This window comes from Scardinius erythrophthalmus (assembly GCF_964197995.2).
Source record: "Scardinius erythrophthalmus genome assembly, chromosome: 11".
Classification (NCBI taxonomy): Eukaryota; Metazoa; Chordata; class Actinopteri; order Cypriniformes; family Leuciscidae; genus Scardinius; species Scardinius erythrophthalmus.
This window is the reverse complement of record NC_138231.1, coordinates 5979889-6051977: the sequence shown is the minus strand read 5'-3', so window position 1 is coordinate 6051977 and position 72089 is coordinate 5979889. Positions and strand designations below refer to the sequence as shown.

The window sequence follows — 72089 nt, the reverse complement described above, 5'->3', positions numbered from 1 at the left end:
TTCTTAAATATGGGAAATCTGCTGCTGCTAATCGTAATGCTCCTCAAACTTGCTGACGTTAATGTTATCAAACTATGTTATTATAACTTATAACTTCGGTGCAAGCTAAATTGAGATTTTACTGTTAAACATTACCTATTTTACAAATAACTGACGCCAGCTAGCTGTTACTTTCTTTACTATCTTTCTTTAGATATAAAAAAAAATAATAATAATCTTTCTTTAGATATTGAGCAGTAGTTTATGGTTTATTTTGATGTGACAGTGGTAATACTTTCTCAGTAACAGTTAACGTTAGCAGTCAGTGCAGTGCACATGGTAGGCTAACAATTCCTGTTAAATATATATATAAAAAATATAAAATGTCATTATGAATGATATAAAGCGCAATATTACTGTTGAATTGTGTGCATTATTGTACCTCATTCTAAGCTTTTATATTAGATTAGATTTATCAAATAGTTGATAAATAAGGAATAAAGGGGAGAACTCCTTGGCTGCCATGCTTTCAGTTTTAAATGTTTATAATTTTTTTCGGTATAAGATTCCTTGTTTGAATATTTGGTATAATAAATGTAATTTATTCAAAGTGACATTGAATTTGGGAAAAACATGTCGCGATTATTTGGATAATTTTTTTAATTTGCTATTCTGTTTACTGAAGAAAAGTTTGCACTTTCAAATGTGTAGTGTGTGTTGGCTATTCTACATATGTTTACAAAGTCAGCAAAGCTGTGAAGATTTTACTTTCTCTTTTTAGTGTTCTTAAGTTTTATACTGTGATGCTGCTATTGTGTTATTGGTATTGAGTTATATGTTTGGTAATAAAAAGTTAAACTGGCAAAAACAAAAGTTTTTTTTCTCGGGGTCGGGGTGGGGGGCATCATAAAGGAATTATGCTTAGGGCACCAAAATGGCTAGCAGCGGCACTGGGCGGTATGGTTCCGTTCTGGGCGAGAACTCCCTGTGCATCCCCTGTGCATCCATGCAGCCTAGCATGGATAAGAGCAGGGAGAGCAGCAATAACCCCCCCAAAACAAAACCATATGCCAACATCACCCAAACCCAACTGACAACGCAATCTGGATGCTTTTGTAGTTACCTGAGTGAGCCAAAGCAACAAGCATGTTGCCAATACCTGAAAAGCTTGAGCAACAGCATGTTACCAAAAATACCGGAAAGCCTTAAGCAACAAATATGTTGCCCTTACCTAGATGGCCTAAACGAGTATGTTGCCAATACCCACATAAGCCATAGCAACAAGCATGTTGTCAATACCCAAAATGTGTACCAGTAAACATACATATTGCAATGAATGACATACCACCTGAAATGAAGAAGTGAAAATTGAGATATCAAAATGAATCAGCTGCTTGCTTGTTGTATATCCGCAGCCCAGTTCCAGTTTCTTTGAGTGATGACTGTGAGTTAGAGATGAGAGATGGAGATTTAATTTGCAATTATCTTTTTCATTGGAAATAAGTACTGAAGTACACAATACTGAAGTAATCCTGGTGGAAACTTCCGGTTCACACAGAATTAGCAACACATGTCATTAATACAGCTGGATGGTTTAATGTAACAAGCGTGATGCTGATGCATGGATATATTAGTCACAAATATGTAGATTTGAATAAATTCCAATCACTAGACAAGTTATTTGTTGACGTGCACTGCGTACACTGTCACCTGTCAATGACGTCACTTTGTTATGCTTGGTTGTAGTTCACTTCTGTAGAAAAGAAGAAAAATTGACTTTTTTGTTATTTATTTTTTACACACTACCCCCACCATGACTGAGGCTGATAGAATGGTTACATCCTGATGTTAGCGTCATATGTTGAGCACTATAGATCCAATCTTATGGGGGAAGCATCACCCCAAGCTGGAGCAAGCAAGGACACATTGCAACAAGCGTGTTGCTGTAGCCAATTTAACAATTTTTTGGGATCTATTGGGGGAAGCTTACACCCCTAGCGGCAGCAAAATCTGATACAACAACAAGCATGTTGTATAATTGCGGAACTATTGCTAAAACTAGTATAGTTTGGCAGGGGAAGCATACACCCTAAAGTAATAGCTCTGACTATTGGCAACAAACTGATACAACAAGCATGTTGTATAAATCACAGAACTATTGCTAAAACTAGTGTAGTTTGGCAGGGGAAGCATACACCCTACAGCAATAGCTCCGACTAGCGGCAACAAAATTGATACAACTAGCATGTTTGTATAACCATAGGACTAGTATTAAAAATAGTGTAGTCCGGTCGGAGAAGCATACACCCTCTAGCTCTGAGTCAGATGCAGTGCAGAGCTAAGCAATGAAATACAGTGTGCTTCCTCATTTATTAACATGATTTCTGCTCTCGTCCTACGGATTCCATCGGCTGTGGAGGTAAAAATGACGACTCCCATGATTCCACACTCCTTCACATGACCATCAAGCTACGATGTTGTTAGTGTTGAATACCAGACCTCTGCGGTGAATGTACTGTGTATTTTGCACAAGTATGTTACCGATATAGATAGCTTTAGCCACAAGCATGTGGTAACTTTAACACAGCATGTTGCAGTAATCAGATAGAATAAAGAACAGGCATTTTTCCAATGCAACCAGATAAGCATAAAATAACGCTTGATTAAATACTAAAAAAACGCAAAATACTAGAAGCCGAAGTAACAAGCATATATTCGATAATATTGCACTAGCAACCACCATACAGTACTGATAGCAATGTTGCTGAAATGACAGCATATTGCTGATGCCTGATAAGCTTAGCACAGCATGTGACAATGACACCAGGTATAAGCCTAAAACACAGCCATGTTCCAAATAACGACTGGGCTAAATAACCTTATAAGTAAAACAACCATGTTACCAATAGCAACTAACAGCTTTTAAAGCAAGCACTTTTCAATAGCCACTAGATATCCTTTAGAACAAGCAGTGTTTCAATAGTTTGCATATACATATATATTTTATTTATTTATTTATTTTATACACAGCTTAAATATACCCCCATGTTGAATTTCAGCCTATAAAAATGCAAGCCCTTAAAGGGTAACTAAACCCCTGGTCAGAGCCTGACTCCACCCACTGGCAATATTTGAAAAATGCTAGAAAAGTGGGCAGACTCCAGCGGAGATAGAGGGGACGAACCGAGGACGGGGCTGAGCGGGGGGGGCGTGCACCTGAGACCCACAGTGACGGATTAATTGACAGCTGCTGTCAGACTCTAAAATGGAGAGTGACTCACAGGGTCGCAAGATGACGTAAAGTACATGCATCTGATGAGTTTTATCGAGTTGATGTCAATAGCGTGCGCTCTCTGTAGGCATATTCATATTTTGCCTCTATTTGGAAAAAATACAGCAAAATGCGCCAGCGCGTTTGTCGACCCCAGAGGATTAACTGAGCCGGCGCGTTTGTCGACCCCAGAGGATTAACTTTAGCCTAACCATATATTGTGATTATATATATGATCACTCACATCAAGGCGACGCTGCGGTGGTGATGCAGGAGGAGCAGCGTTTGGCACTGCGTCGCTTTTCAGCGCGAGCTGTGTGGAGAAGCCCATTTCCACCTCTATTGCGTTGGAGAAGCAATCCAGTGTAAAATTCAGGTTGCACACTTGAGCTCCACTGGCGCCTAATTTCCAAGTCTGCTGGAAAGCTATGCAGTCCAGCAGTGCTGTTGCAACCAGCAACACTACACTTACGTACCCTCCTGACCACTGTACTAAATACAGATAAATCTACGCTAACTTGAAACTATCTTAACTGATGCAATACTATGCGTGGTAGTACCAAGGGAGGGCGTGGTGAGCTGGAGCCTGCTTACATCACGCAGCACGCAAACATCCAATAGGAAAATTCAACTGCAGTAGCCACCGTTCAACCTGAAGAGGGCAGCACATAGACGGTTTTACACCATATATTGTAGAATTAAAACACTTTACACCCAAATGTCAAAAAAGTTACTCGAATCAATGAACAGCACTAATAAAGCCACATTCTTAGAGATCATTAACTAAAAAAGTTCACTGAATGACTCACTGAATAGTGACTGTTTACTATGGCTGCGTCCGAAACCGCATACTCAATGAGTAGGTACTTAATAAGAACTTACTTGACGAGCGCTAAAAGAGTAGGTACTTTATAGCCAGACCTCGTTGAGTATGAATCAGGGGGGTAGTAGAGCGCTCGATTTCCGTACCACCCCCGGGAGCCGCCATTGGCTAACAAGCCTTCACCTGCTGTTAGCATCCCATTGACTCCCATTCATTTTGCCGTCACTTTGACAGGGAATAACTTTACATCTGAGGCGTTTGAAGACTCCATTTGTCCATGGTTTATTTCTAAAGAAACACGACAATGTATAAAAGGCTCCATTACCTTGTATCTTACGTTATGGCCCCGTAGAAGCAGTTTTTGTAAAAGTAGGCTAACGATTGCGTCATAACCACGCGACTCTCTGGAAATTACCGTAGAGACAGGAAGAGAAGCTCACAGTCAATCGGGGGGACGTGGAGGCATAAAGTCCGATAAAGTCAAGGGAGAAGCCCATAGCAAGTCATGACGTTGTTCCTGCTCCTAGCTCATGGACAGCTCCTACTCACGCTTTCCGTCTCTGCAAGATTCGGAAGGGAATGGTTCAGATTTCGTTTGGCACAGCTACTAGAAAACTTACAACTGTCAGGCAGGCTGCTCACGTCACATCCACGTCGTCAAGCTCAGTTTGAGTCTGCGCAGTACGCTCGGCAATCAGGAAATGAGGGCTTCTTATTTGCTTCACTTCTCTCCGTTGAAACCTATGGGGTCGCTGTGTCCAGTTTATATACTGTCTATGGTATGAATGCGAACCAGACATCTGCCATGTTGACGTTATCATGTGACCTACGACGCGTTATCACACGCGACGCGTAACAACTTAAAAGATTTGAAAGACACGTTTAATTCATCTATCTGTAAATATCTTGATATTGATTAAACTTGCTCATTTTGTGGTCTTTTTGAAGAAACTGCTGCCCATTTATTTTGTGAATACATTTAGGGTTGATTTAAGTTCTTATATTTAACCCTACTAATGTGACCCACTGTTTTATCCTTAACGATATTATTTATTTTTATTACGAAATCCCAAAATTTCCATCTCTTGAATATGTTGTTAATTTATTTATTTTATATCCAAACATTTTCATCCACAAGCAAAAGCGGCTAACTGCTTTATGTTTTCCTCTTTTTCTTGTTGAAATTAACTCTCGTTTCATCCCTCTGGCCTAGGCCTATAAATAACAAAAAATGCATTTTTAAAAGTATTGTAATGAATTATTTAAGAAAATATATATTAAGATATTCAACCTTGTAGGTTCTTTTTTCCTGTGTAAAAAATCTCATATTATGTATGCAAACCATAGATGCAAACCCATGATATATATATATATATATATATATATATATATATATATATACACCTTATAACATCAGTAACTCGACAGCCCTACCTAGAATGGTTTTCCTCAGCGTTTGTAGTGTCTGCACAAAGGAGATGGGTAGCTGTGTGAAAATTCGCCTTTGGAGAAAACTGTAGATTTTATACTCGAAAAATTTAAGTATCATTACTATTAAAAATTAATATTACCCCAGAATGAATAGCATTGCTATCCCACCCCAAAACATACAATAACAACAAAGATAAATGCTGACCAATACTTAATTATATTACTTTTTACTGAAAATGATATAATTCAATGAAACAAAATGTAATGTATGTCATATGACATAGCTATGCATGAATACACTCTAGATGTGTATATAGTGAACATATCTACATTTTCATTCAAACAATTAAATAAAGCATTAATTAAATAATTATATTTTATTTACTGACAACAACGATAAATATTAATAAATTAATAAAAGAATGAATGAAAGTCACCATCACACAATAAACAAATGCATATACAAGTCAACACATGAAACAAAGCTTTATTCAAACTACAATCATGTATGTAGGCTACAGGCACTGAACCCCACATCCTTCTGCCCTCTCACACAGCGGTTCCCATTCTGCGGCTTTATTCTGATGAATCAGCTGACCGCCAGAGGTGAGCCGTTCCTTTGTGCCAGAGGTTGTTGAGTGATGTGTTGTGCTTCACAATCTGAGGCAATAAGGGCAGGTGGAGTGATGTGTTGTGCTTCACAATCTGAGGCAATAAGGGCAGGTGGAGTGATGGAGGGTCTCGTAAGGGCTGGTGGAGTGATGGAGGGTCTTGTAAGGACAGGTGGAGGGTCTCGTAAGGGCAGGTGGAGTGATGGAGGGTCTCGTAAGGGCAGGTGGAGTGATGGAGGGTCTCATCCATGGCACCATCTCCAGGATTCAGCTCTGGGCTCCTCATCCTCAGTGCTCACACCAGCCTGCTGACATTTCAGATCCTACAAAAATGCACAAACATAACACAAAAGCAGTCATTTTAACCGCACAATGTCATTTGATTTCAGTATTATTTAGAAGACAAAAACGCTTTTTTTCCACAAATGCCGCCATCATCTTCCCTTGCAGGTCCTGCTCCACCACAAAAGATCTGCAGCAAATGCACAGAAATCAAGAATCAGAAAAGGGCTGTAATAGCTCTGTTTGAAATTACAATAATTAAATAAACTACAACTTAAGATTTAAATAGTTGTTGTTATTAATTTCTGTAGTATACTCACTCAAAGCCTTTGATGGCAGCATTCAGCTTCATGAGCCACTCTCCACCGAATAAACACACATCTGTTCATCTGTCCCTGTAACATCCAGACAAGATTCACGTTACCTCTGAAATTTATGAGCTCAACACTACATTTACATGTTGAGGTTGTTTTAACTTTTTATCCAACATAAATGTTCCTCAATTTATCAACAGTAATGGACAAATAAAATAGATCAATTATGTTTATTACTTTATAGATTTGTTCTACATAACTAACTACAGACATAACAGACTCAGCAGACCCAAATGTTCCCAACAGACCCTCACAGTACATTTGGGTCTGCTGAGTCTGTCCAGCTTCCTCCCCTGCCATCAGATCCAACTCACCACCAGGTGATCAGTTGACAGCTCCGCCCCTCTCTTCACCCGAGTATCCAAGACATACGGCCAGAAGTCGGATGAAACGACCACAAAGACGTGCGTGGATGTGATACCGACCATCTCTAGTCGGTACCTCTCAACCTCACGCACAATCTCTGGCTCCTTCCCCACCAGCTAGGTGACGTTTCACATCCCTAGAGCTAGTTACCGTGTCCAGGGATTGTCAAGGCCCCCGCCTTTGACTGCTGCCCGATCCACTAAGCACCGCCCCCTTACGGTCCCTCCTGCAGGTGGTGAGCCCACGGGAGGGCGGCCCCACGTCGCTCCTTCGGGCTGAGCCCGGCCGGACCCCATGGGGGAGGCCCGGCTACCAGGCACTCGCATACGAGCCCCAACCCCGGGCCTGGCTCCAGTCGACGTCACGGTCCTCGTTTTTAAATCCATCATAAAGGGTTATTGAACCGCTCTTAGTCTGACCCGTCATCTAGGACCCGTTTGCCTTGGGAGACCCTACCAGGGGCATATAGCCCCGGACAACATAGCTCCTAGGGTCGTTCGGGTACTCAAACCCCTCCACCACAGTAAGGTGGCAGTTCAAGGATTATAACAGATTTTTTAAATAGTTGAATTATTTTTAGAATTTTTACAGAATCAAGAAAGTAAAGAAAAGTGAAGAAAGAGAGAGAAGAAAAGAGAATGGCAAGATTACAATCAGTTAACCACAACCTACGAGAAACATCAGAGAATCCGGGTCACCTTAAAGGGGCACAATAACTTAGAAACGCATCTAAAGGCTGCAAACAGGTACTTGCATTGACTTTGGTTGCTGAACAAGTCCAGATGCAGGAGATTCTTGGCTGAAGCGTTCGTTTGGGTTCTTGGTGTGGTCCACTTTGAATCCAAAGAAATCAACTTGCTCCCATGCTGAATCCAAAGAAGTTAACTTGAAGATGAAGTTGCTATAATGAGACAGGAGAATGTTGTCTCAAAGAGATTGAGCTCAGATCTGAACTAATCAGACACTCTTAAAGGTGATATCAGTTCACACCACAGGGAGCATCTGGATGGATGACAAATCCTGATGGCCAGTAGTTGACGTTTTTAATGTGAGTATATTTCTGAATAGCTACTGGCTCCAGTGCCAGCCACCTCTTCATCAAGGCTGCCTGAACCCTACTGTAACGAGATTCAGATGTTACGGGAAGAAGGAGGCGGGAACCGGCGAACATTCAACATATTTTAATGATAAAAATAAACCAAATACAAAATGAAAGTAAAAGCCAGCAGCCCCTCACGGACGACTGCTGGCAAGACACAACATCAAATAAAACACAGGCCTGTTCCTCTCTCGCTCTTCACTGTCGTCGCTCCTCCTTTATGCTTCCGCTCCTCCGTGAGAGATGCGAGACCGGTGCGTCGCGCACGTGTCGCTCATTATCAATCACGCCACCGGCCTCGCGCCGTCCTCCCACGGCCCTCGACCTCGTCGTGCTCGCCACATACCCCCATCGCCCCTCGCAGGCCGGGGGGCACCCACGAGACTGCGCCTACTCCCCCTCCCCCCCTCCCCGGGGGGACCGATCACGGCGGCTGCGGTACCTGGGCTGGGGGTATGGATAGACGAGGTGAGGGAAAAGGAAACGGAAGCACGAGGAGCGACAGAGACGAGAGAGGGGAGAGAGGAAAAAAAAAGTATAAACAAAAAAAAAATTCTTGTTCCGGTTCCCGGACACACTGCCGCTCGGTCCTCAACCAGCTGAGAGTCACTCGCAGTGCCATGCGATGGTACTGGACATCCGTTGGGGGACGGCTCGACGCTCCTCCGCCTCCTGGCGGACGGCGACGGCTCCTCCGGTTGAGGGCAGCCGGCAGCGAGTCTCCCGTTCCCTGCTCCGCCCCCATCATGGCCGACGGCAACAGGCTCCGGCCCACGGCGAACGGGACTCCTCCGCTCCCTCTCGGACGGCAGCCACCCCTCCTCGACCCAGGAGCACGGCAGCGAGCTCTCCGTCCCACCAGATCTTCCATCGCTCCAGCACCATCGCCTCGGGCAGCAATCGGCGGCCATCGCTCCCTCGTGCTGCCCGACCTCCTCAGCACCGCGATCCCCCCCAGCAGCGAGGGCTCTCCGACAGCGTGTCCCTCCTTCCTCCCGGGTTTCGGCACCAGTGTAACGAGATTCAGATGTTACGGGAAGAAGGAGGCGGGAACCGGCGAACATTCAACATATTTTAATGATAAAAATAAACCAAATACAAAATGAAAGTAAAAGCCAGCAGCCCCTCACGGACGACTGCTGGCAAGACACAACATCAAATAAAACACAGGCCTGTTCCTCTCTCGCTCTTCACTGTCGTCGCTCCTCCTTTATGCTTCCGCTCCTCCGTGAGAGATGCGAGACCGGTGCGTCGCGCACGTGTCGCTCATTATCAATCACGCCACCGGCCTCGCGCCGTCCTCCCACGGCCCTCGACCTCGTCGTGCTCGCCACACCTACCTTTGCGATGTGTTCTACAAGGTTCTGTGCAGAGCTGTGACCTCAGACACGGCACACTTGGGTTTTGCAAACTTGGGTTTTGCACACTTGGGTCTTGACTTGGGTTTTGTTGAGATGAAGACCATGTTACCCACTCTGCCTGGTTTCACACCCTATCAAGTAAACAAACAAATAAAGAACAAACAAAACTTAAGGACAGAAGTTGGTTAGCCACCATAACACACCATCACAAACTAACCACACTAATACACCAGACAGGCTTCACAAGTTTCTCCAATCCCCTCTTAATGCGATTGGCAGAGCTATCATAGCTAACTGTAATAGATGTGGTAATGATGCGATTTTTTTGTCTTCATTGTGCTTTTTAAACAAGGTGGGTAGAGTTTATATCCAATTTCAAACATAAATGAACAAATCAACAATTTGTGATTAGCCTAAGTTCATAAATACTTACCAGTCTTCGTGGTTTATGCCATCGCTGCTCAGTTTCTGTGCAGCTGAGGACAGGCGGTACTGCTTTCAGTTGCAATGTAGTGCACTTCGTAGTCTGATACAGTAGTGCAACACTGTGGTTGCAGAGAGCGGGTCCAGCCACACAGGAGCACTCAGCCACAGCAATTTGAATTGGTGAGCTGTCTTCAAAAGTTATCTATGAATAAAACATGATTTTAGTATTACAATTAGACTAAGTCATTAGATAACAACTATAAAAAAACACTAAAGGTGAGAGGTCAGAGCAGGCTAACCATTCAAGCAAATAGTAGCGGCATGATTCATTAGGCTACCAGAACAAATAAGCCAGCCTCACTAATATCTTAAAAGATTTTCTTGGTATTATAATACATTTAGAACAACAGTGTTAGTAAAGCATTGAACATGTTATAGCCTAGATTGAGGGTACGAAATCAGCTTTTACCTCACATTAACTAATGTACCCATCATGAACAGGCCTACTTAAACTTATGCTCCAAAGAAGGGGAGCAGTAACAACCAGTTTCTGGGGTGTCCATGAAAGTATAGTTCAGGTTTAAATCAAATAAAAAGACTTAAGTTTTATTATTGTTATTCTACATCCACATCACCAACTATAGCCACAAAAATCCCCCAGAATCTGACTTGAACTGGTTAAACATGCCCCCCCCCCCCTACTCTGAGGTCGTGAGGCTTCTCATGCTTCCTCATGGACCTATAACATACAGCCCTGACGCTTACCCTCCCTGCAGGGACTTTGTTTGACACTGTGGGATAGGGATGGGCGAAACCACACTTTTAGGATTCGATACGATACGGATACTTTTTCTTGCATTTTCATCGATACCGATACCGATACCGTTAATTTCTTATTGGCAATCTTTGTCAGTAAAAATATTATTACATTTAAGACAAATACAGACCATTTATACAAAATGTATTATGGTCAATACATAATAAAATTAAAATTAAAATAAATAACATAAATATGAATGAAATAAATTAAATATGTATGGAAGCCCATTCCCGCCACATAAGAAAAAAAAAAAACGAGCATAAAAACTCGAAATTATGACATTCTTAAGTCATTATTATGACATAAAATGTCGAATTTATGATTTACTAAATCGAAATTATGTCTTTAAAAGTCATAATTATGTGATAAAAAGTCAAACTTTTGACATACCAAGTCGAAATTTTGACATACTAAGTCGAAATTATGACTTTAAAAGTCATAATTATGAGATAAAAAGTCAACATTTTCACTTTTCTTATTTCTCAAAAAAAAAGAAAAAAGACCAATCTTGGTAGAAAAAGCTAAAAGGAAAAAAAACTAAAAAAAAAAAAAAAAAATTAATACATCATAACAATGTTATGTTTCGAGCCTCTTTATAGAAGTAAACATGTAACACTTTACTGAAGCAAAAACAAGACGTCATAAAGATCATAATAACCTAGGATTTACTTATCCTATATGTATATGTACCCTGTATGCATCAGGCCTTTAGTGCACTCGAGATATGTCGTCACACTTTACTGGGCTGGTTGGTTGGCTGTGTGTGTGTGTCGTTGTCGGCTGTGTCGCACAATTTCGCTCATTCGCTCGTCTCCTGTCACGCCACATGGGCCAGCTCAATACGCCGCCAGGTACAGCCAGGGGTGTCCCGGCACATAGTAATTTAAGGAAGTAATCTAAAACAGCTGAAAGTGATAAATACACCCCTAATTATAATTTTTTAGTTTATATCGATATTTTTTTAAGGAAATCGATGCCAAATGAGTAGCGCGAATATATCGATCTATCGATACCACAGGATTGATACGCCCATCCCTACTGTGGGAATTCAACATCATTCATGTAAGTAATGTTAGACATAACACAGTCAATCAAACAACCTGATGCATGGAAAAGGGTGGTAAATAATCTTGATTGCGGCCATTGGTGAGTACTTGTCTCTAGTTTTCTGAACCAATACATTACAACACAAACCAAAAAGAAATACTCAAACCACTATTCGGTAGGCCCACATCTGACAATCTCATACTAATACTAACTTGACAGCTGTCTAAACGTAGTGTCCGATAGCAATAGGTTATGTTTTCTCTGCGCCCGATTGAATCATTTCTTCTGGTTCTGAAAAGTTAGCGCTTTTTCAGGGTGCTGTGTTTTTGTTTTGGTCATATGCACCTCAACTTAAAAACGTTAAACGTTAAAAACAATTGATAATTCTACAAATCTAAAATCTCTACAGAACAACTGACCTAAATGTTAGCTACATAGCTACTGCTAGATAGTTAGCGATACCACAATGTGAATGTGTTTTGCTGTCAATTTCAAACTTACCTTCATAGTTGTCAATAAAACTTGAACCCCTTTTTTTGAACCCCCGGAGTAAACCCCTTTTCATGTTTACTTCTGGGGGCAGAGCATCCCTTTCGGACGAGTCTGTGGATGTCTGATATGGTTAGCTTGGGCAGGTCTTGGAGACATCTGATGTAAAACATTGCCATCTTGCCGGTATAGACCCACACACTCGAGGGAGCGGAAGTAGAATGGAAGTAGAGTCTTGCACCGAGCAAATAACCCCAAGGGGGTAATCCAGCATCCAGAAAGTGTACCTTCTATGGGGGCATCCACTGGCTAACAAGCCATCACCTGCTGTTAGCATTCCATTGACTCCCATTCATTTTGGCGTCACTTTGACAGTAAATAACTTCACATCTGAGGCATTTAAAGACTCTATTTGACCATTGATTATTTCTAAAGAAACACGACAATGTATAAAAGGCTCCATTACCTTGTATCTTATGTTATGGCCCTGTAGAAGCCGTTTCTGTAAAAATAGGCTAACGATTGTGTCATAACCACGCAACTCTCTGTCGCACAGTAGAGAAATGACCGTATAGACAGGAGGAGAAGCTCGCAGGCAATCGGGGGGATGTGGAGGCATGAAGTCCGATAAAGTCAAGGGAGACAACTACTAACGTTAGAATTATATTCTCTTGAATTTTGATTTGGCAACACACGACCAAAGAGACGATGTTCCGATGAACAAATAGCAAAGAAGAGGGAAAAGGAGAAGGAACGCGTGAAGGGAAGGGGAGGGGACGGGATGAGGAGGAGGGAGGGTTGAGCTAGCCTCCGTTTTGTTTGTGTGTGTGTCTGAGTCCTTTCTATTAGGAAGGAATATTCAGGAATTAAATTGCAATTATGTATCCAAGAGCACAATAAGTAAATCCAAAACAAATAGTATAGGCCTGGCTTCACAGAAAGGGTTTAGATTAGGCCAGGATTAGGCCTTATTGGCCTCATTAACTTCCATAGTATGGAAAAAAAATACTAGGGAAGTCAATGAGGCCCATCAACTGTATGGTTCCCAACTTTCTTCAAAAGATCTTTTGTATTCATCAGAAGAAAGAGATTCATAAAGGTTTTGAACAACTTGAGGGTGAGTAAATGATGACAGAAGTTTAATTTTTGGGTGAATTATCCCTTTAAAGCCTTGTCCATGAAACCAGAGGATTTAATTTTAATTGCAATATTACTTTTTTATCAACATGACATAATATAAGATTGATACATAAAAATAGATTGTAGTAGTTGTATGATAATTGTAAACTCTCATGTAGAATGCTTAAAATTCTTGGTCACTCCCATAAACGACACCTGTCATTGGACTTATATAAGCAAACTGGCAGTGAAATCATCTTTAGGATTTTGGATCTGCAGCCATATCACATAGGCATTGAAGTTTAAAGCAGTGAAGACTTTCTCCATGGAATATCTTGAGCATCACTGCTTTCCCTCCTGGAATACAAGCTGCTCTCTGGACTTTCATTTGAATTATGTCAATGTATTGTTTTTCTTGTACATATCTACAATCTCTGTACTGACGGTGTGTGGAAACCTACTTGTCATCATCTCTATAACAGTTTTCAAGCAGCTTCACACACCGACCAACCTCATTATCCTCTCACTGGCCGGATCTGACTTCTTGGTGGGAATTTGTGTGATGCCGGTTGAAAGCGTCAGGAGCATTAACTCATGTTTTTACATGGGAAAGTCGCACTGTCGTATCTTTCATATAATTATGTCCACTCTTTTGTCTGTGTCCCTCATGAACATCATTCTTGTGGCTGTTGATCGTTATTTTGCTGTGTGTGATCCACTCCTGTATATGTCCAAAATGACAATTAGAAAAACACTGATCTGCATAAGTTTAGGATGGGCTGCATCCATCTTTTATAATCTTGTATCAGTGAATTATGGAAACTTAAACCTGACAGGGACAACTGTGATCTGTTTTAGAGAATGTGCAGTGGCTATCAGCAATGCCTGGGGTTCAGCCGACTTGATAGTGAGCTTCATTACTCCATGTATAGTGATATTAATCCTGTATGTAAGAATTCTGACAGTGGCCTTGAGACAAGCAAAATCCATCTCCAAATTTACAAAGAAAAGAGTCTCTCAGAAAAATCTAAAATCCTCCAGGAAATCAGAGGTAAAGGCAACAAAAACATTGAGCACAATTGTCTTTGTGTATTTCATTTGCTGGGTTCCCTGGTATATAGGTATGCTTAATATGAAACAATTTCAAAAGTCATCTGTGAGCGTCTCTGCTGTACTGTGTTTATTTTACACTAATTCATGCATTAATCCATTTATATATGCAATATCTTACCCCTGGTTCAAAAGGTCAGTGAAGCTTATTGTTAGCTTAAAAATACTGCAGACATCAACTAACCAGTTTAACTTGTTTCATGAAAACTATTAATATGAAAATGCATGTTTTTGTTACAAAAATATGTTTGCATTGGTGATCTTCTTGGCCTTTTGATAAAAAATGATCTTCAATCTTTATACATGCTTCATTCTCTTTGTTAAGGTATGACAATTCGCAAAAATAAAATACATTATAATTAGGAGATATTAGAGTGTGAAGAGTAGCCTACTGTAACTGTCTTTGTGAATTTTAATGATGAAAACATGTAATACATCATACATTGGAAGCATACGCACGCGGAAGATTGAACAGAAATCACGTGACTCAGGCGTCAAGAAATCAGCTGAGGGCTCAGAGTTTCACCAGAGAATGTCTAATATGGCGAGAAGTTTCACTCTCAGTAAACTTCCGGCTTCTGAACTGGTTGCAGTTCCTCTCTGATTCCATATGAGGGCGGAATGAATGGAGGTCTATGGCGGTATACCAATAAAAATCCACTTTTCTCAGGATATAATTTTTTGTCTAGTAATTTGAATGTTGTATTCGAAAGGAGATGCAAATAAATTACACATTGCTGGGTGTTAGATTTTTTTGAGTCACTTATTTGCTTTAAAAAGTCTTTTAAAGTGTCAATGACGTCATATACATGTACGACCAGAGATACTGCTTCACGGCAATCCTTCAGTCACTTTGGTGCGTTCACGCTCTGCACTTTCTTTTCACTCGAGGCATCGACAACACAGCTGACACAGGTAAACGTTTTTGTTTTGTTTGCTTCTGGTCCCGCTGCGGATGACACGATGCCATCAAGCAGTATCTCTGGTCGTAATCAGTCCTTCACTGACCAATCAGCAGAATGCTAGCGTGTTATGGGCAACAACAACTCAACCTGTAAGAAATCGAAAAGACATAAGTACTCGTTCATTCAACTTTTGACCTATAACCCATGTTGAACTTGCAAAATCTACAATCAGATTTGAGATTTATCAACGGCAATCGGGTGAAAGAGACACATTTAGCTGTCTAGCCCCATTGTCTCCCATTCATTTTGCACTCATGGCGATCGCCCCCAGTGGAACTCTGGTGGTACTACAACCAAAATTCGGTACAATAGAGCTTAATAGGGAGTGGGCAGGCTCTCCGTAGACGGGCTCTGGTTTCACTCAGGAAATCCAGGTAAACTGAACATCGAAAGTACATATCAAAAGTAAAAGGCATGTCGTTATACACAGTGCAAGTGTGTTGACTTAATTAAGAGTAATTTTACGGGGGAAAGTCAGTGAAGAGATGAACAAGCATTGCTGGCTCTGAAGATCATTCAATGTGAAAGTCTTTGACAGCTTGTGATCTGAACATTTATTTAACAATACGACAATGTCATTTTCCTGACCATTCTTGGTGTATGTTTGGTGTGTGTCAGTAAATATAGAAACTGTCTAATTTTATAATAAATGAATGTTTGTGAGTTTGGGCGCTGTGATTTCCGCTGTCGGTAAACATTAGTTAGCCTGCTAACGTATGAACAACACTATTCTAGCTTTTTTCGAATCATTATCGAACTGGTATGTCAGTAAAGCAAGGCACGTAGTCACACTATATGGGGTAAATTGTCACAATGAGAACAAATGAAGTAACACATGGGCTTCACAGAAAAAAATCATTAAAATCATTATGATAAAATAGCAAACAATTTGTGACTGCTTGTCATGACATTTATAGAAAATTCTACATTTCAGTTAAAATCTTCATTACTCTTGTCTCTCTCTCCTAGCGTTTGTCCCGTGGCAAGACGGAGTCCGCTTTTCGGCAGGTTGCTCTCCATTTCTTTCTGTCAAGGGCGTCTTCAGGGGCGGCGTTGACGAGCTTCATATCTTCCTTTATCCGGTCCATCCACCGCTTCTTTGGTCTTCCTCTGGGTCGCTTCCCTTCAGGGTTGAGTCGCATGGCCCGCTTGGCAACTGACTCTTCCTCGCTTCGGACTACATGGCCATACCATCGGAGACGCGCCTCTCGCATCTTCTCCGTGATCGGTGTCACTCCCATAGTCTTCCTGACATCCTCATTCATTACTTGGTCCCATCGGGTCAGTCCCAGTGTCCATCTAAGCATTCGCATTTCCATCACGTGTAGGACCTGTTCATGCTTGGTGGACGCAGGCCAGCATTCGGATCCATAGAGGGCAACAGGGCGGACGACTGTCTTGTAAATCTTTGCCTTGAGGTATTTGGGCATTCGTTTGTCGCATTAGACGCCAGTGACCTGGCGCCATTTGAGCCATGCCGCATTGACCCGGGATCTGGCATCCAAGATGCTGTCGCCGTCAGCCGAGAGGATGGAGCCAAGATATTTAAATTGGGTGGCCTTCTTCAGGCCCACTCCGTCGATGTTGATGGTACCGGGCGTCTGGGGGTCACTTTCCATGTATACCGTTTTTTCAATGTTGAGTCGTAGGCCATTCTGGTCCAAGCAGTCCTTCCACCGTTGTGTGCGGTCTTGAAGTTCTTGCTGCTCGTTACCCGCAAGGAATACATCGTCCGCGTAGAGTAGGGACCAAGGGTGAGGGGTCTGCAGGTCTGCCGTCGCCGCGTCCATGCAAGTGATGAAGAGCAATGGCGAAAGGGCAGATCCTTGGTGAACTCCCACATTGATGGCGAATGGTGGCGATATCTCGGCGGGACAGCGGATCACACTCGTGACGTCTTTGTACAGGATTTGGACCCAGTTGATATATGCCTCAGGGACATGGCGGGCACGGAGGGAGGCCCAGATGAGCGCATGGGGGACACGGTCGAATGCCTTCTCTAGGTCGAGGAAGACCATACGGACGGGCTTGTTCTTCTCCCGGTGCTTCTCCATTAGCAGGCGGGCAGCATGGATGGCGTCTGTGGTTCCACTTCCTTTGACGAAACCGCATTGGTTAGGGCTGATGTTGATGATGCTGCGTAGGCGGTTGTCCAACACGTGTTCAAAGATCTTCATGGCGTGGCACAGCAGTCGAATCGGGCGGTAGTTCTTACATTCGGATACGTCGCCCTTGCCCTTCCAGATTGGCACAGTGGTGCTGGTCGTCCAGGCTTTCGGTGCTTTGTTGTTGTCTATGATCTTATTGAACAGGGTGGTCAGGATGTCAGTGCCACGCTGTCCCATCATCCTCCAGACGTCAGCTGGGATGTCATCAGGCCCAGTAGCTTTACCATTCTTCATTTTCTTCACGGCTCTTGTCACCTCGGAAGTGGAAATTGGAGGTACTGGTCCATTGGTGGGATCGGAGCTAGGAATAGGTGGATGCGGGAATTCCTCGTTGGACATGGTGGTGAAGTACTCGTTCCAACGTGCGAGTATGGCAGAAGGGTCGCGCAACACTTGCCCATTGGTGTTCTTGATGTGCACCACTTGACCAATGGCTTGGGTCGATTTGTGTCGTGGGTTCGCGAGACGGTAGATCATCTTCTCTCCTTCAGGAGTGCCAAGCTTCTCATACAGGTTATCGCAGTGTCTGGCCCTCGCCTTGGCCACCGCTCGTTTTGCAGCCGATTTGAGGGATCGGTAATTTTGGAGGTCGGCGTCCAGGCGTGTACGATGCCATAGCTTGTATGCCATTTTCTTATCTTTGATTGCCATCTGGACGTCCTCACCCCACCACCAGACTTGCTTGTCCATGTATCGCCGCCCGGGTTTCGTCAAGCCGAGAATCTCAGTGGCAGTGGCGTGTATCTGGTGGGTGACATCGTCCCAGAGTTCCTCGATTGGTTGATCCAGGTTGATGTTGAGTGATTCAAGCGCCACCTTGAGCATTTGCTTGTGTTCTGGTATTTTCCACCATTTTACGTGCTCGGGTCCTGTGGTTCTTGCTCGAGGTTTCCGGAATAGGTCCAGTCGGAAGTCAAGGTTGAGTGGCCGATGTTGAGGGCCAATACTCTCTGAGGGGATCACCTTGGCATCGAGTGTCAACTTCCGGTCGCGGCTTTGGAGCATCCAGTAGTCGATCTGGGTTGTATGACCGCCGCTGATGTAGGTGGCCAGGTGGTTGGGTCTTTTCCTGAAGAAGGTATTGGCTACGACAAGATCGTGGGCTTCGGCGCAATCTAGGATGCGGGCTCCCTCGTTGTTGCGTGGGCCAAGTCCTTGGCCACCGTGTACTTGTTCGTAGCCTTGGCGGTCATTGCCAACATGGCCATTGAGGTCTCCTCCTACTAGGATGCACTCTTCTGGGGCAACCGTCCGAAGGTGCGCGTCGAGGCTTTCCCAAAACTCGTCCTTCACCTGGTCAGGGCAGCCTACTTGGGGGGCGTAACACGAGACAATTCTGAGGGTGGTTTTGCTGGATATCATCTTGACTGAGATGATACGATCAGAGATGTTGTTGACTTCGACGACGTTGTCTCGAAGCTGCTGGCAGATGACCACTCCGACCCCATTTTGGTTTGATTTGGCACCGTGGTAGATGAGTTTGTAACCTTCTCCAATATCCCTTGCCTTGCTCCCTTTCCATTTGGTCTCCTGGATACACGCGATGTCAATGCGTCGAGTCTTGAGGGTGTCAGCTAGTTCACGGCTGCGACCGGTCAGGCTGCCAATATTGATGGTGGCTAATCGGATTCGATGGACTAGCTTCTTTGACCTGTCTCGTCCATGGACAGGTAGCCCTCATCCATTTCCCACGCCATCCGGGCGAAAATGACGCGCGTCGCCTAAGGGGGACGCCCTAGCTTGATCGGATAATTGTTTGGTTGCAACTGCCATTTGATGCGACCAAGGGAACCCAGCCGGTGTGTCGCATCACCTGTCGCTGAGACCAGAGCCACCGTTAGCCGAGTGTCCAAGTGTCCAAGGGTCCTCGTTACCAGCCGACGCCAATTGGAGGAGGTGGTTGGGTTTTGACGGCCCTTCATTACTCTTGTCACGGTGTGACAAATAACAATCAGAAAAGAGATTAAAGCCCTTGTGAATGCAGTGTTATTTGGAGACCTCCTGTGGACACCCGTCTCATTGCACTGCGAATCTGTTGCTATGGCAGCGAGGCCAATTGCCCGATTGACAGCAGGTGTGGAGTAATAACAGAGAGCGTTGTGAGAGGAACACGGATTCAGATGGGGCTTTAACCTGTTAAGCTGCAACGCCACTTTTGAAAAATCCCAGAAATGACATACCCAAACTAAAACAGATACAGTTCATGAACCCTTTGTACTAAAAGCACAAGTATGATCTCGTTTGAAAGCTGACACCTGGCAGTTTATTGTAAATGTAGAATTAATTATTGTCGTAATGACAAAAATTGTTATAAATAGCTTCAAAGTTTTGTAAAGTTATTAGAAATTATTTTTTATGAAACATCCTCATGAAAATAAAATTGAAATTGGAACTGGAGCAATCTAGAAATGCACTACAGCTAAAGCCACATGTCTAAACATTTTATGTTTAAAATCTGAAGATAATAAGCCCAAAACTCTGTATTTAGTTAAATGTTTTTCAAGACCATGTCATGTGACTAACAGTTAGGGCTAGCTAGCATGTTAGCTTAGCACACCATCAATACACGACAATATATGAGATTAAAACCATATTTATGTTCAAAACGTACTTTATAACTCAAGCTGAATGTTTTAAATAATCTTCTGTGATCTAATTTAGCTTCAGATAAAAAAATCAGACAGAAAATATATTATTTGATAGTATTATGCACAATGATGAAGCCTATATAGATTAGCATTACATTATAAATATAATCTATTATTATAAAAATACCTGGCATGGCTTGAAGAACACAGGCAAATCAGATATCATTGCAATCATGTTTATTGTCTTCAAAACATCTTTTATCTGCATGATTACAGCCGATCTCTGTTAGCTGTGTGTGTGTTCGAGGCTTCCTGGAATGTCACATGATCATGGCTCTTCTTCATGTGCCATATATGGACTATATTACTGTGCATATAGCGCCCTCAGCCTATTGGTATGAATTGAAAACACTGTGAATTAGAATACCAAACGCTCATAAAGATTACATTGACGCATTTGGATATAAATTCAATAAATATTATTCCTGTCTATAGAAATATGATGTGAATCTAAAAGAATCTATCAATATTTCTCCAAATCTGCACATTTTTGAGCTAAAGCCCTGAGGGACGTTGTTTTGTGTATCGCTGTCATGACGACAGCACGGGAGTTTTTTATGAATGGGAGCGGCTGACACGCATAATTCATATTAAAGGTATCGACTCATTTTTTCATTTCATAACTCCTGACACAAATTAAGACATAACTGTCACTATGAGTTTCTCAGAATACAATAGTGGTCAAATACTGAAACTTGAGTCTTATATCTTTTTAATGATGTATAGTTTGTCAAGGTATAACATTAAATCTGATAGTAATTTTGAATTAAATAAATAAAAAACGCTTCAGTGCGCCGACGCACTGGTGAAGCTTAACAGGTTAAAAAGAGAGAGGAAACAGACTGTGGTGTGGTTCTCCTCCCGTGAGGGGGGTTCTCCTCCTGTGAGATACTGTGTTTGTCGGCGGGTTGTTTTGGATTTGAGGCTGGGCTGTGAAGCGGGCGAAGATTGAAGTTGAGAAGTGGAAAGAAGAGAGTGAGGTATTTATCAACGAAAACCCAAGGAATATAGTCAGCAGTGGGGAAGACGCAAGGTGATGAGTATCGGATCCGTTGTTTATATGCACTAACACTGAAGTGGTGTTGAGAGTCTGAGAAGTTGTGGCACGAGTGAATTAGTACACCGAGTGAATTGTTGATCTGTCTCCAACTTTTGCCCGCTCCTTGCTGAATGTGACGATCGCTGTACCCATTTTCTGCTATCTCTGGAGAGAAGTTGAGCCCTTGTGAGAGACGAGCGTTTATCTGGTGGGAGAAAGACCGGTGAGTGAGTGCTGGCCCGAATGCACGGTGTGCGAGTGGAATGCAGTGCCTGAAGTGACGATTCACACGGTTTGTGTCATGGAGTGAAGTTTATCGTGTGGAGAAGTAATAGTAGTCTGCTGTGCACTCTCTCCTTACAGTCTTTCACCCGCTGTCCCCAAGGAGGGTTTGATATATCAAGCGCCCAACGTACCCTTTGAGACAGCCTGGCTTTATTAATGCTGAAAGTTTCATCTACTGTTAAATGGTTAAATCCTGCTGCATTTATTACAGTGTACAGCTGAAGTGAAGTGTCTCGCTCAAAGCATCCTCCCGCCTGGTGGTCTCCACATGCTCCTAACGAAAGCCGCTGCCCACGTTTAGAACGAGAAAAGGTATTGCAGCCGAATGTTTCATCTACTGCTGAATGGTTAAATCCTGCTGTATTATTACAGTGTACCGCTGAAGTAAAGTGTCTCGCTCAAGCATCCTCCCCGCCTGGTGGTCTCCACACGCTCCTAACGAAAGCCGCTGCCCTGTTCAGAACGAGAAAAGGTATTGCAGCTGAATGTTTCATCTACTGTTGAATGGTTAAAGCCTGTTGCATTGTTACAGTGTACAGCTGAAGTGGAGTGACTCGCTTAAAGCATCCTTCCTGCCTGGTGGTCTCCACACGCTCCTATTGAAAGCCGTTGGCCTGTTCGGAACGAGAGAAGGTATTGCGGCTGAAGGTTTCATGTGCCGTTGAATAGTTAAACCCGGTTATCCGGTTACAGCGCACAGCCGAAGTGGAATGTCTTGCTCAAAGTGTCCTCCCCTTCTGGTGGTCTCCACACGCCCCATTGAAGGCCTCTGCCCTGTTCAGAACGAGAGAAGGTATTTTAACTGAATGTTTTCATGTGCTGTTGAATAGTTAAACCCGGTTACCGCGCACAGCCGAAGTGGAGCGCCTTGCTCAAAGCGTCCTCCCCGCCTGGTAGTCTCCACACGCCCTAATTGGAAGCCTCTGCCCTGTTCAGGAAGAGAGAAGGTACTTTAACGGAATGTTTCATATACTGTCGAACAGTTAAATCCTTGCTGTATCGTCACAGTGACCTACCTTCGGAGCAGCATCAGTGACTCGCTTCACCCTCGCACCTGAATACCTACTTGGTTCCAGCCCGAATGGGGTCCGTATAACCACGACCTCCTTGCGAGCCCTGTAAAGAGTACTTACCCAGTGACCTACCTGGATGGTGTGCGTCCTCCTCTGATCCCTCTCCGACGAGCTGCAGGGTGTCTACGAGCGTTCCGTCCTCCTCGGCCCAGGAGGGGCCATTGTCACTAGCGACCAGAAGGAAGATTTTAATTAGGACTTTTCAAATTTTGCTTTTAACTCAATAAAGAAATTGTTATTCCTTACTCCTCTTGTCCGTCTTGGTCCTTGACACGCTCCTCGAGGTGGTACCCGGTCTCCAGGGGTGGGTGCAGTCTGGCTCGGCCCACCCCGACCTGTGACACTCTTGTATGAATGTATGAACTATAGCACACAGATACATTTGAATGTTATTGGAGGACAGAATTCACAAAGAATTTTTTTACATTTTTTAAATAAGCATTTAAAAGCAATATATGTGAAAATAATATATATTATGTAATGTGTTATATCATATATCAATATATAGCTACTATAAATTCACACATACAGAAAAAGAGATAGTATCCCTCAGAGTAAAAGTGATTTAACATCGGTGATCTTTCTAGGTTTGGTGACTCATTCTGTGATCTCCATCATGTCTGGGTCAAGCGGAGTTGATGCAAATTTGCTGGTACAGAATATAAATTCAAATATCCAGAGAATAACACTGCTGAGTGAGTCAGTTTTACTCAATGCCGCTTTATTTATGTGATGTGTGGACTGTTTACATAAATGTTATGAGTTTGAATCACTGGTTTGGCCAAATACATTTTAAATAACCATCCATTTTGGCCTAAGACTAACTAGAAAATGTCTCGGTTACTAATGTAACCTTGGTTCCTTGAGATGAGGGAACGAGTATTGCGTAAGGCTAGCTTACGCTATGGGAAAACTCCTTATCTCGAGAATATTGAAGCAAAATCTTTAAAACGTATTGCAGCTGCAGACACAGATGAGCGTCAACGCGGTCATTGGCTGTGCTGCGACAACTGCACGAACCTATGGCGAGGCGGCTCAGACGTGTGAACCAATCAGGGCACTTCCCGCCCTGACACGTCAGATCCCGCCAAAATGGGTGCAGCTTTTGCCTATAAATAACCCATTTCTAGCCTACGAAACCCAGGTTTATTCGACTGAAAGCTGAAGCACAGATCACAGCATAGTTGCACAGCGGGTTACGCAATACTCGTTCCCTCATCTCAGGGAACCGAGGTTACGTTAGTAACCGAGACGTTCCCTTTCGAGAGGTCTCTCGTATTTCGTAAGGCTAGCTTACGCTATGGGAACCCCCTTCAAAACGCCGTGCGTGCTTAACTTCGCTCCATACTATAGCCCAAGGCAGACACCTGAGACTCATAAAAGAGTAATGTAATAATCTTATCCTAATATAAGCCAGTCCTTTGACGAGCTTCATATAGGGAATATAAATATATATATATATATGAACCTTAGTTCAATTGGCCATAACCAGACATGTGTCGAGCCCTATGGCTTAGGGGGGATGTGTTTTACACATTATACAGAAAGAACCCCCCGCTTGCAAAGTGGGCACTTCCAAGTTATAAAATCTCATAAATGTGGACGGCGAGGCCCAGCCGGCCGCCTCACATATATCTTCAATTGGTATTCCACTTGACCAAGCACACGATGAGGCCATACCTCTTGTGGAATGAGCTCTGACGCCTAAGGGGCAATGAAGGCCCTTAGACTCATAAGCCAGCGCGATAGCGTCCACCATCCAGCGCAATAATCTCTGCTTTGTGATGGCAAGCCCTTTAGTGTGGCCGCCAAAGCATACAAAGAGCTGTTCCGACTGTCTGAATAAGGCAGAACGCTCCAGATAAACTCTGAGAGCCCTGACAGGGCAGAGTAAATTCGCGTCTCTTTCGTTGTCTGGCAAGGAAAGAGCTGCCAGCGAAATAACCTGTGCTCTGAACGGAGTAGAAAGCACTTTAGGAACATAACCGTGCCTTGGCTTAAGGACGACTCTGGAGTCGTTTGGCCCAAACTCAAGGCAGGAAGCGCTTGTAAATCGCCCAAACGCTTACCTGAAGCCAGTGCTAGTAAAAAAGTAGTTTTGAGCGAATGGGCTTCAGGTTAGTAGACCGAAGTGGCTCGAATGGGGGACCCTTCATGGCTTCCAGGACCGTGGAGAGTTCCCAGATAGGCACAGAGGCGGGTCGAGGAAGGTTTAACCTCCTTGCACCTTTAAGGAAGCACACGATGAGGTTGTTTCTTCCTAGTGGTTTATCGGCCACAAGAGCGTGAGATGCTGTTATGGCCGCCACATACACTTTGAGCGTGGAGGGAGTGCGACCCGCGTCCAAGAGCTCTCGCAAGAAGGCGAGTACACTTGGTCTGGATGCTCTGGCATCCTTTGTGAACGGCGCTTCTTTTTGCGTGGCTCGAGCAAAGGGAGAGAGAGGAAGTGGGTCGTCGTCGGTGAAGACATCTAGTCGGGCCTGCAGGGTGGTGAGATCCATCACGTAACACTCAGGGCAGCCGCCCTTACCAAGTGCAGCTTCCGCGTGGTCACGGCCCAGACAGGAACAGGGGCGTGTCTAGGGGGAGGCTAGTGGAGGTAGTGCCTCCCCTAGGATAAGCCCTGCCTCCCCTGAGAAATTATCTGTCCATCTGATGATAAATTAAAAATTTAAAAGTGGATTGTTTTGTGCATATTTTTCCATCGCTAGCAGATAAGTCTGACCCAAAAAAAATCCAGTTTGGCGCTGTTTGACAGTGTGCGCACGCGCTTCGGACGTACGCGCTCAGAAAAAGTGCATCATGTGAGAACAGAACGCCAATGAAATGTTTACCTGGCAGAGCTTTAAAACACGAGCAAATAATGAACTTTTGTGATTGCGAATAAGTGCAGTGTCCTGTGAGTGTAACTCTACCGCTGCATTGCATTAACATGTGATGTGAATGTACGTCGAGTTTTATAGTATTGGGACTGAGGCGCCATAACTGCAGCTGATAGAATGAAGTAGGCAATGAAGTAGGCTTTTGGATATAATAATTAGACCAGTTTTTTATTAAACATAAAAAATGCATAAGTGGCTCATTAAAAAACAGGCACCTTGTCCTTCACACTCCATGCAAGCTGCCTCTGTCGAACTCAGCGCACCTGCTAGCAACAGTGAACATGCTGCCTCTGACAAGCCCAGTACCTCTGCTTCCAACACCGAGCAGAGCCTTGTTGCATCCACAACGATAAATCCTCCAAACGCATGTCCTCCACAAAATCCACATGCACCATCCTCCAGCTCTGCATCTGTGTCGGAGCCAGCAACATTCTGCCCTCCCCAAAACAGACAATCCTCCTCCAGCTCTAGTGTGTCTGTTCCCCCTGACTTAGATTTGTATAGCCCATCCCAGCCCAAGCTAAGTAGCTATCCTAAGCGCCCATTTGGACAGGCTCTCAGGTGTTTCAATGCGGGCTGGTATCAGTCTCGACCATCTTACGTGATGCCAGCTTTTGCTTTCCCTGCCGTAAATTTAGTGTCTCCAATTCGGAAAGAGATGCATTCACAAAAGTAGGCTACACCAATTGGAAAAAAGTGCTGATAAAAAACAGTGGTTTTCAGAAACATGCCTCCGGCACTGCGCACGTCAGAGCCATGTCTGCGTGGCAGGAATACTAGTGCCGGACAGAGACCGATAATACCATTGTTCACCAGCTTGGTCAAACTCACATCGAAAAAAACAGATATTATATAAAAAGTATTGGGGAAGTTATTCAGTTTCTGGCGGTTAATGAACTTGCTCTACGTGGGCACCATCACGGGGGTGGGGATGAAGGAAGGTCTTTTAATTCGGCTATTTGATTACACCCTCCAAAAAGACCCTAAACTCGCAGAGATTGCAAAAAGCACTCCCGAAAACGCGAAATACACGTCCAATTTGATTCAGAACAAGATAATTCAAACTCTTGCCAAAATGGTACTAAAAGACATCCAGACCAAATATGAGGAGGCCGACTCTCCTGGCCTTTGTATTAAAAGTGATGGTACCAGGGATCGGTGTAACATTGAGAATTTGTCAGTCATCATTTGTCATGGTTGTTAGATCTGCTGTCTCTCTCTCGTCTTGTGTGTGTGTGTGTACTGATTGTTCCGTGTGGGCGTTACCACTGATTATCTGATTCTCTCATCAGCGCCAGCTGCATTCCATCAGACAGCCTATTTAATGCCTTGTCTTTCGTCTTGTGTTTGTCAGATTGTTGTTGAAGCTTCCCCGTGTTGTTTCCTGTTCCTGTTCTCCTCGTGTGTTCTCTATTCTGATTTTGGGTTCTTCGTGTCGTGCTGTCTCGTTTTGGATTCTACACTTGGTTCATCACTCTGGGGAATTCAACACTCAGTTCATCACTCATCACCACTCTCCTGCTGTCTGCAACGTGTTGGATTTAGTTGTTTCTCAATAAAGAGATCTTTTACTTGCAACTTGCATCTGCATATATTTTACATAACATCATTAGATTTGTCCACAACTCGATCCCAGAGGAACACCTAATCGGCCTCATTGAATTGAATCAGCTTGATGCTGAGTATGTGTGTGACCAAATTCTGTCTAATCTGTGTGACCTGGGTTACAGTGGTGACAATTTAGTGTCTCAGTGTTATGATGGTGCTTCTGTCATGTCAGGAGTGAGGGGTGGTGTGCAGGCTTTGCTGCAAAACAAAGTGGGTAAAGATATCCCATATGTGCACTGCTACAACCACCAACTCCATTTGGCAGTGGTGCATGCAATGCATGCAGAACCTGTGGCAAAGAAGTTCTTTGACTGGTCCGTTTCACTGAACACATTTTGTCACAGACATTATGTTGCAAATAGATACAGTACACCCACACTGAAAAGACTACTAGAAATTCGCTGGACCAGTCATTATGATGTCACCAAGTCTATTTTTCACAATGAGGATGTCATCAGGAGGCTTCTGTCTGAGATAGCAGAGGATGACAGTGCTCCATTTGACATTAACACAGAGGCATGTGGTCTTTTGACCCAGCTTAACAGACAGAACTTCTTTGACACTGGCAAATTTCTTCTGCATGTGCTTGGTGCGCTGAAGCCAGCCAATTCAATTCTGCAGTCACAATCAGTGGATTTGTGCACATTGCAGGGGAAGTGGTGACAGCTTCCCTGGTCACACTGAAGGAGATGCGATGCGACTCATTCTGGGAGGAGCATTTCTCTCAGTGTGGAAGTAGGCCTACCAACCCACCTAAAAGGAGACGGATAGTTAATTCACAACTTGTCAGTAGGTTTATCTTGTCTACAATAGGGCATGGTGGTTACTCTGATGACCAAACTGCTCCTAATCAGACTTTTAAAAGGGCTATGTTCAACATCCTTGATAGGGCTATTGTGGAGATGGAGACAAGATTCTCTCAAAGAAATGTTGATTTAATGAGGGCAACATCATTTCTCCTACCAAAATCAGCGTCTTTCCTTGAGCCTTCTCTCCTGAAGCCACTTCAAGTGCTTGCAGGCACAGAGCAAAATAGTATGACCTTGCAAAATGAAATTGCTGTGGCAAAAGCAATGTTGCTCAATAAACTGTCCACTGATTCTAACCTCTCTGAAGTATGCAAGTGCATTCAGCAGTACAAAGAGGCCTTCCCCATTTTGCATAAGCTCTACAATATGTCACAGCACTCATCATTGGTGTGTCCTCAGCTGCATGTGAAAGTTCTTTTTCTACCTTGAGCCGCATTCTCACCTCTCTCCGAAGATCAATGCTGCATTCAAGGAAGAGAGATTTGGTCATTTTGGCACATGAAAAAAAAAATCACAAAAGGACATGGACATGAATCAATTTGTTTCTGAATTTGCCAAGACTAGCCGCAGACTGGTCCTGTAGATAGGATACACTGGATGTACCAGGGACCTGATGAAATCCATGAATAAGTTCTACAATAGTTCACAAAAAGTAAAATAATAATAATATTTGCCTATGGCAAGCACCACTAATAATAAATCAAATAAAAAAATAAAACTATATTTTAAAAAAGTTATTTTGCCTCTGCTAATCATATCATAATTTCAATTCTTATAGTTTCACAAAAATAGCTTTTATTTCAACTCTCTAGTCTAGGTCTCCTGACCCCCTGTAGTCTAATATGTTTCCTTTTATCTAGGCCTACATGTTTACATTTACATTTAATTATTTAGAAAGAAAGAAATTCATAAAGGTTTTGAACAACTTGAGGGTGAGTAAATGATGACAGAAGTTTAATCTTTGGGTGAATTATCCCTTGTTGAATTATCATTATCATCTTTTGGGTGAATTATAGCCTTGTCTGTGAAACCGGGCGATTTAATTTTAATAGCAATGTTACTTTTTTTAATCAACATGACACAATATAAAATACATAAAAATAGATTGTAGTAGTTGTATGATAATTGTAAACTCTGATGACTGTATGAATGCTTAAAATTCTTGGTCACTCCCATAAACGACACCTGTCATTGGACTTATATAAGCAAACTGGCAGTGAAATCATCTTTAGGATTTTGGATCTGCAGCCATATCACATAGGCATTGAAGTTTAAAGCAGTGAAGACTTTCTCCATGGAATATCTTGAGCATCACTGCTTTCCCTCCTGGAATACAAGCTGCTCTCTGGACTTTCATTCGAACTATGTCAATGTATTGTTTTTCTTGTACATATCTACAATCTCTGTACTGACGGTGTGTGGAAACCTACTTGTCATCATCACTTTAACAGTTTTCAAGCAGCTTCACACACCGACCAACCTCCTCATCCTCTCACTGGCCGTATCTGACTTCTTGGTGGGAATTTGTGTGATGCCGGTTGAAAGCGTCAGGAGCATTAACTCATGTTTTTACATGGGAAAGTCGCACTGTCGTATCTTTCATATAATTATTTCCATTCTTGTGTCTGTGTCCCTCATCAACATCATTCTTGTGGCTATTGATCGTTATTTTGCTGTGTGTGATCCACTCCTGTATATGTCCAAAATGACAATGAGAAAAACACTGATCTGCATAAGTTTAGGATGGGCTGCATCCATGTTTTATAATCTTGTAACAGTGAATTATGGAAACTTAAACCTGACAGGGACAACTGTGATCTGTTTTAGAGAATGTGCAGTGGCTATCAGCAATGCCTGGGGTTCAGTCGACCTGATAGTGAGCTTCATTGCTCCGTGCATAGTGATATTAATCCTGTATGTAAGAATTCTGACAGCGGCCTTGAGACAAGCAAAATCCATCTCCAAATTTACAAAGAAAAGAGTCTCTCAGAAAAATCTAAAATCCTCCAGGAAATCAGAGGTGAAGGCAACAAAAACACTGAGCACAATTGTCTTTGTGTATTTCATTTGCTGGGTTCCCTGGTATATAGGTATGCTTAATATGAAACAATTTCAAAAGTCATCTGTGAGCCTCTCTGCTGTACTGTGTTTATTATACGCTAATTCATGCATTAATCCATTTATATATGCAATATCTTACCCCTGGTTCAAAAGGTCAGTGAAGCTTATTGTTAGCTTAAAAATACTGCAGACAACAACTAACCAGTTTAACTTGTTTCATGAAGACTGTTAATATGAAAATACATGTATTTGTTACAAAAATGTTTATAGGCTATACATGCTTCATTCTCTTTGTTAAGAATGACAATTCGCAAAAATTAAAGACATTATAATGAGGAGATATCAGAGTATGAAGAGTAGCCTACTGTAACTGTCATTGTGAATTTTAATAATGAATAAGCCTAATTAACACATGTGGAAATAACATAATATTAAAGTCTGCTTCTTATTTGCTAACTAGTTTGCCCAGTGCCCACACACACACACACACACACACACACACACACACAAAACCACAAGAACAAGTTATGATTTATTTTTTTAACTTGGGTAAGTGTTCTATATTTAGAGACAGCTATAAAATATTTGCGACTGAAAATATGTAGTGCATATCCTGAACGCACGCGGAAGATTGAACAGAAATCACGTGACTCAGGCGTCAAGAAATCAGCTGAGGACTCAGAGTTTCACTCAGGAAATCCAGGTAAACTGAACATCGAAAGTACATATCAAAGTAAAAGGCATGTCATTTTACACAGTGCAAGTGTGTTGACTTAATTAAGAGTAATTTTACGGGGGAAAGTCAGTGAAGAGATGAACAAGCGTCGCTGGTTCTGAAGTTCATTCAATGCGAAAGTCTTTGACAGCTCGTGATCTGTTCATATATTTAACAATACGACAGTGTCATTTTCCTGACCATTCTTGGTGTATGTTTGGTGTGCATTAGTAAAATATAGAAACTGTCTAATTTTTAATAAATGAATGTGTTTGTGAGTTTGGGCGCTGTGATTTCCGCATTCTTTCGTTTTGCAGGTGCGGAGGTCGGTAAACATTAGTTAGCCTGCTAACGTATGAACAACACAATTCTAGCTTTTTTCGAATCTTTATCGAACTAATAACTAATGTCAGTAAACCAAGGCACGTAGTCACACTATATGGGGTAAGTTGTCACAATGGGAACCATGAAGTAACAAATTAGGCTTTATAGAAAAATTTCAACTGTAAAATCATTTTAAATAAAATAGCAAACCATTTGTGACCGCTTGTCCCGGCATGACATTTATGAAAAATTCTACATTTCAGTTAAAATTTTCATTATACTATTGTATGAATGAATCAACTATAGCACACAGATACATTTGAATGTTATTGGAGGACAGAATTCACAAAGAAAACATTTTTAAATAAGCCTACGTGAAAAGAATATATTATGTAATGTTTTATATATCAATATATAGAGAATGTGAACCTTATATATATATATATATATATATATATATATATATATATATATATATATATATATATATATATATATACTATATATTCATACATACAGAAAAAGAGATAGTATCCCTCAGAGTAAATGTGATTTAACATCGATAATCTTTCTAGGTTTGGTGACTCATTCTGTGATCTCCATCATGTCTGGGTCAAGTGGAGTTGATGCAAATTTGCTGGCACAGAATATAAGTTCAAATATCCAGAGAATAACACTGCTGAGTGAGTCAATTTTACTCAATACCTCTTTATTTATGTGATGTGTGGACTGTTTGCATAAATGTTACATAAAACGTGTGAGTTTGAATCACTGGTTTTGCCAAATAAATTTTAAATAACCATCCATTTTGGCCTAAAACTAACTAGAAAACTGCTGTTTTCAGTCCTTGCAAGGAACAAGACCATTTTAAACTTCTACATTATGTCTAAATTAGTCTTCACCTGGGTGTTTAACCCTGCCAGAAAAGTTAATTGTCCGGTTTCTGTTGTCACAACTTCAGTTACTTGTGAAGTTAGCGTGCATTGCAGATAAATGTTCACCATATTTATGTTATGCAGTTAAATTAGAAAATCTACATGTACTAACCACAACATGTAAAATCAATTATAAGAGGAATCAATAATAAATGGATGGTTATGAAAAACTATAATACACACTTTTACATAACCCAATAGCATGGGAGGTGTGCTTAAAAGTGGTTATCCAGTTTGTTTAGGTCTTGTCTTTTTTTTTTTTTTTTTTTACCAGCTAATGAAATCCAGCAGATGATGCGACATTTTGGAACAGCACAAGACACGACTATCCTGCGACAAACATTGTGAGTCGAATACAAGCAGCTAGTTCCCTTCCCTTTAATTTATCATGCATAAAATAAATAAAACAGTTATATATGTACATGCAAATATATTTGTTTTTATTTGTCAAAACATACAGACAGGAGAAACAGCAGAATGTCAATCATCTTGCTAAAGTGACAGATAAATACATGAAAGACTTCAGCTCTTTACCTGTGAGCCCAGAACAGGTACAGAAATCAAACTGTCCCACTGTATTACCTCATATTCACCAAATATACATACAATAATTTCTATGAAAACACTTAAATAGACTTTTGTATTATAGAATTTGTATATGGTCGAACATTCAGCATCCATAACTTTCTGTTTTATAGGTAAAGAAATACAAATATTCATAGTTGGGAGAGGGCTTAAACATTGACATATATTAACTTAAAGGGACAGTGCACCCCAAAATTGAAAAATCTGTCATCATTTATTCACCCACATGTTGTTTCAAACCTGTATGACTTTATTTCTTCTGTGGAACACAACAGAATATATTTTGAAGAATGTTGATAACTAAATGGCTTTGGATTACCGTTGACTTTACCAAATAGACATTTTTGGGTGAACTATACCTATACCAGTACAGTTCAAATGTGACGTTCCGCTTTTCTTACACAGCGGCAAAGAAAAATCCAGCGAGAGCGTCTCATCACTGAATTCTCCAACGCACTGGGTGTTTTCCAGAAAGTTCAGCGTGAAGTAGCAAAGAAAGAGAAGGAGTTTGTGGAACGTGTCCGTGCGAGCTCAAGAGTTTCAGTAAGTTTTATCTTTTACAATTGTAATGAAAGAATTACATAAATAAATTGATATTATCCATCTAATTGAAGGTAAAATGCTTTGTTGATTTAAACCGACACGAATATCTAACGTGTAAAGGCCAGTTTCTATAGTCCATTTCTTTGATCATAATACACACTACTTAAATCCACATGTTTCCCCAGTTAGGATGCAACTAGTCTTGTGTAGCCAGACCTTCAGACTGACAGCAGAAGGTCTGGACTGCATCGCAGCTTTTATTGGCCGTTGAAGAACGTGCCGCACGTGTAATTCAACCAATCAGACTTTCGGGAAAACTTCTGAAGTGTTTCCCATTTTGTGAGCTTAAGCCAACGGTCCATGGGCGTGATGTCTGAAGCTGAGACTAGGATGCATCTAATTTTGTATGATTGAGAATCACAATTTAGTTGCGGTATCATTCTATACTGCAGATGAGAGTTGGCTTGAAGTATAATGATGTTTTTTCTGAGTAATAAAAGTTGGTGGCATATTGGCATGTTGCAGATTTCTCAAAGAATTCTCTTTCTGCCTACAGGCGGGTGATCTAAATGATGACTTTGGAGGAATTGCGTCACCCTTTAAAAGGTTAGACACTGACTTTAAGATGCCCCATTATGCTTTTCAGACATTACCTTTTAACCCTCTGGGGTCTAAGGTGTTTTTGGGTCCTTGAGATGTTTTGACTTGCCCTGACATTTGTGCTTTTTTCAGTTGCTTATAAACATATTAATGGCAAAGGTGTCATTACACTCTATTTAGCACAAACAGGGCTACCATAATATGTGAGCAACATATTATACATAACCTCGTGGTCGAGGTCGAGGCCAGCATTTACCCGCTATAAAGTTACCATAAACTTCGCAGCTTTAAAAAACAATCATCATTCCTAATGCCGAAACCTGACAGCCAATACGAGTCAGAGTAACGTTAGGGCAGAAATGTTTTCAAAGTCTTTTACACCGCGAGTCTGACAACTGGACACACTGCCGAACAAAGAGCCGCACGTCGGAAAGCAAGCCTGAGGTAAGTTAGCTTACAATGTTAACTGTCCTGTCAGATACAGACAGCGATGTTGCCAATGTCATTATTTTTAATTTTGACATAGAAGGGGGCGGGATAATAATAAAACTTTTTGCGAGTAACAGTGAGTTGTCGTCGAAAAAGATGGATAACGCTAAAAAGCTGTCGGGGGCTAAAAATAGAAAAAGAAAGAGAGGAAATGAGATGGCATGTCAACTGATGCGACAGCAGCTAAATAAGTGGATGGTGAAAGGCTACAGGTAGGATTTTGTTTTGTGTGACGTCCAGGAATGTAGGCTAATGCCATCGGGACTACCGGGAGATTCCCGGTGGGCCGACGTGCTTTTTGGGCCGATACATCTCTCATACTTTTTTGTTTTGTTTTTTTGTCTTAACGCCCCATAAAACTCGTACATCGATGCCATCGTCAGCTGTAGTCTTTCGTGAGTTATAGCTATTTTTTTGCATTTTTCTTCTGAAGTTTGCAGAAAAAAACGGAGATGTCGATATCTTCGTCATCTTTGCGTTCACACCAAACGCGAATAAAGCTTCTGGGCGGGTGTTTGGCTCGATTTTACTCCGAACCATCCCTTTAACTGCACAATTACTAGAAGTGTTTACCTTGGATTAGGGCTGGGCGACATATCGCATGACATTGTTAGGCGCATCTCGTCAGTAAAGCCGGTTCCTTGGCCGGTAAAGCCGGTAAAGGCGGACGTATCGCCTGCGATAATTAATACGATATGGCTCAGCTTGTCAGTTAACTACAGCTCTTTGCAGTAAATGCCGCTCCATCTGAAAGCAGGTGATGGCGATTTACTACTAATCAAGGAACCGGCTTTACTGACGAGATGCGCCTAACAATGTCATGCGATATATCGCCCAGCCCTAATCCAAGGTAAACACTTCTAGTAATTGTGCAGTTAAAGGGATGGTTCGGAGTAAAATCGAGCCAAACACCCGCCCAGAAGCCTTTTTTCCCTTGGTCGACATTATTAAAGTTAGAGCTTATTTTGAAATATCAGCCGAATGGCTTAGTGCAGGCGCTAACGGATCCTAGGATGTATCTCGTAAATTACCCCACTAATAATGCCCAGAATGGTACCAAACTTATAGGGTAGTACAAATAGGTTCTGTACTCATAAAATGAGGCATTGGAAAGTTTGTAAGTACATCAGGAGTTTATTTAAATAACACTTGCCTGACGGCTCATGCTACCGCTAACCCGGACATCGACGTCACTTCAGTGGTTTGGGAAAAGCACGTAAAAGTCCTGGCAGAAAGCGATGCATAAGGATGTAGTGTAACAACGCCAAGTTCCAGGAATGCACTAATATTTTGTTGGTAGTACCAGTTTGAACAATTATCAGTAAACACTTTGGAAAAAATAATAATTTGTCATTACACTACATCCTTATGCATTGCTTTCTGCCAGGACTTTTACGTGCTTAGTGCTTAGTGAACACCTGTCTTACACGAACACATCGATTCACTTCAGAAGGCCTTTATTAACCCCCCTGAGCCTTGTGGATTACTTTTATAATGGATGGATATGCTTTGATGGACATTTTTTAAGATAACTCCGACTGTATTAGTCTGAAATACAGTCTGAGCGTGTTGTTGTCTTTGGAGCTCCATCGATTGATTTATAATTCTTGATTTCTCTTTAAACTCACTTACAACGAACATTTTCTATTTTTCTCACCTCATAGTTACAACGCGGATTGTTGAGCAGACGCGTCTCAAGCCTAGTGATCCAACGCTGGATACTCTTATAGGTTACGTCCGTGGATCACGGCTGAACGCGTCTTCTCCGCACTCATTTACAAACAAACATTTTTTTTTTCTCTCGCCTATCGTGCGTCTACTCTACACCCGTACCCGTAAAAAGACGGATTATATCCAAGACTTAAGCCATAAATTAGTATTAATATTGATAGCATCACTGGTAGCGTTGTTGCTAACTTAACTTACTGTCCATCTGTTAAAATGGCGAATATATCAAATGTAAGTAGTTTACCTTTTGGTGCAGGTGAGGACACATTTGAGCTGCACGCGGTGCAGTCTGAGCTGTTGAGAAACAGATCCACGACCTTTTAGTGAGAAAAGCCGAGCTGATAGACCGGCGGTTAGCTCTTGAAACATCGCGCGCCGAGGCTCACAAATCAGAGACTAACGTTACTAACCCGATGACTCCGACCTCGTCTACTCCGTGCGTTCCTCAACATCGGTCCCGAACGTCGAGGTCGCGATCAGCCATGGTCTCGTTCACCCCGGCTCCAACATGCCATCACGAAGCCTGGATTTTTCCGCAGCGGAAGACGCGAGCCAGGTCTAGACCAAGAAAACTCTCTCCGACCCTCCCGGTTTTCGAGATATCCACACAAAACCGTTTCTCCCCTCTTCGCGAAACAGAACGCGATGCTGTGATCATCGGCGATTCCATCGTTCGACACGTACACGCTACGTTAAATAAAAGTAAGGTGCATAATCACTGCTTTCCTGGTGCTCGCGTTTCTGAAATCGCTGCTCACGTTCCCGAGATTCTGAACGAGCGCGTCGGAACTGTGGTCCTGCACGCGGGAGAGGCAGACATCAGACTGCGCCAGACGGAGGTTCTGAAGAAAGACTTCAGGAATCTGATCGATACGGTACGCAGCACATCGCCTGATATAACGATTATTGTGTCAGGACCGCTTCCCACGTACCGACTAGGTCATGAAAAGTTTAGTAGATTATTCGCGCTAAATGAATGGTTAATGTCATGGTGCAATGAGCAGAAACTGCTCTTTGTAAATAATTGGAATCTGTTTTGGGAGCGTCCTAGGCTTTACCGTGCTGATGGCTTACACCCAAGCAGATTCGGATCGGATCTTCTGTCAGATAACATCTCCAAAATGTTAAATACCTTTTGACTAGTAACCAAAAGTTCAAATCATAGTCTCTGCTGCACCAATTTAACTGATATAAATAGTGTAGAACATTGCATAGAAACTGTGTCTATTCCTCGTTTAGTGAGATCAAATAATAAATCTACTGCAGGATCTAGAAAAAATCTAATTGTTATTAAACCAGAAAATGTTGCTATTGGTAATCAAAAACAATTTCTAAAGCTAGGTCTTCTAAACATTAGATCACTCACACCTAAGGCAGTTATTGTAAATGAAATAGTCACAGATAATAGCTTCGATGTACTTTGCCTTACTGAAACCTGGCTTAAACCAAATGATTATTTCGGTCTAAATGAGTCTACTCCATCAGGATACTCCTATAAGCACGAGCCCCGTCTGAATGGTCGTGGCGGCGGTGTTGCAACAATCTATAGAGATTTTCTCAATGTTACTCAGAAAACGGGTTATAAGTTTATTTCATTTGAAGTACTTGTACTAAATGTTACGCTCTTAGATGTTCGAAAAACATCCCTATAATCTCTAGCCTTGGCTACCGTATATAGACCGCCTGGGCCTTACGCTGATTTCCTAAAAGAGTTTGCAGATCTTCTCTCAGACCTATTAGTTAACTTCGATAAAGCATTAATTGTTGGAGACTTTAATATCCATGTAGATAATCAAAATGATGCGTTAGGGGCTGCGTTTACAGATTTATTAAACTCCTTTGGGGTCAAGCAAAACGTTACCGGACCAACTCATCGATTTAATCATACACTCGATTTAATTATATCACATGGAACCGATCCAACCGATATAGATATCATTCCACAAAGTGACGATGTCACTGACCATTACATGGTAACTTGCATATTACGTACTCCTGTAATATATCATGCTGCGCCGCGTTATCGATTAGGCAGAACAATCCTTCCATCCACCATAGATCATTTTTCAAATAGCTTATTGGATCTGTCTCAGCTGCTCAGTGAACCCAAACAAACAGATGAACTTGAGGAATTAACTAGCACTATGAGCACCATTCTCTCTGGATCATTGGATATTGTTGCGCCCATTAGATTAAAAAAGGTCAGAGAGAAAAGTAAAGCACCATGGTACAACAATACTACGCGTGTTCTAAAGAGAGAAACCCGTAATTTACAGCGTAAATGGAAACAAACTAACTTAGAGGTCTTTAGAATCGCATGGAAAGACAGTGTCACGTTATAAAAAGGCCCTAAAAGCGGCCAGGGCTGAGCATCTCCGCAAACTAATAGAAAACAACCATAACAATCCTAAGTTCTTATTTAACACCGTGGCGAGACTAACAAATAAACAGATGACTCCTGAACAAAATATTCCATTACAGTTTAGTAGTAATGATTTCATGAAGTTCTTCACTGAGAAAATAGAAAACATCAGAACCACAATTGTAAACGTTCAATCCTCAATCGCGCCTTATAATTCAGCCTCAATTATCACCCCGCAAGAACAATTACAGTGCTTTACAACTATAGAACAAAAAGAGTTAAATAAACTTTTTACTTCATCTAAAACAACAACATGTTTACTAGATCCTATACCAACTAAACTATTGAAAGAAGTGTTACCTGTAGTGGAAGAGCCTCTCCTCAATATTATTAACTCGTCTTTATCTTTAGGTTATGTTCCAAAAACATTTAAACTGGCAGTTATAATACCTCTCATTAAGAAACCACAATTAGATCCGAATAATCTAGTAAATTATAGACCCATTTCAAATCTACCTTTTATGTCTAAAATACTAGAACAAGTTGTGTCCGCTCAACTGGGCTCTTTCTTACAAGAAAATGACGTCTATGAAAAGTTTCAGTCTGGGTTCAGGCCGCATCATAGCACTGAAACTGCGCTCGTAAAAATCACAAATGATTTACTTTTAGCTTCTGACCAAGGCTGTATCTCAATATTAGTTTTACTTGATCTTAGTGCTGCGTTCGATACTATAGATCATACAATACTCTTAGATCGATTACAAAATTATACTGGTGTTCAAGGACAAGCATTAAGCTGGTTTAGATCGTATTTATCTGACCGCTACCATTTTGTTTATTTAAATGGAGAAAAATCTATCATAACTCCAGTAAACTATGGAGTGCCGCAGGGATCTGTGTTAGGCCCTCTATTATTCTCAATATATATGCTGCCACTTGGAAATATTATAAAGAAACATGGAATTAGTTTCCATTGTTATGCTGATGACACTCAAATCTATATTTCATCACGGCCGGATGAAAACGCTAAATTATCCAAATTGACAGAGTGTGTTAAAGATATAAAAGATTGGATGACGCGTAATTTTCTTTTATTAAATCCAGACAAGACAGAGGTACTACTTATCGGTTCAAAAAACCACCCACAAAACCTCTCACAATACAACTTTAACATAGTAGGATGTCCTGTTACTTCATCCTCTACAGTAAAAGACCTGGGTGTTATATTAGACTGCAACCTGTCTTTTGAAAATCATATTTCATATGTAACAAGAACAGCCTTTTTCCACCTTAGAAACATTGCTAAGCTACGTGACATGCTATCAGTTTCTGATGCAGAAAAGTTAGTTCATGCATTCATGACTTCGAGACTAGATTACTGTAATGCGTTATTAGCCGGTTGTCCTGCATCCTCAATAAACAAGCTACAGTTAGTCCAAAATGCCGCCGCTAGAGTTCTAACTAGATCAAGAAAATATGATCATATAACACCGATTTTATCATCACTACATTGGTTACCTATAAAGTCCCGTATTAATTACAAGGTATTGCTACTGACTTATAAAGCCCTAAACGGCTTAGCTCCAGTCTATTTAACGGATCTTCTATCGCCCTATAATCCATCGCGCTCTTTAAGGTCACTAAATTCGAGGCTTTTGGTCATACCTAGGATATCCAGATCCACCAAAGGAGGGAGAGCATTTTCACATTTAGCACCAAAACTCTGGAATAGTCTTCCGGATACTGTTCGTTGCTCAGACTCGCTCTCCCAGTTTAAAACTAGATTAAAGACGCATCTCTTCAGCCAGGCATTCATATAATACTTTTAATCTTACAGTTAAATCCGACCTCTAGCATATAAACGCCAGAGGAGAACTGGCCCCCGACTGAGCCCGGGTTCTCCCAAGGTTTTTTTTTCTCCATTAGGTCACCTGATGGAGTTTTTCGGTTCCTTGCCACTGTTGCCTTTGGCTTGCTCAGTTGGGGATATTTAATTTAATTAATCAATCAACAATACTATTGATCAGCATTACCAAACGTAGACGTTCCACTAGAAACAAACATTGATGTATTGTTCTAATTTATTGCTGTGAAGCTGCTTTGATACAGCCTGTGTTGTGAAAAGCGCTATATAAATAAACTTGACTTGACTTGAAAGAAGAATGTCATAAAAACCTAGGATGGCTTGAGGGTGAGTAAATCAGGGGGTAATTTTCATTTTTGGGTGAACAAACCTTTTAACATTGTGTTTACAAGTGCTAAGGAAGCCTCTGGAGCTGAAATTTAGATATGGTAATGGCCGTTTAGTTTTCAACACGCACTGTAAGCGGTCGACCAATCACAACAGACTGAGCCATCTGACCAATCAGAGTAGAGTAGGTTGTCGGAAAGGAGGGGTTTAGAGAGACTGAATCCTTTATCGAACCGTTTCAGACACTGTGAGAAAAGAAGAGATGTTGCAATGTATATTATGAGAAAATCAAAGTGATTTTTGACCTTGGAGCGGATGCATGTAAACGTATTGTTGTTGAACTCAATAACAAAATGAAGAACCTTTAAAATGGCATAATAGGGGAACTTTAAATGCATCTCTGCTGTCCTGTCACATTTATGCATTAAGAAAAACTTTTCTCTGTGTGTGTTTTTAGTGAGATTCAGGCTCAAACTCAGAGCTATGAGGAGAACTTCACAGAAGAAGATCTGCATCTCATTCAGGAGAGAGAATCAGCAATCAGACAGCTGGAGGTGAGACCCATTCAAACCCCAACTCATCAAAGAACTACTAATCTTACAATTGACAAGCATTGTGCTAATGTAATACAATTTGAATAGTATAGGCATGTGTAAAACACACACTCTTGTTTTTCAGTCGGACATTACAAATATTAATGACATCTTCAGAGATCTGGGCATGATGGTGCATGAACAGGGAGACATGATTGGTAACTATTTTTTTACACTTTCAAAACTGAGTGGTAACCACGCAAAACTCTTCCCACATGATGCTAGGATATACAAGAAGGTTGCCAGGGCAATGCTAAATGGTTACTGACCCAAGTCAAAATAGTTGACTCTTGAATATATATTAGGCCATATAAACTGTTTCAAAAGTTTGCTGGTGGACACCAGGGGGCCCCCTTGCTCTCAAATAGCTTTAATAGTTTAAATCTAATTTTAAGACTAGGGCTGTGAGATTAATAGAAGTTGAATCAGTTTCGTTTTTGATTTTGGCTTCCAACGATTATGAAAACGCGTTGTCAAGTGGTGTGCTGTTGCCTTTCCTATGACCTTCCTAACATCCAAATCAGTTAAATCATGTAACGTCACTGCTGTGATATACTGTACAGTCTCCTGCCGGACATGCATGATGCTAAAAAAGTTGCAAATGAGACACTATTCCCCAGGAGGCTTTCAACTCACTGTTATTGATTGACAGTGAAACTGCTCTGAAAGAACAGATTAAACAGATGGGGGTCTTTTGTTGTTGTTTTTTTCGCACTGACAGAGGCCCTCTGTCACAGTTTTGCTTAGGGCCTCCAGAAGTCTAGGACCGGCACTGGGAAGACAGCATTCACTAAACAAACTGAACACTAATGTCTAGTCAACTTGGGTCACTCCAAATGCTTTAATGTGCAGATGTGTACTTTAATTGTTGAAAAGTAAACACATGTAGGCTGTCCTGTGACTAATGAGCCACAATGTTGTGGACAGTAAATAAATCTCTCCTTCTGTCAGGGCTAGTGTTATTTTCTAGATCTCTACATCATCTATCTATTAACTGGATGCTTCGTAAGATTTTAGGAAAATGTCTTTTTTATAACAATATTTTACCTTTTTTTCCTGTATAATTGCATCGAACACAGAGCAGATCCAGGCCTGGAGATCTCTCTCTCTCTCTCTCTCTCTCTCTCTTATATATATTTTTTATATATATATATATATATATATTATAAATAAGTATAATACTTGTTTAATAATTATATTAAATATATTTCAAATAAAATAAAATCTGTGGTTTTGTTTAGACTTGGCTCTGAGGGAGTGTGTGTTTAGTGATGAAACTCTTAGACAGGAAAGTGCAATTAAAGGTGTTAAAGGGAAAAGCAGATGTTGATAATGAAGACCTGTGAGGCTTCACACACACCAGCTCAGTGGGACTGTTTGTTCAAGCACTAAACTTTTAATGACATGAGCTATTAGCAAGCACCTATTGGTGTTGTTTACATATGTGATATTTCATTCAATTTACAACCGTTTGCATCATTGTTTGTGCTACCCACCAAAACTTTGAGATGCATAACTGAATGAATGATGAAATATTGCTCACTAAGGGATTTTGAATGAAGTTCTGAGGGACTGCATTATCCTTAAAGGAGACATATCATGCTTTTAAATCGTTCCTTTTAACATATAAATCAAACATTTGTAGTCTATATAAAGCAGAACTGCAATGCTTGGGTCTGAATTCCTCATTATTATAGCTCCACAGGCCCCCTTTTTACCCCTTTTCTGGTGTGCGTCTGACATCAACTCGTTTTGGTGCGGTCTCTTTAAATACAATTGAGACACATCATACCCCGCCCCCTCTCCAGTTTGTAGAGGTTCAACTCCACCCCGTTCGGCCATTTTTGTAGTTTAATAGCAGAGATACGATTTTATAGCGGCACAGAAACTTTTTATTCACACGTTATTAACAAAATGTCAACAACGGAAGACTTGTCCAGCCAGCCTTACATGTTCGAGCCAGAGTCCGGAGACGGAGCGAGATGAAAATGAAGACGACGAACCTGCAGAAGAACGTCTTCATATGGATGTATCGCAATGGTGTGTTACTTACTGTATTTACACATGAAACTTTGGTCTTCCGACCTTTTACCACCGTGTCGATTTATTTTGATTAATATGTGCGAGGGAGAGAGAGCAAGACAGCGTCTAGTATGGAGAAGGTTTACACTTTCGCCAGGGTCTGAAGAGAGAGAGTGAACGCGCGCGCGACCGGGTCTCTCTCTCTCTGCTCGTTCTTTCAGTTAAACATGCGCACTGTCATAAGCGCGGCAGTTCATCTACATTAGACGGTGTAATGAAGCGTATGGGTTACTACATCCAACAACCGAACATTTTAACTTACCCTCTCGTAACTTCTGCATCTTTTAGCTTGGACTACAAAATTGCAGCGAGAAATAATAATGGCGGATCGCTCGAAGTGTTGGGCTGGAAGTCAATGTCCTTATTTGGCAGTTCCGCTGCAAATACTGTGACGTGTTTGTTCACAAAACGTCATAGATAACAGAAAAATCTGAACAGGTTGAAAAATATGACCAAAACAGAATATAAAGATATCAACGAAGCACCTGAAGAGAATAATTTCAACTTTTCTGTACTTCTAAACACTCCAAATATACAACAAAATGCATTTAAGGGCTAAAAAAGTGGATTTAGCATGATATGTCCCCTTTAAACAACATTTGAATGTAAACATAAATAACAATGTTGTTAAAATAATATTTTTTTGATGCAAATAACAGAGTCAGAATATTTGATCAGTTCTCAATGTAGGAAAGAAATTCATTCTGTGTTTAACCCTGAGATGTTTTATCTCCCTCTCGTCTCGCAGACAGTATAGAGGCCAATGTATCGACCGCAGAGGTCCATGTGCAGTCAGCAACACAAAATCTGAATAGAGCAGCAAGTTACCAGGTACATCATTTACTCACCCTCATGTTATTTCGAACCAGTATGGCTTGATTTCTTCTGTGGAGCACAAAATGAGAAATTCATCTAAATGAAAGTAGATGGACACTGTCAAGCTCCAAAAAGCACAAAAATGCACCATGAAAATAGCCTATATGACTTCTGCACTATATTCCAAATCTTCACAATAGCTTCTAAGTCATACAAAAGCTTTGTTTGAGAAACAGATGCAAATTTAAGTTGTAATTTGCTTGAAAGCTTCCCTTGCACTCATGTGTTTGAGTTCTTGTACTTGTACGGCCTACGCTTATGCTACTCGTATGCTACTTTTTTACTGATTTATTGTACATTTTATATTGTATAATATATTTTAATTAAACTACTATTTACTATTACTACTATAATAAATTAAATGTACTGTTTTTTAAAAATGCTAAATTGACAACAATTATTATGATTATTATACTAGTGACTAATTTCTTCTGCTCCCTGTAGACGTCATTCCGCAAGAAGATTTTCATCTTCATCGCTATTCTGGTTGTGGTGGCTGTCGTTATTGGTTTGATTGTCTGGGCATCTCAGAAAAAATGAATGTGTGTCAACTCCATCTAATGCCCCACAGCATTTGCACTGGCATGTTGTCAATGACTTGCAGAGGTTTGTCACCAAGAGAAGCTGCCTTGACTTGACTTTTAACTGCAGTTAAGATATTGTCATTAATGGGATATTTAATTACAGTTTAACTCTATGAAGGGCATCTTTGGTGTGCTATCCATTTCCACAGAAAGTACTTTTTTAGTTTTTAAAGTAAAAAACAATGCATTGAGTTACAACATTCCACAGAGACTGTACATAAAGCTTAAAAGGATAGTTCACCAAAAAATTAAAAGTCTTTCATCATTTAGCCTATTCACCCTCAAGTTGTTCCAAACCTGTATGAGTTTCTTTCTTCTGTTGAACTCAAAAGAAGATATTTTGAAGAATGTTGGTAACCAGACAGGTGACGGCACCCATTGACTTCCATAGTATTTTTTTCCATTCTATGGAAGTCAATGGGGCCCATCAACTGTCTGGTTAACAACTGTCATGAACACTCGGTTATCTTTGATTTATTTTTATTTTTTCATGGACTTTTAGTTTGTCACTTTGCCTTTATCTTTGTGGATTACCTGAGTTTATTATCATTAAAGGACCCTTTTTGTTTATTGAACCCTTTTTGGACTCTCCTTTATCCTCATCTTCTTCATCTTGTGACACTGACATTCTTCAAAATATCTTCTTTTGTGTTCAACAGAAGAAAGAAATTCATTCACCGATTTGGAACAACTTGAGGATGAATAGATGACAAAATTTTCATTTTTGGGCAAACTATCCATTTAACTTGTTTAACCTAGAAAATTATTTTAACATTGCCACTTTTAACCAATAATGATGCCATTGCCAGCTCTGTACATCTTCCACCCATCTGAATTGTTCTAGAAACAAGCATTCCTTATAGTAAAATGCCCTAAAGATACATTTTCTATGGTTGAAAATGGCACAAATTCATGTTTTTTTTTATCTCTGTCAGTCAGTATAAAACTGCTGCTATAAAGATGTTTAAGGGCACTTGACCTTTAAACTGTTTTCAAACACTTTTTATTTGAAGAAAGACACTGTGAATACACTGCCAGTCAAAACATTAGATATTTAACACTTGAAACCATTTCTCATCAATCTTAACTTTTTGATCTGAAGGCTTTTGCTTAAATGTTCAAAATTAGTTTTATAGACAAATAGAAATTGTATTTATGCATAAATATCTATGCAATAATAAAAAAAAATTATAATATTACAAAGTTTTATAAAATTATATTAACTGCGACCTTTGCCTCAATAAACTCCTAATTACTGCTTATTAATAGTCAGTAAGGTAGTTATTAAGTTTAGGTATTGTGTGGATTAAGGGATGTAGAATATTGTCATGCAGAATAAGGCATTAATATGTGCTTTATAATTACTAATAAACAGTTAATATCCTAGTAATTCGCATGCTAATAAGCAACTAGTTCATAGGAAGAATTGGACCCTAAACTAAAGTGTTACCGAATTTTTTTTTTTTTTTTTTTTTTTTTTACATTATGGTCACTACATAATTTACTTCCATTTGTTGTTTCATAGCTATAATGACTTTACTATTCATCTAAAATATATAAAATAGTCAAAGAATGAGTAGAAATTTTTGACTGGTAGTGTCAAGTTCATTCAGGTCCACTGTGTAAGTACATATAAATATATGCAAATTAAAAGGTTGCACTATTTTTACATTTTTGTATTTTTAAATCCAACTTTGTTGTTTTAAAAATGAGTAATAATTATACATTTATGTGAATCTCAAGCACAAAGCTAGAACAATTGTATGGATTACAGAAATATTCAGCTCATTATATTACCCTGAAAAGTCTCTCATATCCAGGAGAATGTAAAGCTTACTGCATGATATGTAGATGAATTCTTAACGCACGTCGTGTTTCCCAATTCCTTTTAATCTTATTAATCATGAACCATGTATCCTGTCTCACTGTGCCAAAACTTCTTTGTAAAATGATTCTGCAATGATTTACAATTTACAATGTTACTACATTTTTGTCTGCTTCTATGATGTTATTTTACACAAATGTTAACTAAAAATGTAAATCTCTAAAAAGAGTACAAAGGGTTGAACAGGTAGTCACTAATGCGAGCTAAATCAGGTTTACCCAGTTGACTCATTGTGAAAGGAAATATCCACTAGATGGAGATATTATCAAATGTGGAGTTGCATATTCAGCTCAGCTCAAATGGCAGACGGTTCACCTTTGACCTGCTCACACACAGGGTTGCTTTCCGTAACTTACTAAAATGAGTAATAAATGCTAAATGCTTGGTAAAGAGCTGCCTAATTAATTTATTGTGTAAGGCAAACATGTATCTTTTTTTGTCATTAGATATATCTCAAATAGATGAATAGTAAATAAAATAAATAAATAAAATATATATATATATTTACCCAAAAGCTGAAATGTTTATGTGGAGATAAATGATGGCAAATACAAGTTTATAGGTGTATTTCTTTTAATTCTGAAATTATTAAAACTCAATTTGCGGTCTGAGTGAATGTTGTCTGAGTTAAGTAGGCTATTGTAAAGATTAATATTCAAAAAGAGACAATTCATCATGGCCATAACATTAACACAGACTTATTATTTACACAGCTCTGTGGAATAACTGTATATATTTGTGTCAATTTCATGTCTTTTACATCACTCTGGTCTCTCCTCAAATTCTCTGAAAGTGCCACATTACGTAAATATAAGTTTGCTGACTTAAGTTCGACAAAGATCCAATTAAAACTGTGAAAAATGTAGAAACTACATAGTGGAAAGTTGTTTTTTGTTTTAAAGTGAGAAACACTTGTGCATTGAGTTTTAAATAATGAAAAAGTTATAGTGATTATTATGTATAAAAATCAGCAGAACATGTTTGCCAAAGTGTGTGTCATCCACCTCTCTGGGAACAATGCAAACCCTTTACACTGAGGATCGACTGAGACTGATTCTGCTGAAAATACCAAGATTTGATGTCTCTCCAAAGTACTGCACATGAATCTCACAGCAGTGAACCACACTGATGGCTGTCAGGAATATTCCTGTCCAGAGAGATCGGTAGATATCTAATCAGTTGATTTCCCAGCTGTATGTTCTTCTCCCTTGATGCTGTTGGTCTTGGATAGAGTCAACATGTCAAGTGTATAAAAGACTAGAACGTCTTTGTTGTGGAGCCTCCAGGACTGACTGTGTTTCGGTGAGGAGCAGTTCAGAGCTGCTGGAGAGACAAATAATTTCTTCAGATATCTTTATCTGTGGTTACGCATGTGGTTATATGAAGGAAGTCAGAGGGGAACAATACTATGTTTAGATGTTTCTTCCAAGCACTTCAGAATGAATCTTACAGCAGTGAACCAAACTGATGACTGTCAGGAATATTCCTGTCCAGAGAGATCTGTTTCTTTCTCTGTATATGTGATTCTGTATGTGGCCGCAGCAGCTGTGTCTCTTCTGACCGTGTGTGGAAACCTGCTGGTCATCATCTCTGTTAGTCACTTCAAGCAGCTCCACACTCCTGCTAACATCCTCATCCTCTCTTTAGCTGCGTCTGATCTGCTGGTCGGAGTTTTTGTGATGCCACTTCATTTGTCTTGGCTCATCGAGTCATGTTGGATTTCTGGACCAGTGATGTGCTCTGCTTTCAATTTTGTGACTTTTCAAGCAACTAGCGTGTCCGTTCACACTGTGGCTCTAATAGCAGTTGATCGGTTTTTGGCTTTACATTCTCCTTTTTTTTACTCAGAGGAAATATCACCCACTGTGATCTGCTTAGCAACTTTATTCAGCTGGCTTTTTTCACTCCTTTATAACTTCACTATTCTCTTCATAAATGGAAACTTCACTGTCATGTGTCCAGGAGAATGTCTTTACATTGTAGATGAGGTTTCATCCATCATTGATCTCCTGGTTGTGTTTCTTATGCCATGTACACTCATCATAATATTATACACTCATGTTTTTGTCATTGTTAGGAAACATGTGACTGCTATAAGAGCCCTTCAGGTTCACAACAGCAAAGAATCCTCTAAAAACAGAGTCAGTGACAAATCAGAGCGAAAAGCTGCATTCGCTCTGGGGATTCTGGTCTTTGTGTTTCTCCTGTGTTTACTGCCATATTATATTTTTTCTTTAACAAATTTCTTAAGAGATGACTCATTTTCTAATGATATCAACAGTGTTTTGATTCTCTTTTACCTTAATTCCTCTATCAATCCACTTATTTACGCTATGTTATACCCTTGGTTTAAAAAAAGTTTAAAAATAATTCTAACTCTTGAGGTATTTAACACAGACTCCTCTCTAATGAATGTGCTCTCCTTAATCTCTTAATAAGGAATAATGTAAAACAAATGTTTTTGCTTTTTAAGTTGTATATTTAGTTTTTCCTGATGTTATTTTTCATCATTATTGTTAGAATAGTATTATATTATATTATATTATATTATATTATATTATATTATATTATATTATATTATATTATATTATATTATATTGTGATGAATAAAACCAGGCATGTTATTCAAGAAGCATGAGTTTATTATCTGCACTGTTATAGTGCAGTATCAAAAGTAAAATGTTTGAATGTTTGTTGGTTGCTTTGTTGTTTGAGAACATTTTTGTCATATAATACAGATGCTTAATTTTAGATTTACAATGTTCTTTCCTACTTAGGCCATCCACTCTATTTCTTTTTAACATTTAACGTGTTTAGTAGTCTAATTATTATAATGAGTATCCAATGAATGTCCATTTATTGTGGGCATGGATGAGTGTTACTCTCATCCTCATGGTGGAAAAGGTCTGATGAGACTTATAAATATCAAACTGTTTGGCTTTACAAAAAGCATACAAACTGTACAAATGCAAAGTTACACTATATTGCCAAAAGTATTGGGACTCCCCTCCAAATCATTGAATTCAGGTGTTCCAATCACTTCCATGGCCATATGGCCAAGGTTGTATAAAATCAAGCACAAGCTAGGCATGCAGACTGCTTCTACAAACATTTGTGAAAGAATGGGTCGCTCTCAGGAGCTCAGTGAATTCAAGTGTGGTACCGTGATAGTCCGTTCGTGAAATTTCCTCACTACTAAATATTCCACGGTCAACTGTTATGGTATTATAACAAAGTGGAAGCAATTGGGAACAACAGCAACTCAGTCACGAAGTGGTAGGCCACGTAAAATCATAGTCAGTGCATGCAGAGGCGCACAGTGCGCAGAAGTCGGCAACTTTCTGCAGATTCAATACAGACCTCCAAAATTTGTGTGGCCTTCAGATTAGCTCAAGAACAGTGCGTAGAGCTTCATGGAATGGGTTTCCATGGCCGAGCAGCTGCAGCCAATCCTTATGTCACCAAGTGCAATGCAAAGTGTGGGATGCAGTGGTGTAAAGCACGCCGTCACTGGACTTTAGTGCAGTGGAGATGTGTTCTCTGGAGTGACGAATCACGCTTCTCTGTCTGGTAATCCGATGGACAAGTCTAGGTTTAGAGACTGCGAGCCAGGCCTTCTTGTCCAACATCAGTGCCTGACCTCACAAATGCGCTTCTAGAAGAATGGTAAAAAATTCCCATAAAGGCACTCCTAAACCTTGTGGAAAGCCCAGAAGAGTTGAAGCTGTTATATTGTAGCTGCAAAGGGGGCATGGAACAACTCCATATTAAACCCTATGGATTAAGAATGGGATGTCATTAAAGTTCATTTGCATGTAAAGGCAGACGTCCCAAAACTTTTGACAATATAGTGTATATTCGCATACAGAAATGCATAATTCTGCTATATGTCTTTCACCTCAAGGCTAAAACAGTCAATAATCTCCATTGTTGATAAGTTGTTCTTGTTTACAAAGAGTATTTATAGTGTGTTAAGCCTATAACTGCCGGCCCGCGGGCCATTTGGATTTGGATCTACATTTTGATAGATTTAGTTTAGCTCTAGTTTCAGTTGAAGTCACCATTATGGTGATTCGTATTTCCTTTAGTTGGGCTCTTGGACTTTATATTTAGTTTTTTCTCTACCAGCTCTAACAATGTCTTTGTAAAACACTCTGCAATAGCAAAGAAAGCCAAAACAAAATGTGATCAGGTGATGTTGGCTAACTGCTGATGGTAACTATTGATGCTTGTGGCCCAGGTCTGGCAAACAGGAGCAGACTGCCGTAGTGGGGCAGATCTGGGCCGGCAAAATGTTGCTATATGGGTAGTGAATGAGTGTCTTATTTGAAGGCTACTTTAATTTTTTTTTGTTTTGTTTTTTTGGGGGGGGGGAATTTGGATAAACTATACCTTTAAAAGTAGTTGAATAAAAAAAAAATTGCAAGCAACATTTGTTGTACAGTGCAAATATTAGGTAGTTTTTGTAGGTTTTTTTTTTTTTTTGCAAATGCTTCATGTAAGCCCACATATGTCTTTGAGTTCTGTATTACAGCCTTCAGCTCTTTTCCTCTAGATGAACAAAATGAGTTGATCTCCCAGCTGTATGTTCTTCTCCCTTGATGCTGCCAGTCTTGGTAAGAGTCAACATGTCAAGTGTATAAAGGGCAGCATAGATTGTACGTATTTATTATGGAACCTCCAGAAGTCAATGTAATCTGTTTCAGATGATGAGCAGTTCAAAGCTGTTGCATTTGAATCCATGAATCCTTGCATGAGAGAAGTCAGAGGGGAACAACACTATGTTTAAGTGTTTCTTCCAAGCACTTCAGAATGAATCTTACAGCAGTGAACCAAACTGATGACTGTCAGGAATATTCCTGTCCAGAGAGATCTGTTTCTTTCTCTGTATATGTGATTCTGTATGTGGCCGCAGCAGCTGTGGCTCTTCTGACCGTGTGTGGAAACCTGCTGGTCATCATCTCTGTTAGTCACTTCAAGCAGCTCCACACTCCTGCTAACATCCTCATCCTCTCTTTAGCTGCGTCTGATCTGCTGGTCGGAGTTTTAGTGATGCCACTTCATTTGTCTTGGCTCATCGAGTCATGTTGGATTTTTGGACCAGAGATGTGCTCGGTTTTACATTTTGTGACTTTTCAAGCAACAAGCGTGTCTGTTCACACTGTTGCTCTAATAGCAGTTGATCGGTTTCTGGCTTTACATTCTCCTTTTTTTTACTCAGAAATCTCTCCCACTGTCATCTGCATAGCAACTTTATTCAGCTGGCTGTTTTCACTCCTTTATAACTTCACTATTCTCTTCATCAATGGAAATTTCACTGTCATGTGTCCCGGAGAATGTATTTCTACTATTGATGGGGTTTCATCCATCATTGATCTCCTGGTTGTGTTTCTTATGCCATGTACACTCATCATAATATTATACACTCGTGTTTTTGTCATTGTTAGGAAACATGTGACTGCTATAAGAGCCCTTCAGGTTCACAACAGCAAAGGATCCTCTAAAAACAGAATCAGTGACAAATCAGAGCGAAAAGCTGCGAAACTGCTGGGGATTCTGGTCTTTGTGTTTCTCCTGTGTTTACTTCCATATTATATTTGTTCTTTAGTGATTCCATATGAACATGCTGACTTAATTTATGTCAGAGATATCACTATAATAGTTTTCTTACTGAACTCCACCATTAATCCCATCATTTATGCTTTATTCTATCCCTGGTTTCAGAAAAGTTTAAAATTAATTTTCTCATATAAAGTGTTTAATAAAGACTCCTCTTTGATGAATGTGCTGTAAGTCATTGAATGTAAGAGAGAATCAGACTTTTTCTTGTTGTCTATTTTTCAGATGTACTTCGCATAGGTTAATGTGTTTTTATTTTATTTTTTATTTTTTTCAAATTAAACATGACAGTGAACACATTGTGTCAGTAAACTGTATAACAATGTAAGTGGGTGCAATAATAGTGCAATAATCTCACTTAATGAAATTAATAATTAGAATTATTGAATATAGTGCTTTATTTAGAGACTATGAATACAAAAGGGTTTTTCAAAGATAAAGTCTTCAAAGTTTTAACTACAAAAAAATTATATGTGATGTTATAGTGTTTAAAGGTTGCAATCTAACTGCATGATATGTGAACACTGATTTCAAGCCTCACAAGGCACATAACCGTTCAGATTTTTTAAATGTTTCTTATTACAATCAATGCTTTTACGGGAGCCGAATCGTAAGAGTCACAGAGTGCTTCTCAAACTGAAGGTTGCATCCTAGTGAATCTGTGAATCAGTCCAGTAATTTAGAGGCTTGTAGAGTCTTCCTCAGCAATAAATGCTAGAATGAGATGGTCTAGTAAGTGTGCATGGCCACATTCCCACCCCCACGGAAAATACCATTAAAACTTAATTTTGCATTAAAACTCTTTATATTAATTGACTTTCTACTAATACAATAAAGTGAATGGCAATCGTCTGTGGTCTCCCATTGGCTTACATTATTGGCAGTTTAGTGTTAAGTGATTAATTCACACCAAAACAAAAGATTACATGTATGCCTTCATCTCCGAAAACATTATTTTTACCTTACATTTCAAAATGAATTCAGACAAGTTCAGTGCCGACTCGTTTTCCATCAGTTCTTATTCGTGAATTGGAATGTGTGCAGAGAATTGTGGATGATTTAACACTTGATGCATCCTTCAAAATGAGCTGAATGAAGGACTTGAATCGAAGGCTGCCTTGTAAGGATCCTTAAAATTGAGGCGGCCTTCGAAGGCGCTTGATGACATGACAGCTGAGATAGGCAGCTTTTGGTGTCATGTCTCCGGTCTGATTCGCCTGTTTTCTTATCCTTATGTTCATTGTCTGTGTGGTTTGTTGTCTCGGAGCACATGGCTTTGTTTTGACAGTTCGCCACGTGCTCTGTTGTCATTGTGGTGTGGTTTGTTTCCCCACCCTCTCGTTCATCATCACTGCTCAGTCCCTGCACCTGTTATTGATTACCTTTCTTGTTAATTCCCCTATTTATTCTCCTTGTGTCTTCTGTCTTGTGTCAGATCGTTGTGTTTGATTCCCACTACGCTTCGACCCAGCCTGTTAATATTTACCTCCAGTCGTGTCTTGTTCAGTCCTGTTTTGAGGCTCCAGTGCCATTTGTTTTCTTTTGTGCATCTTCCTCTGTCGATCTCTCCAGGCCTTCTCTCTGCTGCCGGCTGAGTTTCAGCTCACTGGTCCTGTTTTCCCTCTTCAGTCTCTTGCCTCTCATCAGCATGTGATCTTGCAACACGCCCCTCTCTCTCTGCCTGACGCCCTGCTTTTCTCCCGGTGCCTGAGCTTTGCACTCTGCATCACCGTATAAGGAGACGGCCTTTTGCCTTTTACTGGATTTGTTCAAATGCTGCATCAGTAAGGTCAGATACATTTTCTGCTCAACCCCCCATCCTCACCACAAACCAGAGCCCCATGCCAACAACCCCCACCATACGACGGTGATCCTAATTCCTGTCGGGCATTTCTCAATGCTCCTTGTTGTTTGCTCTCCAGCCTCGTCATAAGCAGTCTCCTCTACCTGACCCTAAGCCCATGTAGTTAGGCCATCTTCATCTCACGGCCCAGGAGAGACAACAAGGAGAGACAGCCTATGCTTGTACTGTGGGAAGCCTGGAAGCCATTAAGTTTCCTTTAAAAGCCAAGGCCAATCAGTAGAGGGGGATCCTGGTGGGCGCTTCTCCCTGTGTGAATTACCCTTCGTCTCGCAAACTGTTACCGGTCACAATCCATTTGAGGGCTCTTCTAATTCCCAAATCTGACCGGGGTCCTGGCAGAGTACTAAAATCTTCTCCAGGTGTTCAGCAAGTCCCAGCCCACTTCTCTACCTCCTCACCAGCCATATGACTGCGCCATTGACCTCCTCCCAGGCACTTCACCGCCTAAAGGTTCGTCTTTATTCCCTGTCTGGTCCAGAAAGACAGGCTATGGAAAAGTATTTTCACGATTCCCTCAATGCCGGTCTCATCCATCCCTCTTCATTGCCTACTGGTGCGGGGTTCTTCTTTATCAAGACGCGGTCGTGTCTCAGCTGTCCCCTAAGGATGGGAGGGTTTATCCCTGTGCCTACTTCTCCCATCGACTGAGCCCAGCAGACCATAACTATGACATCGGTAGCAGGGAGCTGTTGGCAGTCAGTTTGGCTTTGAAGGAGTGATGCCCTTGGTTGGAGGGGTCGGCACAACCCTTTTTAGTTTGGACTAACCATAAAAAGCTTGAATATATTTGCTTGGCCAAGAGGTTAAATTCTCGTCAGGCCCACTAGGCACTCTTTTTTGGCTGGTTTAGCTTCACACTTTTGTAACGACCAGGATCTAAGAATGTCAAACCCGAAAGCCTTTCTCGGCTGTTCGGGGCCCCTGAGGGTGAAACACTGACCAAGACTATCCTCCCTAGAGGAGTGGTGGTGGGGTCCATTTCCTGGGGCATCGAGTGGAGAAGGCCTGTCATCAGCAAGGGGTGCCAAGGGAGTTACCTGCCTGCCGACTCTTTGTGCCAGCGGTACTGCGCCTTGAAGTCCTACAGTGGGGACACACATCCAAGCACACCTGTCACCCAGGAATTCGGAGATCATTGGCTGCCATCCGCCAGTGGTTTTGGTGACCCTCCATGGGCCTGGACGTCAGGCAGTATGTGTTGGCTTGCTATACCTGTGCCCAGAACAAGACTTTGAACCACCCGTTGGTCTGCTCCAGCCCTTACCCATTCCCTCTCATCCTTGGTCACATTTGGCCCTTGATTTTGTCGCTGGCCTTCCACCCTCAAGAGGTAACACTGTGATCCTGTCGGTGGTGGACCGCTTCTCTAAGGCAGCCCATTTCATTCCTTTGCCCAAGCTTCCCTCAGCCAAGGAAACAGCTCAGGTGGTAGTCGTCCACATTTTCCGGATTCATGGCCAATCCATGCTGTGGGTTTGCCTTAGCCTTCATCCAGTGCTGTTGTCACACCTGGAGGAAGGCTGAGAAGGTCCTGGTCCTGGCCCAGACCTTCAGACTCCTTCCCCTCGTTATGTGTGTGGTCAGAAGGCATGTTTATCCACCAAGGACCTACCTCTCAGGGTGGCCTCCCGAAAGTTTGGCCCCAAGTTCATTGGTCAATACTGCATCACTAAGGTCCCGAGTCCAGTGGCGGTTCTTCTCAAGCTTCCTCTTAACAGGGTCAAACATGTGTTTTGCTCTTCCCTAAACCCTGTTGTCTCTACTCCTGCCCCCAACTCCCCCTCGTCTAGTGGATGGCTCTCCTGTGTACACTGTCAGGAAGTTACTAGATGCCAGACGTTGTGGCAGGGGTTTCCAGTATCTCGTGGACTGGGAGGGATACGGCCCGGAGGAGAGTAGCTGAGTTCCAGCTTGTGACATCTTGGATCAAGCACTGATCGAGGACTTCAGTCTGCGACGAGGTGAGCCCCTCCCAGGGTTGCCAGGTGGCGTCCCTAAGGGGGGGTGCTGTCATGTCTCCGGTCTGATTCACCTGTTTTCTTGTCCTTACAGAGTGTACCTTTTTTTCTAAGAGTGTATGTTCGTTGTCACATGGCTTTGTTTTGACAGTTCGCCATGTGCTCCACTGTCATTCTGGTGTGAGCAAGCAAATAGAATCTAATCAAATATTTAATTATGACAATAGTAATTTCTCGATAGAAATTACATCAAAAGTGGAAAGCATTGGTTTAAAAATTTACATTTACACACAAACTGACAACCAACCGCAAATGTCAGACGCCATCTTTATTTATTGTCACAGAATGGAAAGCACAGGATTGTGGGATATCAGAGGTAACGAGGAATACATCTATGCTGTATTCAAAAATCGATCAGATGAATGTATCTCAGGAGACAGAAAGTGAATCTAACATTGGATTCGGATGTGCCTTGATGCCTTCCTACCTTGGAATGCGTCCTCCGAAGGCAGCATTTGTAAGCTTTTTGAAGCAGCCACAGCCTTCCGTTTGAGAAGCACCCATTAGTCTATGTTTGCGCATCAAATGGTAGCATTCACTAATAAATTTTTGCGTTTTTATGTGCACAGAGAAAGTTCTCGTGCAAGGTTTTCGCCTGATTGGTGAGTAGGCACATGAATTTGATCTAATATCTTAGTTAATGTTAATCAAGAAGGGCGCTGACCCGAAGACTTTAATAAAACACATTCAAACCATGTTCATTGAAGGGCCTTTCATACAATCTCACATGTCTACTGCTCGCTCACGCTTTGAGAAAAGGTCTTCTTTTCTTTTTCAGCAAGTTCTTCGAGTAAAACTGTTCGTCGTTCTTACAACTCCTTAAAAATATAATAAAAAAAATTGTATATATCGCTAGATGTATATACGGCCATACAGGCTGTATTTTTGTCATGTCAATTTTTTATTGTTTTTATTGTTTTTTATTCTACTTTTGCAGAATCACTTAGCTGTTTCAGTTCTATAATCATTACACCTAGATATTTTCAACAATAGGCTTAATGAATTACTTCTCCAAAAATAATCATGTTACTGTCAGGGCAGGTTGGCTATGAAGCACTTATTTTGTGACCATAAAAGATGTTTAATAAAGTAGCTGTGTTTATGTGAACACAATCCAGAAATATTACATCTGCCATGGATGTCGTGTCTTACTCTATAGTCATGCTGCTTCTCTGCCATTTATGAATTTTCTCTTGTGGCCTCATGTAATAGCAAAGCATAGTTAAGATACTTTTCGCATACTATATAAAAGGAAAGAAGGCATATTTGAACACGGCGATACATCAGGATTTAAATATTAGAAGTTTTTAATCCTGTCTAATTTTTTAGCCTAGCTGTCTAGTTTTTGTAACAAACTTATCAGTTCATCTCCCAGCTGTATGTTCTTCTCCCTTGATGGTGCTGATCTTGGAAAGAGCCAACATGTCAAGTGTATAAAAAGAAACATAGATTGTAGAATGTATTTATTGTGGAGCCTCCAGGACTGACGATGTTTTGGTGAGGAGCAGTTCAGATCTGCTGGAGAGACAAATAGCATCTTCAGATATCTTTATCTGTGGTTACGCATGTGGTTATATGAAGGAAGTCAGAGGGGAACAATACTATGTTTAGATGTTTCTTCCATGCACTTCAAAATGAATCTTACAGCAGTGAACCAAACTGATGACTGTCAGGAATATTCCTGTCCAGAGAGATCTGTTTCTTTCTCTGTCTATGTGATTCTGTATGTGGCCGCAGCAGCTGTGGCTCTTCTGACCGTGTTCGGAAACCTGCTGGTCGTCATCTCTGTTAGTCACTTCAAGCAGCTCCACACTCCTGCTAACATCCTCATCCTCTCTTTAGCTGCGTCTGATCTGCTGGTCGGAGTTTTTGTGATGCCGTTTCATTTGATTTTGCTGATTGAGGCATGTTGGATTTCTGGACCAGTGATGTGCTCATTTTTCAATTTTGTGGCTTTTCAAGCAACTACCGTGTCTGTTCACACTGTGGCTATAATTGCAGTTGATCGGTTTCTGGCTTTACATTCTCCTTTTTTTTACTCAGAGGATATCTATCCCACTGTGATCTACATAGCAACTTTATTTAACTGGCTGTTTTCACTCCTTTATAACTTCACTCTGCTCTTCATTAATGGAAACTTCACTGTCATGTGTCCAGGAGAATGTGTTTATACTTTAGATGGGGGTTCATCCCTCATTGATCTCCTGCTTGTGTTTTTTATGCCATGTACACTCATCATAATATTATACACTTATATTTTTATCATTGTTAGGAAACACGTGACTGCTATAAGAGCCCTTCAGGTTCACAACAGCAAAGAATCCTCTAAAAACAGAGTCAGTGACAAATCAGAGCTAAAAGCAGCGATACTGCTGGGGATTCTGGTCTTTGTGTTTCTCCTGTGTTTACTGCCATATTATATTTGTTCTTTAGTGATTCCGTACAGTAATGCTGACTTAAATTATGTCAGAGATGTTGCTTCAATGTTTTTCTATCTGAACTCCACCATTAATCCCATAATGTACGCCTTATTTTACCCTTGGTTTCAGAAAAGCTTAAAATTAATTCTCACATTTAAAGTGTTTAATGAAGACTCCTCTCTGATGAAAGTGCAGTAAGTCATTGAATGTAAGACAAAATGTTTCCCCTGTTTTTTCATGGTTTTTAGCACAATTTTCCAACGGACAAAATTGCGATTGTTAACTCATGATTTCTGTTCTGTCTGTGCGCACCAATCTTGCACTTCTATCTCCTCCTCAACCAGACCACCTAGAGACTTCGGGTTTTCGGCATTATGTTAAGGAAGGTCTAATCTCGGGAACGCACAAAAAAAAAAAACATAAAAAGATTTACTATCTCTAGTGTTGTGATCCCATGACGTCAGAAAATTGTGCTAAAACACTCACTGAGTTTTTACTTGTTTATATATATATATATATATACTTTGTCTAGGTTAATGTACAATATTTTGTTATATTAAACATGAGTCTTGACTACAAAACAGCTATTGATCATTTCCTCAAATATTGCCGAAATATAGCTCAATTATCAGTATCACATATTGGTCTTTTTTGGCAACAGGCTCTAATATGGACCCAGAGTACATGTGATCGCATTTGAAACCTCAGTTGCCGGCTGTGCATATGCCAATACAGACTGCATTTTATATTGTGTTATTTTTAAATGTTTACAAGGAAATAATGAATATTGTAAGAGCTATTGTATATATAAAAGTTTAGAATCTTTTCTGTTTAAAGTCCAGATTCTTTCTTGTTTAGTTTAGGCTATATACATTATAAGAATAAACATTTTCAGTGTGTAGGCTACATGATACAGTTTAAATAAAATAATATTAAAAATAAATAACATCTTAAAACGTAATGGCTGGGTTTCACAGACTGGACTAGATTAAGCAAGGATTAGGCCTTAGTTCAATCAGGGCGTTTAAGTTGCTTTTATAAATTTGCCTTAGGACAAAACAGTACTGGTGTGCATCTTAAGACAAAACAATGGCACTGACATATTTTAAGATATATTGTGGCAGTTGCTTTCAGTTAAAACAGATCAAACATGCATTTTAGTCTAAAACTAGTTTAAGCCTTGTCTGTGAAACTGGGGGAATAAATTCAAATGCAACTTAAAGACAGAGGGCCCTATTTTAACGATCTGAAACGCAAGTTTGGGCAGGTCTTGGGCGCTGTTACTATTTTCCCGGCGGGATAAATGACTCTTGCGCCCGACGCAAATCTAAAATGGGTTGGCCTGAAGTAGTAGTGCAGGGCCATATGTAGCAAAATAATGTGTTTGGAACATTTCATATAGATTTTTGCAAATTATGTTTTTTGACTTCTTCAGACCCTATAGTTAGCAAAACTACCTGTTTCCGATTTTTCCCGGGCTGCACAGGCCCAAAATCCAAGATGGCGGATATATCACCAAAAATTGCAAATAATCGCCTTTTTAAACATTTCAAATGGATATATGTTAGGTATATCATTATATACACACATTTTTTAATTAATTGAATGACTTAGGAAATAAATATGACCATGGGTAACATGAATTATCATGATTATCAACCAATGATGGGTGTAACCACCATTATGCTATTTATTGGCATACCCGGAAAAACACATTGACTAATTAAAAGTTTCCTTCATATAACCTAATAATCATTTTAATTAAAATAATGTTCTGCGCTCACCACAATAATTCTGTTAACAATCAGATGACATGGAAAATTATTGGGGAGAATGGATTACATGAAGCCAATTGGAAAGATGGGAAAGATAGCCAGCCCTTGTTACTAGGAAACGATAAACAAAATGAAACTTTTGAGCTTTTGCAGAAAGAGGGAAATTATTTTTCCAGCCTGGAGAAGAACAGCACTTGTCAAATGTGCTATGAAATGTAAGTTCACATTTCCCCCCTCTACACCCAATGTTAGAAATTAATATGGCTGGGTACCGTGTTTGATACTCTTTAGGTACCGACCGAATTGCCTCGATACTATCGAGTATAGTGAAGCTACCAGTGTAGCATCTCACAAGAGGCCAGAGTTCAGTTAACTTGTTTATTAACCAGAAGCACAACGTGCGGGCATTGAAACACAGCGGCCGTGTCTGGCCCAGAACAGAAAGAGAAACAGAACTTCCTCAACTCAAACGCTATCTCCCCAGGGGGTCCGCCCCCTCTCCTCAGGCCGCCAACCAACAGCACGCCCGGGGTTACACATAGCTGATTGACAGCCACACAGCCATTGACAGTCGCTACATTACTGTCACACTATAAGCCCAGGAGGCTTTTCAGCTGTTGCTGGTCTGTTGGTGTGGGCCAGTCTCTGATCGCTCGTACCTTTTCATCCATTGTGATGATGCCATCTCTGCCCAGCCTGTGCCCAAGAAGTGACACCTCTCTCTGCATGAAGTGGCACTTTTCCGGGTGGAGTTTGAGACCCACTGCTGCTATACGCTCCAAAACATGCTGCAGGGACTGGAGAGCTGCCTGGAAAGTGGGGCCGTGGGCGAGAATGTCATCCAGGTACACCACACACTCACACAGAGGGACTCCTGACAGCACTTTGTCCATCAGTCTTTCAAATGACGCTGGTGAATTGCAAAGGCCAAATTGGAGAACTTTGAACTGCCAGAGGCCACGGCTTGTGCAGAACGCTGTCTTTGGTTTGGCAGCAAGAGAGAGAGGCACCTGCCAGTATCCCGACCTCAGGTCCAGCGACGTGTACCAGGCTGACATCAACCTGTGGCAGAGAGTAGGAGTCCTTCCTTATCATCCCATTGAGCCTTCTTTAGTCCACACAGAACCTCCACTGACCGTTCCTCTTTGGGACCATGACCACAGGGGCGGCCCACGGGCTGTCAGATGGCTCCACAATGTCCGCCTGCTGCATCTCCCACAACACCTTGTCTGCTGCTTCCTGGCGTGCCAGTGGGAGGCGACGTGGGCGTAACTTGATAGGCGGGCTGTCACCCGTATCTATGTCATGCTGTATTAGGTGTGTGCACCCCACGTCACCTTCTTTAAATGCAAAAATGTCCTTGAACTGTAGCAATAGTTGCCACAATTCTTCACCCTGTTGGGGGTCTAGATGAGAACAGTTCCGTCGCCATATGCCCCGTACTGCTGACACGACACTTCCCTCCTCCATTTGGGGGAGCCGGGCTCGAGGCAAATTGATGATGGGCAATGGGCTCCTGTCCTGTCAAAACTTCCACCAGTGCCAGAGGCTGTTGTGGAGCTTGTGAAGTGCTCTTGTCTTGCCAGCCAATGCAGTAGAAGGTGTTCTTGCAAGAGCAACAACTTACCATGCACGCAACTTTGCAGGTGTGAGGGCTCTGAGGAGACATGCACCAATATTGAAAAGTCAGGCAGTGACAGTGACAGTGAGAGTGATGAGGATAAATACTTGAGTGACAATGACTGACTTTTTTGTTGAACTCTTCAATAATGAAACAAATTTGTTTTCATCTTTTCCAATTTTTTATTTTTTTTTTGCCCAATTTTTTGGCAAATGATCCAATAAATATTTTGAAAATAGTGTCTCACTTGTCTGCCTTATTAGGAATACATTTATCAAAAAGTTTACCATTTTAAAGCCTTTATAGAAGTGAAAAGATTATGAAAGAAGTCAAAGCCTGTTCCCCAATAGTATCTGCTAAGGCTTTTGCAAGAGGCATTTATATCCCTCGGGTCCCAGCAAGTTTTCACCAAGAGGGTAGGACCCAGCGATCTATTTCGCCACTTTGCTTACCTTGTTTATTTGTGTAGCCTGCCTTCCAGATAATCAATATGCACTTGCTTAGCATTTTTTCCATTGGGTTATTATGGAATCAAACTAATCAAGAGTTCTAGACTTTGACAGGTTCTTTTTATTTGCTTTCATGTTACTATAGACAACTATGCCTAGGGTTTTGAAGTTCTATCACACCACATGTAGTCACTTACATGTATGCTTACTTGGCATATGTAACTCTTTAGCTATTTACAACACCACTGGCCACTATATGATAAAAGTGTGAAAATTAATTGTAAGAAGAAGTTTATATTAGTTCAAGTTTTCTCTGTGTGGATGTATTGTTCTGTTCCAGTGATGTTCTTTGACTAAATCTGAAGGGAAAAGATATCACTTATGGGGTCAAAGCCTGTTCCCCAATGGTATCTGCTGCAGCTTTTGCAAGAGGCATTTATACCCCTCGGTTCCCAGCAAGTTTTCACCAATGTGGTAGGACCCAGCGATCCATTTCGCCCCTTTGCACTGGCTGTTCCCTTTCAAAAGCGCGTCAGTGCGTCTATCTCTCTACAAAACTAACTTCAGATCTTTGTTAGGAGTTAGTTTTCATAACTAGCGGTGTGCAGATTCCTCTCTTTCTCATCTCAACAACAAGTGAAAAGAGTTCAAGTTAAAAGAAATCAGCCAGTTAAAAATGAGTCAACAGCAGAATATGCGCTGTGTTCCTCCATGTTCTCGTCCTATGTCAGAACTGTATACACACGCTTACTGTTTTGTGTGTTTGGGGGAGGAGCATGCGGTCGCTGCATTGGAGTAAAGCGAGTGCGAGCATTGCGAATTATTCACTGTCAAAATGGTTCGTGCTCATCTTGGCTACTTTCAGTCCGCACCCGCATTACCATTGTGGGGCTCCCAAATGAATTTGCCTTACGAGCAAGAGACGGGTCCGCCCCTTTTGCTTGCTCGTTCACCAGATCCACGTGTTCCACATGTTTTGATCCACATGGACGATGATGAATCTCTTGGGTCTGCTGGCTTCGAGCAGCCATTCTCTGAGCGTTCCTCGCACAATGATAAATCCGTTGTAAGCCCGTCTATATTGGTCCAATGGGGGTCTCCAATAATACGGGTAAGGTTTCTCTGTGCGTAACTGTCTTTCCTTTTACGCAACACAACAAGATTAAATGGAACACAATTCTCATATATATTTTCTCGTTATTTCATCTGACTCCATAAATTAAAAGGTTTTAATGATATCTGTGCATCATTACCCGTGAACAAATATTTGATTATTCTCTTAAACTCTGTTTATATTTTACCCGCTTAGATCAGGAAAACTATATCGCTTCGAGTTCCTTACCCAGGTCTCTGACACAAGTGGTCAGCCCCGAAGATCAGAAGCTGAGGCAATTGGCTAAATAGGATTTTGCCTTACATGCGCAACAATCAAAGATATATTCAATAGCCCCCTTGGATGCCCTTCAGGAACTTAATTCAATCGTTTTACTTTAGTAGGCATTGGCTCTTTAATAGCTTTGGATTAGCCAAGCCCATACATTTATCTAAAGTAACATTAAATAAGAACAGAAGTCACCAGAAGCGTCCAAGCTAGGTTAACCAACCAGCATCATTGACCAGGTAATGAAGGTATAATTCAAAATCCAATTCGCAAGAATAAAATCATCAGTTAATCATAACATAACAACAATTCAGGAATCGAAGAATTTGTAGAAATTATTACCTGGCAACGAAAATTACACACAGCGTTTGTGTGGGCAGTCAACCTACAGACTCCTGGAACTTTCTGCACCTTTTCCTTATATACCCAGATAATTCAATATTCTCAACAAATGGTGGCGTCTGTCATTATAATTAGATTTTGGTTCCCTATTCAGGGATTCACACTGGGAGATCAGAATTTGTACTTGAATAGGTTCTTGTTTTCCATACAGGAGGTAAAGTCTGAATGGAGGATCTGGGGGGGGGGGCACCTTTAAGGGACACATCACTTTCTCATATTTTATAACTTCTTTTAGCTTTTCATTATGGTTGGGAGAATGAGACCATTTTACCAGGCGCACTGAGACACTTTAAATGATATCAAACATGCATATATACTTCTTGTACATACTTTACATTGCATAGGTTTTCAGTGTATTTCAGGTGAGGAGGAGTGGGGATGAAGGGGAGATAGTGTGTGTGAAGTGTGAACTGCACTGTGTGCTGCACTTCGAAATCCCTGTTACATATGCAGGAGATAGTTCAAGTGTTAATGTCCAGGAGGGCCTTTTGTTTCATCGTGGGGTTGACCAGACGAAACATACTGGCACCAGCCTTACACCGTCAAGGAATTACTCGAGGTGGTTACTCGCGCGATGGCCAGGTTACAGCTTGACTGGCCTCACGAACAAGAGACCCCCAAACGCAGTAAGCTAGAGGATAGGTTTCTGTCCCGTGGCAAGGGAGGGACCATGACATCAGGCTCTCCCCTTTTTCGAGGACCTCCATGATGAACTATCTAAATCATGGAGTAAACCATATACCTTGCGTATCTTCGGGCCTTCGACGTCAACTTTTTTGACTATCGTGGGTGCGAAGTTACTTGGGTATGCGGACATGCCCCAGGTTGAAGAGACGTTCTCGAGCTATCTCTCGCCTGGGTCTGCATCTTCGCTGAAGAAACCTACCCTCCCCTTGAAGCCGTGTAGAACAACGTCGGCTCTCATGGGTAAAGCTTACCAAGCTGCAGGTCAGGCATACCAGGCTGACCTCTTGAAGGATTTGAGTGCGGGGGGGACTATTGATGAGAAAGCTTTCACTTAGCTTCGCAGAACCACCGACCTGTCTCCTCGTGCCACCAAACAAACGGCCTGCGCCATCGGCCGTTGAATGTCTGCTTTGGTGAGCACGGAGAGGCATCTGTGGCCTTAATCTGTCTGGCATCAAAGACAAAGAGACAGTCTTTTTACTTGACACCCCGATCTCTCCCTCTGGTTTATTTGGTGATGCAGTTAACTCCGTAGCCACAAGATTTAGAGAAGTTAAGAAACACGAGGAATCATTTGTCCAGTTTCTTCCTCGCCGCACTCAAGGGCAGGGGCCATCGGCCAACTAACCTCTCCTCGGTCCTTCAAGATCTAGGGAGGTTAAGAAGCAGAGTGTGGCGAGTCGTGCTCCCCCTCAGAGAGACTGGGGACCGGCTCGTCGCGCTCAGCAACCTCCCAGGACGTGAAAATGATAACTGCGTCAGGCTAAAACTTACTCATGCTTGGCGCTGCATTGCGCCGGGTGTAAGATAGGGCCCAAAGTCTTCAAAGTCTTAACTACAAAAAGTTTATATGTGATGTTATAATGTTTAAAGGTTGTAATCTAACTGCATGTTATGTGAACACCTCAGTGATTTCAAATCACCGCTTCCCCTCTGCATTTCCAACACGCTGTAAAGATCTGTCCAGCATCTTCAGTTTACCAGCTGCACCCAGCCCAGCTCATTGGCATGGCCAGTGTTTCCATCTTTGGTGGCTGCATCTTCGTCGGTCATCCTCCATCAAGTCATCTCCACCATGGCTCTCCCGCCTGCAACTCCGCCCTGGGGCCTCGCCCTGGCTGGTCTCTGGACCAACATCAAGCTCCTCCTACTCTGGGTCCCTCTTGGCTCCTCCCACCCTCCACTCCCCCTTGGACTTTTGTGTTCGACGCATGCAGGCGGGCAGGAGCGGAAAACGGAGACGTGAAGTCGGACACTTTCTGCTTCCTGTAGTGAACACTCACGTGGTGTTTGGATACTTTACCACAGCTTAAGTGAAATAAATGCAATATTTGACAAATACACAGATGTTTCAGATACTTTTCTATTTAATACTTTATGCACTACTTAATCACTACTCACTACTTAAGGTTCAGTCTTCCTGTTCAGGGTGAGGCCATTCCATCAATTGAAGAGAATCCAGTAAAGTGTTTGGGAAAGTGGTTCGACGTGTCCCTCTCAGATCGGCCAATGCCAAAAACACGGTGGAGCAGACCGAGGAATGGCTAAAGAAGATCGACAAGTCAAGACTCCCTGGTAAATTCAAGACCTAGCTGTACCAGCATGGTCTTCTGCCCAGGCTTCTTTGGCTCTTTACTATCTATGAGTTCCCCATGACAGCTGTGGAGGGGATTAAGAGGAAGACTAACAAGCACCTGCGAAGGTGGTTGGGGATTCCCCCAAGTTTTTCCTCAGTGGGCCTCTACATACGCTCAGGACAACTGCAACTTCCCTTGTCCTCCATCGTAGAAGAGTTTAAAGTGGCAAAGTGCAGAGTCCTTCTTAGCCTCAGAGACTCCAAAGACGAACTGGTGAGGCAAGTAGGGGTCATGACCAGGTCTGGATGCAAATGGGCAGCCAGCACAGCTGTAGAGCAGGCGGAGAGTGCTCTGAGACTGCGAGATATCCTCGGAAGCCCTTGCGTCGGACGGAGAGGACTCGGCTCTGCACATTTCCAGCAATGGAGAAGCTCAGGTGTACAGAGCAGGCAGGAGATGGTTCAGGCTGAGGTGCGGGCCCGTAAGGAGGAAAGGCGGATGGCAAGGGCAGTGGAACAAGGATCCCAGGGCGCATGGACAAAATGGGACCTTCCCAAGCGCAAGATCACCTGGCAAGAGTTGTGGCGGCTGGAGCCCTACAGAATTTCCTTCCTACTGCGATCTGTCTATGACACCCTTCCTTCTCCAGCACACTTACATGTATGGGGGCTGAGGGAAGATCCTAACTGCAAGCTCTGTGGGCAAAAGGGAACACTGGCACATATACTATCAGGGTGTAAAACAGCTCTCACCCAAGGTCGGTATCGATGGCGTCATGACAAAGTCTTACTGGCCCTTGCTGACATATTGGAGCAGGAGAGATGCAGAAAGAGGCCTGCCGGTAGGGGCTTGAAGAGGGCGATCACCTTTATTAAGGAGGGAGAAAGGCCTTTTTCAACCAAATCATCAAAACCCAATCTCCTTCAAAACGCCAGGTCCTGGGAGATGAGGGTGGATGTGGGAAAAAGGCTGCAAGTCCCAGAGGTGGTGCTCACAGCCCTCCGTCCAGACATTGTCCTGTGGTCAACAGAGGGCAAGAAAATAATTCTAGTTGAGCTGACGGTGCCTTGGGAGGAGGGATGTGAGGTTGCCCACGAGAGGAAGGCCTTGAAGTACCAGTCCCTTCTTCAGGACTGCAAGGACAAGGGATGGCAGGCGTGGCTCTTCCCGGTGGAGGTCGGCTGCAGAGGTTTCCCTGCCAAATCAACCTGGCGGTTACTATCAGCTCTGGGGATGGACGAAAGGAGAAAGAAACAAGCAGCACGTCGGATGGGGGAGGAGGCAGAACGTGCCTCCTGCTGGATATGGAACAGGAGGGAGGAGGAAAGCTGGAAGCCAGGAGCAGATGGGCAGTGACTTGGCCATCACTGCCGGCCCAACAACTGAAGGGTGTTGTGGTTGAGGGCCGAAACACCCAGTGAAGGTTGTGTACCACCTGACGACTGTCACGATCCACACACCAAGGAAAGGGAGAGAAACAGGTGGATCCAAATACAGCGTTTTTATTTGTAGGGCAATCCAATTCGTCGTCATCCATGCAGGTGTCAAAATCCATATTAGCAGTCCAATATAACAAAATAAACAAACAAGGAACAAGAACATAAACCGGAAACACAGGGAACGGAAGTGGTGTGATATATTACAAGGACTCTGTGACACATACTAAAACAGACAGGGTATATATACACAGGGAACACAAGCTAAACAAGATAACAAGGGGGCGTGGTAAACTGAAACACCTGTGAAGACTAATCAACATAACAAGGAACAACTAAACATGACAAGACACATGGCAGGATCACATGACAAGCATGGAATAATATGACAGACACTAACAAGGAACAAGACACAAAACCCACACCGTGACATAACCTCCCCTCTACGGAGCGGCTACCAGACGCTACAAGACGTGACAGACCAAACAAAAATCCAGGCGGGAGGTGGAGTGGTGGAGGATCAGGGGGAGGGAAGGGGGGCCAGGTCCATGGAGGGAAACGGGGACAGGGAGTGACAGTTCATCTGGCGGCCAGGGCGGAGCAGACAGTCCACCGGGCGGCCAGGGCGGAGCAGACAGTCCACCGGGCGGCCAGGGCGGAGCAGACAGTCCATCGGGCGGCCAGGGCGGAGCAGACAGTCCATCGGGCGGCCAGGGCGGAGCAGACAGTCCATCGGGCGGCCAGGGCGGAGCAGACAGTCCATCGGGCGGCCAGGGCGGAGCAGACAGTCCATCGGGCGGCCAGGGCGGAGACTTTGCCTCGGGCGGCCAGGGTGGAGACTCTCCCTCGGGCGGCCAGGGCGGAGACTGTCCCTCGGGCGGCCAGAGCGGAGACTGTCCCTCGGGCGGCCACGGCGGTGAAGACCCCTCGGGCGGCCAGGGCGGTGAAGACCCCTCGGGCGGCCAGGGCGGAGACTCTCCCTCGGGCGGCCAGGGCGGAGACTGTCCCCCGGGCGGCCAGGGCGGAGACTGTCCCCCGGGCGGCCAGGGCGGAGACTGTCCCTCGGGCGGCCAGGGCGGAGACTGTCCCTCGGGCGGCCAGGGCGGAGACTGTCCCTCGGGCGGCCAGGGCGGAGACTGTCCCTCGGGCGGCCAGGGCGGAGACTGTCCCTCGGGCGGCCAGGGCGGAGACTGTCCCTCGGGCGGCCAGGGCGGAGACTGTCCCTCGGGCGGCCACGGCGGTGAAGACCCCTCGGGCGGCCAGGTTGGTGAAGACCCCTCGGTCGGCCACGGCGCAGGAACTGGAACAGACACCAATGGCTCAGGAACTGGAACTGGCACCAACGGCTCAGGCACTGGAACTGGCACTGGAACTGGTACCACCCGCTCAGGCACTGGAACTGGCACCACCGGCTCAGGCACTGGAACTACTGGAACTGGCACCACCGGCTCAGGCACTGGAACTACTGGAACTGGCACCACCGGCTCAGGCACTGGAACTACTGGAACTGGCACCACCGGCTCAGGCACTGGAACTACTGGAACTGGCACCACCGGCTCAGGCACTGGAACTACTGGAACTGGCACCACCGGCTCAGGCACTGGAACTACTGGAACTGGCACCACCGGCTCAGGCACTGGAACTGGCACCACCGGCTCAGGCACTGGAACTACTGGAACTGGCACCACCGGCTCAGGCACTGGAACTGGCACCACCGGCTCAGGTTCAGACACAGACACAAACACAGACACAGACACAGACACAGGCTCAGGAACAGACCAAGACACAGACACAGACACAGACACAGACACAGGCTCAGGAACAGACACAGACACAGACACAGACCAAGACACAGACACAGACACAGACACAGACACAGGCTCAGGAACAGACACAGGCTCAGGCTCAGGCTCAGGAACAGACACAGGCTCAGGAACAGACACAGGCTCAGGAACAGACACAGGCTCAGGAACAGACACAGGCTCAGGAACAGACACCAGCTCAGGAACAGACACTGGCTCCGGCTCAGGAACAGGCACAGGAACAGACACTGGCTCCGGCTCAGGAACAGGCACAGGAACAGACGCTGGCTCCGGCTCAGGAACAGGCACAGGAACAGACGCTGGCTCCGGCTCAGGAACAGGCACAGGAACAGACGCTGGCTCCGGCTCAGGAACAGACGCTGGCTCCGGCTCAGGAACAGACGCTGGCTCCGGCTCAGGAACAGACGCTGGCTCCGGCTCAGGAACAGACGCTGGCTCCGGCTCAGGAACAGACGCTGGCTCCGGCTCAGGAACAGACGCTGGCTCCGGCTCAGGAACAGACACCACTGGCTCCGGCTCAGGAACAGGAACAGACACCACTGGCTCCGGCTCAGGAACAGGAACAGACACCACCGGCTCAGGAACAGAAACAGACACCACCGGCTCAGGAACAGGAACAGACACCACCGGCTCAGGAACAGGAACCGACCCCACCGGCTCAGGAACAGGAACAGACACCACCGGCTCAGGAACAGACACCACCAGCTCAGGAACAGACACAGGCTCGACAGCGGCCATCTTGTCAGGGGACACAGGCTCGGCAAACGTGACCTGAACACTCTCGGCGGCGGCCCTCTTGTCCGAAGACACAGGCTCAGCAGGCGTGACGTGAACAGGCTCGGTGGTGGCCATCTTGTCCGAAGACACAGGCTCGGCAGGTGTGACGTGAACAGGCTCGGCGACGGCCATCTTGTCCGAAGACACAGGCTCGGCAGGTGTGACGTGAACAGGCTCGGCGGCGGCCATCTTGTCCGAAGACACAGGCCCGGCAGATGTGACGTGAACAGTCTCTGGCTGGGCAGACGTGACATGAACAGTCTCTGGCTGGGCAGACGTGACGGATCGCTGGGGTGGTGCAGGCAGTGCGAGCAGCTCGGGCGGGGCCAGTAGAGCATGACGTCTGGGTGGTGCGGGCAGAGCAAGACGCCTGGGCGGTACGTCAGGGACGGTAGTCACCTCCGGGATGGTCTCCGTGTTAGGAGCCACCGGACTCGGGATCACTGGAACAGGGACCACCGGAACAGGGACCACCGGAAATGGGATCACCGGAACAGTTACGGAGAGAGCCTTTCTCCTCCTCCTGTGTTTTGGTGCCACTTGACTCTGGACCACCGGAACTGGGACCACCGGTACTGGGACCTCCGGCACTGGGACCACCGGCACTGGGACCACCGAATTCGGAACCACCGGAACTGGGACCACCGGAGTCGGGACCACCGGAATCGGGACCACCGGAACAGTCACGGAGGAGGTCTTCCTTCTCCTCCTCTGTTTCCGATGGCCATGTGCAGGTTCTGAGCTGGGCGGAATCAGTGGCGAAGGGTGCTTAGGGGAATTCAGCGCCATGGCCTCTTCAGTCTGGCGGGCCCATAAAGCCAGGCCCTGAAAAATGTTCATGCTGCTGGATCCATTGTGTGACGGAGTCCTTCTGTCACGATCCACACACCAAGGAAAGGGAGAGAAACAGGTGGATCCAAATACAGCGTTTTTATTTGTAGGGCAATCCAATTCGTCGTCATCCATGCAGGTGTCAAAATCCATATTAGCAGTCCAATATAACAAAATAAACAAACAAGGAACAAGAACATAAACCGGAAACACAGGGAACGGAAGTGGTGTGATATATTACAAGGACTCTGTGACACATACTAAAACAGACAGGGTATATATACACAGGGAACACAAGCTAAACAAGATAACAAGGGGGCGTGGTAAACTGAAACACCTGTGAAGACTAATCAACATAACAAGGAACAACTAAACATGACAAGACACATGGCAGGATCACATGACAAGCATGGAATAATATGACAGACACTAACAAGGAACAAGACACAAAACCCACACCGTGACAACGACAGCTGCTCCTGGCAGAAGGCTACAGTTACCCTCAAGGTAACTGAAGAATGCACCTACAACTGTATGTCACAAATACAAGTGTCTGTTTGTACAAGAATAAAGTTCAACATCAGCCTACTGTTATGAAAAACAGTTTTGTGAACATTATATTAGTGGAACTGAAGGTGTTGAATAAACACGTTGCCATGCGATGGATTCGGCCAATCATGGATCAGCTGTGTCGTCATCTGAACTCGTGCAGCCGTTCTGGAGAAGCTGTGCAGATTGAAGCAGCTGGTGGCTCTCGAAACGCTCTCG

At 42.5% G+C, this 72089-nt stretch overlaps 6 protein-coding genes across 6 annotated transcripts; all 6 read left to right on the top strand.

Annotated features, from left to right (window-relative positions):
* Positions 1-13823: 13823 nt before the first annotated feature.
* On the top strand, positions 13824-14822 carry LOC308698209 (trace amine-associated receptor 13c-like; the record flags this gene model as incomplete). The annotated part of the gene is made up of 1 exon (XM_081378127.1): positions 13824-14822. One exon carries the CDS (start codon positions 13824-13826, stop codon positions 14820-14822), a length of 999 nt encoding a protein of 332 aa, XP_081234253.1.
* Positions 14823-29382: 14560 nt separating this feature from the next.
* On the top strand, positions 29383-30381 carry LOC308698140 (trace amine-associated receptor 13c-like; the record flags this gene model as incomplete). The annotated part of the gene is made up of 1 exon (XM_081378045.1): positions 29383-30381. One exon carries the CDS (start codon positions 29383-29385, stop codon positions 30379-30381), a length of 999 nt encoding a protein of 332 aa, XP_081234171.1.
* Positions 30382-30776: 395 nt separating this feature from the next.
* stx7l (syntaxin 7-like) lies at positions 30777-46062 on the top strand. Its single transcript, XM_081378051.1, has 10 exons — positions 30777-30852; positions 31764-31871; positions 32398-32467; positions 32584-32674; positions 33114-33251; positions 33808-33857; positions 41079-41175; positions 41300-41372; positions 44045-44127; positions 44617-46062. Exons 2-10 carry the CDS (start codon positions 31793-31795, stop codon positions 44710-44712), a joined length of 777 nt encoding a protein of 258 aa, XP_081234177.1. The 5' UTR covers positions 30777-30852; positions 31764-31792; the 3' UTR covers positions 44713-46062.
* A 2018-nt stretch (positions 46063-48080) lies between these two features.
* Positions 48081-49076, top strand: LOC308698208 (trace amine-associated receptor 13c-like; the record flags this gene model as incomplete). Its single annotated transcript, XM_081378126.1, has 1 exon — positions 48081-49076. The coding sequence occupies one exon, from the start codon at positions 48081-48083 to the stop codon at positions 49074-49076; it is 996 nt and encodes a 331-aa protein (XP_081234252.1).
* A 2377-nt stretch (positions 49077-51453) lies between these two features.
* Positions 51454-52434, top strand: LOC308698145 (trace amine-associated receptor 13c-like; the record flags this gene model as incomplete). Its single annotated transcript, XM_081378050.1, has 1 exon — positions 51454-52434. The coding sequence occupies one exon, from the start codon at positions 51454-51456 to the stop codon at positions 52432-52434; it is 981 nt and encodes a 326-aa protein (XP_081234176.1).
* A 5342-nt stretch (positions 52435-57776) lies between these two features.
* Positions 57777-58760, top strand: LOC308698142 (trace amine-associated receptor 13c-like; the record flags this gene model as incomplete). Its single annotated transcript, XM_081378047.1, has 1 exon — positions 57777-58760. The coding sequence occupies one exon, from the start codon at positions 57777-57779 to the stop codon at positions 58758-58760; it is 984 nt and encodes a 327-aa protein (XP_081234173.1).
* Between the last annotated feature and the right edge of the window lie 13329 nt (positions 58761-72089).

Bases quoted from the DNA above. Each gene is read 5' to 3' on its own strand.
- stx7l (XM_081378051.1), top strand. From the start codon at position 31,793: ATGTCTGGGTCAAGTGGAGTTGATGCAAATTTGCTGGCACAGAATATA. The intron at 31,872-32,397 runs GTGAGTCAATTT...TTTTTTTACCAG, and splicing joins CCAGAGAATAACACTGCTGA to CTAATGAAATCCAGCAGATG. The intron at 32,468-32,583 runs GTGAGTCGAATA...CAAAACATACAG, and splicing joins ACTATCCTGCGACAAACATT to ACAGGAGAAACAGCAGAATG.